The sequence below is a fragment of the Vulpes vulpes genome, chromosome 5, assembly GCF_048418805.1.
Source record: "Vulpes vulpes isolate BD-2025 chromosome 5, VulVul3, whole genome shotgun sequence".
NCBI lineage: Eukaryota > Metazoa > Chordata > Mammalia > Carnivora > Canidae > Vulpes > Vulpes vulpes.
The window spans coordinates 4,057,129-4,129,217 of record NC_132784.1 but is presented as its reverse complement, the minus strand read 5'-3'; the positions used below and the strand labels follow the sequence as shown (position 1 = coordinate 4,129,217).

The following is a 72,089-nucleotide window of genomic DNA, read 5'->3' as shown; positions in this document are numbered from 1 at the left end:
CTACAATGGCAGAAGTTAATACTTTATAAAACATGACCCGCATTCACCCAGAACCAAGTGCTATACTGTGCTGGTTCATTCTATGAGATTTCTCATTCCCATTCTGCCCCAGTCTTTTATCTCATTTCAGTTTTGGTGATCAATGATGAGGCTCTCTACAACTATTTCTGGTTTATATAAATTTGAGACTGAGCATCTTCTAAAATACAGAACTTAATAATCAGAAACAAGACGGTAACCCTCTAAAACCCTTCAAGTAGACTACATTCTCCCTCCACTACAACGTCATCACACCACAAAATCCCAGTACCCCCCCTTTTTTTCTTCTCCTTTTTGTTCTTTTTTTTTTTCTCTCTCTCTCTTCTTTGGGATTCCTGGCCTTTTGTTTTTTACTACTTTGTTTTTAAATTTTTTTTTCGCTTTAGTAGTCCTTTTGTTTTATTTCATTCTGATATTTGTTTTCAATTTCTGGTCTCTGACCTTGGCAGAATCATCTAAGGTGAAATTTACTTAGGTCGCGATTGATATTCTTGATTCAGCCTGCACATACAGTCACTATGCACTGAGCAAAATGACTAGAACGAAGAAATCACCACAAAAGAATCAGAAACAATACCCTCTGCCACAGAGTTACAGAATTTGGATTACAATATGGTGTCAGAAAGCCCATTCAGAAGCACAATTAAAAAGCTACTGGTGGCTCTGGAAAAAATCATAAAGGATTCAAGAGACTTCATAACTGCAGACTTTGCATCTAATCATACTGAAATTAAAAATCAATTAAATGAGATGGAATCCAAACTAGAAGTCCTAATGAAGAGAGTTAGTGAGGTAGAAGAATGAGTGAGTGACATAGAAGACAAGTTGATGGCAAGGAAGGATGCTGAGAAAAAAAGAGAAAAACAATTAAAATACCCTGAGGAAAGGTTAAGGGAAATAAATGACAGCCTCAGAAGGAAAAATCTATGTATAATTGGGGTTCCAGAGGGCGCCAAGAGGGCCAGAGGGCAGGAAAGGATATTTGAACAAATCATAGCTGAGAACTTCCTTAATTTGGGGAGGGAATCAGGCATTCAGATTCAGAAGATAGAGAGGTCCCCCCCTAAAATCAATAAGAACCATTCTTCAACACCCCAAAATTTAATAGTGAAACTTGCAAATTCCAAAGATAAAGAGAAAATCCTTAAAGCAGCAAGAGACAAGAGATCCCTAACTTATTTGGGGAGAAATATGAGATTAACAGCAGACCTCTCCACAGAGACCTGGCAGGCCAGAAAGGGCTGGCAGGATATATTCAGGGTCCTAAATGAGAAGAACATGCAACCAAGAATACTTTATCCAGCAAGGCTTTCATTCAGAATAGAAGGAGAGATAATGAGCTTCCAAAATAGGCAGAAACTGAAAGAATATGTGGCCAACAAACCAGCTCTGCAAGAAATGTTAAGGGGGACTCTGTAAAAGAAAGAAGAAGTCCAAAGAAACAATCCACAAAAACAGGGACTAAATAGGTATTATGATGACACTAAATTTATATCTTTCAATAGTAACTCTGAACATGAATGGGTTTAATGATCCCATCAAAAGGCGCAGGGTTTCAGAGTGGATAAAAAAGCAAGACCCATCTATTTGCTGTCTAGAAGAGACTCATTTTAGACCAAAGGACACCTACAGCCTGAAAATAGAAGGTTGGAGAACAATTTACCATTCAAATGGTCCTCAAAAGAAAGCAAGGGTAGCAATCCTCGTATCAGATAAATTAAAGTTTATCCCAAAGACTGTAATAAGAGATGAAGAGGGACACTATGTCATACTTAAAGGGTCTATCCAATAAGAGGACCTAACAATCATGAATATTCATGCCCCTACTGTAGGAGCTGCCAAATATATCAATTAAAAACCAAAGTAAAGACATACTTAGATAATAATACACTAATAGTAGGAGACTTTTACACAGCACTTTCTGCAAATGACAGATTTTCTAAGCACAACATCTCCAAAGAAACAAGAGTTTTAAATGATTTTAAATGGACCAGGTGGATTTCACAGATATCTACAGGGGAAAGTAGAAAGAGGGAAGTCAAACTCTCCCTCTTTGCAGATGACATGATACTTTGCATCCACATGCAACTGAATACACATTCTTCTCAAGTGCGCATGGTGCTTTCTCCAGGATAGACCAAATACTGGGTCACAAATCAGGTCTCAACTGCTACCAAATGACTGGGATTATCTTCTGCATATTTTGAGATCACACAATGCTTTGAAACTAGAACTCAGTCACAGAAGAACTTTGGAAGAAACTCAAATACGTGGAGGTTAAAGGGCATCCTGCTAAAAGATGAGTGGGTCAACCAGGAAATAGGAGAAGAATTAAAAAGACCCATGGAAACTAATGAAATTCAAGATATAACTGTTCAAAATTTTTGGGATGCAGCATAAGCAGTCCTAATGGGGAAATACATAGCAATACAAGCATCCCTCAAAAAACGGAGGATATACACTAAAATATACAAGCTAACCTCGCACCTAAAGGAACTGGAGAAAGAACAGCAAATAAAACCTATATCCAAAAGGAGAAAAGAAATAATAAAGATTCAGGCAGAACTCAATGAAATAGAGACCAGAAGAACTGTAGAACATATCAACAAAACCAGTATTTGGCTCCTTGAAAAAATTAATAAGATAGATAAACAAATAGCCAGCCTCATTAAAAAGAAAAGAGAAAAGACTCAATAAAATCACGAATGAAAGAAAGGAGAGATCACAACCAATGCCGAGGAAATACAAATGATTTTAAAAATGTATTATGAGCAGCTATACACCAATATATTAGGCAACTGAGAAGAAATGGATGCATTTCTGGAAAACCACAAATTACCAAACTGGAACAGGAAGAAATAGAAAACCTGAACAGGCCAATTACCATGGAGAAAATTGAGGCAGTCATCAAAAACCTCCCAAGACACAAAATTCCAGGGCCAGATGGCTTCCCAGGGGAATTCTATAAAATGTTTAAAGAAGAAACAATACCTATTCTACTAAAGCTGTTCCAAAAGATAGAAACGGATGGAATACTTCCAAACTCATTTTATGAGGCCAGGATCACCTTAATTCCAAAACCAGACAAAGACCTCACCAAAAAAGAGAATTATAGACCAATATCCCTGATGAACACAGATGCAAAAATTCTCAACGAGATACTAGCCAATAGGATCCAACAATACATTAAGAAGATTATTCACCATGACCAAGTGGGATTTATCCCCGGGATGCAAGGCTGGTTCAACACTCGTAAAGCAATCAACATGATAGATCATATAAACAAGAGAAAAAACAAGAACCATATGGTCCTCTCAATAGATGCAGAGAAAGCATTTGACAAAATACAGCATCCATTTCTGATCAAAACTCTTCAGAGTATAGGGATAGAGGGTACATTCCTCAACATCTTAAAAGCCATATACAAAAAGCCCACAGCAAATATCATTCTCAATGGGGAAACACTGGGAGTCTTTCCCCTAAGACAGGGGATTTCCACTCTCACCACTACTATTCAACATAGTCCTAGAAGTCCTAGACTCAGCAATCAGGCAACAAAAAGAAATCAAAGCCATTCAAATTGGCAAAGAAGAAGTCAAACTCTCCCTCTTTGCAGATGACATGATACTGTAAGTAGAAAACCCAAAGACCTCTACCCCAAGATTGCTAGAACTCATACAGCAATTCAGCAATGTGGCAGGATAAAAAATGCCCCGAAGTCAGTGGCATTTCTATACACTAACAATGAGACTGAAGAAAGAAAAATTTTAAAAATCCCATTTACAGTTGCACCCAAAAGCAGAAGATACCTAGGAATAAACCTAACCAAAGAGGTAAAGGATCTATACCCTAAAAGCTATAGAACACTTCTGAAAGAAATTGAGGATGATACAAAGAGATGGAAAAATATTCCATGCTCATGGATTGGAAGAATTAATATTGTGAAAATGTCAATGCTACCCAGGGCAATTTACACATTTAATGCAATCCCTATCAAAATACCATGGACTTTCTTCAGAGAGTTGGAACACATCATCTTAAGTTTTGTGTGGAATCAGAAAATACCCCGAATAGCCAGGGGAATATCAAAAAAGAAATCAGAACGTGGGGTATCACAATGCCAAATTTCAAGCTGTACTACAAAGTTGTGATCATCAAGACAGTATGGTACTGGCACAAAACCAGACACATAGATCAATGGAACAGAATAGAGAACCCAGAAATGGGACCTCAATGGTCAACTAATATTCAAGAAAGTAGGAAAAGCTATCCACTGGAAAAAAGACAGTCTCTTCAATAAATGGTGCTGGGAAAATTGGACAGCCACATGCAGAAGAATGAAACTAGACCATTCTCTTACACCATACACAAAGATAAACTCAAAATGGATGAAAGATCTAAATGTGAGTCAAGAATCCATCAAAATACTTGAGGAGAACACAGACAACACCCTTTTGAACTTTTCCACAGCAACTTCTTGTAAGATACATCTATGGAGGTAAGGGAAATAAAAGCAAAAATGAACTATTGAGACTTCATCAAGATGAGAAGCTTTTGCACAGCAAAGGATACAGTCAACAAAACTCAAAGACAACCTACAGAATGGGAGAAGATATTTGCAAATGACGTATCAGATAAAGGGCCAGTATCCAAAATCTATAAAGAATTTTTTAAACTGAACAGCAAAGAAACAAACAATCCAATCATGAAATGGGCAAAAGACATGAAGAGAAATCTCACAGAGGAAGACATGGACATGGCCAACAAGCCCATGAGGAAATGCTCCGCATCACTTGCCATCAGGGAAATACAAATCAAAACCACAATGAGATACCACCTCACCCCAGTGAGAATGGGGAAAATTAACAAGACAGGAAACAACAAATGTTGGAGAGGATGTGGAGAAAGGGGAACCCTCTTGCACTGCTGGTGGGAACTGGTGCAGCCCCTCTGGGAAGCTGTGTGGAGGTTCCTCAAAGAGTTAAAAATGGACCTGCCCTACGACCCAGCAATTGCACTACTGGTTATTTGCTCCAAAGATGCAGATGCAATGAAACGCTGGGACACCTGCACCCCGATGTTTCTAGCAGCAATGTCCACAACAGCCAAACTGTGGAAGGAGCCTCGGTGTCCATTGAAAGATGATGGATAAAGATGTGGTCTATGTATACAATGGAATATTCCTCAGCCATTAGAAATGACAAATACCCACTATTTGCTGTGACGTGGATGGAACTGGAGGGTATTATGTTGAGTGAAGTAAATCAATCAGAGAATGACAAATATTAAATGGTTTCATTTATTTGGGGAATATAAAAAATAGTGAAAGGGAATAAAGGGAAAAGGAGAGAAAATGAGTGGGTAATATCAGTGAGGGAGACGGAACATGAGAGACTCCTAACTGGGAAATGAACAAGGGGTAGTGGAAAGGGAGGTGGGGGGATTTGGGGTGATGGGAACTGAGGGGGGCACTTGATGGGATGAGTACTGGGTGTTATGTTGGCAAATCGAACTCCAATAAAAAAAATAACCAAAAACATAAAAATAAGTAATTTTCTTATTATTTGCTTTTCCTTTTACATAGCACACCACTCTTATTTTATATTTTTATTATTTTCCCAAATTTATGTGCATATTAAAGTACTGCCTTGTCCCTTTGCTTTCTTGAAGTCAAGTGGAGGGTTTCACCAAAGAGGCTCCTTCTCGTACCAGTAGCCTTGACCCACACAATAACTTCCCTAGAAGACCTTCACACATTTTCATCTACAGGGGCAAACTTCTCTGACAGGCCTGACATTTTATAACCAAAGGTGAGGAACTGGGGAGAAGTTGCTTCTGCTCCAAATAAAGCTTTAACCAATCTCCTTGTCTTCATTATTTCCAACCCCCACATTCCAGCCTGCCACCTACAAGCCAGGCCCCTGTAGCTCTGACAGGCTTCATCTAACTCCCATGCCCCCCCACCCCCCCCACCCCCCACACACACACACTCCAGTCACCCTGCAGGCTCCCTGGACTGGAGTCTCCATCTCTCTATTTCCTCATCCAACACATTCCACACGTACCTATCTTCCTGGAATTCTTAAAATCTTACACAAGCTGAAGGATCCCCTTGAACCTCTTTACTTTGTGAGCTTATTTATTTTATTATTCCTTTAATGTAATTGTAATGAGCTATCAAAATAGTACAAAATACACTATTTCTTGAGCCATGCACTTGAAGGAACTTATGAGATAAATAGATTAAGTAGATTTACAATCACCCGTGTCCCTGTGGCCTTGGCATGACCGTTCCCATCTGTGGGTGGGCATAGTTATATCATGTCTCTCTCTGTATTACACATGATATTTTAACTTTGTAGTGCTATGAAATCTTTGTGTTTACCATCTTGTTAAATATGTAAGCCTCCCAAAGGAACCTACACCAACTCCTTCAGAGCACATAAGATGCAGGTGTCTTTTATTTTTATTTTCATTTATTTATTCACAGAGAGAGAGAATTACACACACAGAGAGAGAGAGAGGCAGAGACACAGGCAGAGGGAGAAGCAGGCTCCATGCAGGAAGCCCGATGCAGGACTCCATCCTGGGTCTCCAGGATCACGCCCAGAGCTGAAGGAGGCGCTAAACTGCTGAGCCACCCGGGCTGCCCCAGATGTAGGTGTTTTTAACCCTATTTTGCACATGAGAAAATTTGGAGGCAAAGTCACTTAGCAAAATTGCAATTGGTGAGCCAGGAATGAGAAGCCATGTCTGCCACATTCCAAATCCTGTTGTTTCTTTGCTCATGAGATTGTTCTGAAGATTAAATGAAATGAAATATGTAGAACTCAGCAAAAGTTTGGCAAATGTAATTAGCATTCTGTTCCCCCTTCTTAGTCACAGCTACATATTCCAAATCCCTCCCTCCTCTTGAGCAAAGACACAACAAGGGGTCTAAGGAAGAAACTTAGAGGGCCCCAGACATCAGCTGGGAGCAGCTGGAGTTGCAATTTTTTAGTTCAGGTTCACATCAAGAACTTACACATGAAGGAAAAGGGCTGTGACCCAAACAGGGCTCTCTGAACATTAGTAATTCACTCTCCACTTGCTGGGGGATACTAATCTCCTTATGTTCTGATGGGAACTATTGGAAACATGTTCAACAACTCCCTGCTTCCTTTTCTTGTGCCTCCGGGCCTCCAGCAAAAAGAGCCTCATCAAGTTGAGCAGTAACACCAAAGAGTCCACCAGAGACACTGGGATCCTCCAGGGACAATGGGCTGCAAAGGAGGGGTGCAAAGGAGACTGAACTGATAGCATTTCCCCCACAGCAGAGCTTTAGGGTAGGATTGTCCTCATTCCAATTTAGCTGTCACTGAGTAGCTATGTGAACGTGAGGAGTTATCTCACCTCTCTGGTCCTCAGTTTCCATTTCTGTAAAATGAAGAAAAGGGAAAAGGGAAAAGAAGATAAAATCAAAGTACCACTTACCCTGTAAGGATGCTGCGACATAGCAGTAACCTCGCATAGGAAAGCCCAACATAGCACCAGGCCTGGCACATTCTAGGTGTTCAGAATATGGTTACTATCTGTATATTCCTATGTCTGCTGGGACATGTTTCTCCGGAAAATCACTAAATCTACTGAAGTGTCAGAACCACCCAGGTTATTTATGTGCTGTGTCTTTATCACCGACTCTTCTCTGCCTGAGATTCAAGCCGACCCCATCCTGACATCTCTGTAGGTTTTCTTTTTTCTTTTCTTTTCCTTTCTTTTCTTTTCTTTCTTTTCTTTTCTTTTTTTCTTTACTTTTCTTTTTTCTTTTCTTTCTTTCTTTTCCTTTTCTCTTTCCTTCCTTCCTTCCTTCCTTCCTTCCTTCCTTCCTTCCTTCCTTCCTTCCTTCCTTTCTTCTCCCCCTCAATACCAGTCTGAAGCTTTCTCACTTTTGTTAACTTTGGTCCATACAGGTGGAATTTCAGAGTTGTCACCAACACATGAGATTTTGCTCATGGTCACGTCAAACTATCCCAGACCACTTGGTGTTCCTGCTGGGGTTCTGTGTTGTCACATCCTCTCTTAAAGATACTTTTGGAAAGCTTCCAGAGGCAACTCATTCTGGATCTTTAAAGATCTACCCCTGGATGAAGTGCCACTATAAATTAGGGGCCAAGGCTGCAGCTCTAGGTCTGAAAAGAGTTCCACAGCCTCACTGACCTTGAATGCTCTTCTCTGCCTGGTATGCCAAGAGCCAGCCTTTAGCAAATTCTAGACAGAAGAGGACCTAGCAGCCTCCTCTCTCTCAGCCTTCAAACCTCCTCATTTATAGATTCTTCTCAGAAACATCTGTGTGCCGCTGGGAAATGGGAGAAGCCCCTGGTCAAAGCTGCAGAGTCTGCTGTGCCACTGATCTCCCTGTGCTTCTCTGGACCCCACCTTCCCCACTCTCACCCCATGTTCCTCATTACTCACAGCTTGTGGCAGCCTTAACCAATGGAACCTCAGCTTCCTCTCTCCTCTCCTCTAAAAATATGCAGAGCCACAGTTTGGTTTTCTTAAAAGCTGCCAACTTGCCAATCAGATAAGTGAAGCCATGTTATTTGTGCTGAAGAAGAAGAACCAGAAAAAGGCCCATGGAGAAATATTTGCAATACACATGAAAAGGTGTTGTTGTCTTTTGTGTATAAAGAGCTCGAACAAATCAATAAGAAAAACATTAACCACTCTTCTGAATGAAAAAGAACATGAACAAAATATTCACCCAAAGAACATGCAATTTCTAAATAAACATGACAGTATATTCAACCCCACTAATAATCAAGAAAATGCAAAGTCAAATAATTAGATATTTCTCATCTACAGAAGTATCAGTATTTAAAATCAAATGCTTGATTCAGGCAAGAGGCTCTGAGATAAACACTTGATTGGGGAGAATATGAATTGTTTCAGCCACAATTTAGGAATGTATCAAAAGCCTAAAACATGGTCCTAAGCTCTGATCCTGTCGTTCCATTACTGGAATACAAGGTAAGGAAAAAAATATGAGAGGCAGATATTTATGTTTATATGGTTTATCGCAGCAAAGAAAAGGAAACAACTTAGTAAGTAAAAAAAATTGAAGAGCTTTTGTACTTTTATAGGGGAAAATGGTCATGGCATAATGTTCGATATGAAAAGTCAGCACTTAAAATCACATATTCGGTAACATCTCAGTATTATAAAGCAAAAGTCCACAAATGTGTAAAAGAGACAAGAAATAAATATACCCAGATGTGCTAGATAATATGAGCAATTTTTAGAGTTTGGGATTTTTTTTTTTCTCCCCCTTACTTGTTTTTTTCTTTTTTTACACAAAGAGCATCTACTACTTTGATAAAGGGCACAACTTTTAATTAGAAGTTTTAAAGGACCCCGGTAAAATCTGCCTGCCTCTATCTGTAAGTGCTCACAGACAGGGACTGCAGTAGGGCTCCTCCAAGAAGGAACCAGCGCTGAGTGTGTTTTCATTTCGGTGGGGATAAAGCAGGCAGGGATCCCCCTCACATGGGCAACTCCTGTCCTATGTAGTTCTGGGAAGGAAGCAAAAAAATCCCCCCTGGAACTCCCTTACACCCTCTCCCTGTGTGGGGAGCTCAGCAGCTTATACCAGCCATGTCCTGCACACATTATAGATAGAGCTGCCAGGACTGAGTCCTGGTCCTGGCTGCAGATAAATTCTTGTCACTGCTCCTCACCTCTGTCTTCTCACTTTTAAAATGGACCCTTGGCAATATTCTCTTTAATGGTATTTATGGGAATTACATGAGATAACAGTGTTATTGTCATAAGATAAAGCTGAGTTCTTGCTCCTCCATTAATAAATATCCGTCAGAGAAAGACCCATTGAACTTCTGTGACTTAACGTCACATCCTTACCCTATAATCTAATTTTTCATATAATTGTTTTACCTTCTTAAAATATTCCTCATTTCTTTAAAATCAGACACGCCCATGGTTAAATCTTCTAAAATATGTCAAGTATTTTCCTGCTAGCTAAAGAACTATCACCATTGAACACTATTTATCTTCTTTTTAGAATGGCTCGGGGTCTTTATTCTAAGTGTGCCTGTCAGGGAAGGGAACTCATGTCTTCAGTAACTTAAAGTCAGTATCTTTAACCTATTTGCTGAGTAAGGCACTGTACTATCACATCATTGTCTAATGTATCAGTAGCAGCAAGCTAACTTTGCAAATTGTTCCAATTTCACGGATGAGAAAATTGAGGCTCAGAAGAGTGAAGCAAAATGCCGATGGTCAGCCACACAGAAGGCAGTGAAGACTCGAACCCAGACGGAGCCCCAAAGCCTTGGTTCCTTGACAGCCCAGGGTACAGTCACATCCTCCACTTATGGCTGGATCCAAGAAGCATTAGTTATATAATAAATGCTTCTCTGCTTTTGTACGGACCTTATAGTTTGTAGAGCTTTCAATCTTTTTTGGGGTAGTTTTTTGGCTTCCTCCTTGTAAGGAATTCTTGTTACATTCTCATGCTTTTAACCTGTTCTCTTTGGAAATGACATAAGCAAACATATTGATTATGTCTCAAGGCCAGCTGGCTGTCAGTGAGCCTTGAGAAGTCTTCCTATAAGTGAAACGCAATGACCTGGGGGCTCATTCTTTGGTTACCTATTGGCTCTTTTGATTTCTTTCCAGCTCTCCAGCTGCATTTCAGATAATTGAGGTTGTTTAATTTATGAATTCTGAATACGGGAATACTCTTAGCCAACATGAACCTATATGTATTACAAAACAAAATACTAAACTATTGCTCGTTTCTAGTAAATGCTTGTTTGTCCCACTGTTATTTTATAGACATGGCTTCTGCAAAATTCTGGAATGCAAGTATTCTTGTCCCCATTTTTCAGACCAAGAAATGGAGACTCAAAAGTTTCCACGTCTGGCCAAGAGCATTTTGTGAATAGTTCCCCTCACATCAACTTATATATGCCCAGCATAGGAGTTTCAGTAAAGATTTATAAGCGGTGTGAGTTTTTTTATTAACTAACTAAAGAGAATTATGAACATTTGCCCGCTGTGTCAAACAGCCCTAATAATAACGTCTGGAGTTGGTCCAGCCCAGAATTGGGAAAGATGTTTGCACCACACACCTCCAGGGGGCAGCCCTACATTGTGTTCCACGTGGGTGGCACTCGCAGGGGCACAAGCACTGTATAGACATTGGAATGGTGCCCAGGGACTGCAGCAGAGCAATTTTAATGGCAGGAGCAGGAAGGGTGTCACAGCAGGGCACCGGAGGACTTTCTAGTAAACAACAATGCAAAGCCCCATAGGAAGGAGTGGCCATCAGACAGGAGGAGCACAAGATGTCTCTTGGATCTGAGATTTAAAACAAGGGTGACATGGTCTCAAGTGCCCTGCCCTTCTCTCCGGTGGGGAGAGGGGAGAGATAAAATGTCACATATAGCGTAACCTTCTTTCTGGCTGATGTAGGTAGACTTGATGTAACTAAGCAGGGTGCCAAGACCCGCATCAAGTTTCTAACCGCTTAAGCACATTGCAAACTCCACTGAGTGTGTCCGGAAGCCTCAGACAAAAGTCATCCAAATAAGTCACATGGCCTTTGTCCAGGCAATCCCTCTTCTAAGAGTCTCCTCCAGCATAAGCCCTGGAACTGGGACAGCGCCCTTGAGTCGGGACCAGCCTTGCAGGACTTCCCAGGCCACCAGCCCCCCTCCGCCTTGGAGGCCAAAGTGGCGGGGGAGCAGCAGCCAAGGTTCAAACGCGGCTCTGCCCCTGTTGGGTCCCCGCCTGGCAGGGCCTGGCAGGCCGTCCTGTCCCATCTGGGGGTCTCTCGGCCCGTGCACCGGGGAGCCCTGCAGCAACCTCTGTGAGCGCGGTAGCTGCAGAAGGGAGCACAAAAGTAGTGAGAAAACTGGGATCCTTGCGCAGGAAAGTTGGAACAGAGAAGAATTCAGACGTGGGCGTGTGTGTTTGAAAAAAAAAAAAAAAAGGAAAGAAAGAAGAGGGTGGAAACCCCATCAGCCAAGTCTGCAGGGAAAAGAAAAAAAGAAAGAAAGAAAGAGAGAAATGCAGCCTGCGCATCTGGGGCCGGGGCCCCTCCCCTCGGGCCGCGCCAGAGCAGCGCGACACAGGTGACCCCCCCCCCCCCCCCGGGACGCGGGGCAGAGGCCGAGGCCGGGCCCGCCCTCCCTCCCTCCTGCGCTGCGCTCGCTCCCTCCTCTCCGCTGCGCTCCGCCGCCCGCGCCCTCCGCGATGAGCGGCCTCAATGGCACGTCGCCGCCGCGCTTCGGTGAGTCCGCGGGGCCCCCGGGGGCGGGTCGGGGCGGGTCGGGGTCGCGCCCGGGGCCGGGAGGGGCCGCCCGCGCTCTGCGTCCCCGCGCGGTGCCCCGGCTGGGGGGACCCGGGGCGCGCCCGGAGCGAACTCCCCGGGAAGCTCCGCCGGCCCCGACTGCTCCGGCCGGACCGGGGCGCACGACCCTGCGGGGACTTGCAGCAGCAAGTGGTCGTGCGGCCTCACCAGCGGCACCTGAGCACGGCGGGCTGCGGCCAGGTGCGGGCTGGAGCCCTTGAGCCTGTGCAGGCAGGGCCGGCAGCGGGCCTGGGGGTGCGCAGCCAGCCGGGGTGCACAGCAGGGGCCCGCTTGGGGGTCAGGGGTGCCCCTTACCAGCCGGGCGCGTAGGGCAAGCTGGGCCCTCTCCTGCCCAGCTCCAGCAGCTTCATGATCCACAAAATGAGAGAAATGGGGTATTCCTCTGCGCTGTGAGAATTACGAGTCTGTAAGGGGCTCAGCACAGGCCTGGACACATGGCCAGGCCCCAAGAAGTGTCAGGCGTCCTTGTTCTCATGTGACACTGGGCTGGATCTGGAAGCTGAGGTGCTTTAGGGTTTGCACCGTACTTCTGTGAGCGTGTGGGAGCTCACACTAGGCGCTAGTGAACTTGTGTGTGTGTGTCCTGGTCCTGGCCGCGGTCGAGGGCAGAGCCACCGTAATCATTTCAGTACAGGCACTGAGGAAGTGAAGGTCCCACCGGCTGTCATTTAGGGGCTGGAGAGGACAGGCTTGCTCACCACCAGCCCTGCCCCTGCCCCTGCCCCTGACCCCCCTCTAGGATTCAAGTTTCAGACCTTGACCAACGGCCGCACTGCCCTTCTGGAGCTCCCAGGCTTGCAAGCCTCGCTCGCTCACATTCCAGATTACCCTTAGGACTTGATTTCCCACAGGCTCTCTGCTGTGAGAGAACCCTGGGGCCCTCTTTCTTGCTGCTAACTCAGGCAGGATGTGTCTATATCCGGTCTCGGTTTTCATGACTGCTTCTCAGAAGCAGCCGTTACAATGGAGAGGACCCTCTGCTCCTGCTTCACCAAGCCTGCCCTATCCCCCTGGCCTCAGCCAACTCCCATAAGCCCCAATGCCACAGGTACTGCAAATGAGTCATGTGCAGAAATCCACTGCCTTGCCCTCGGATGGAAGGGGTCAGTGCTCAGTAAGGAGATGGTCAGGTTTGTCAACTTTATATAGAATTCACTGCCTCTGGCAGAAGCCAAGAGGATTGCATTAAGTGCCAAATGAAATTCCATCTCAGCCATTGCTCAACCGCTCCAGATATCCAGGGCGGGAGGAATCACACGGCATTGGCATAGTCAGCAGCTGGACCTTTCCAAGGGTGCCCGTGGTTGGGCAATTATTTCTGGGGACTTGCAGCACGCTCTGGGAAACAGAGGGCTGTGGGATGAGAGGCACGCTGTGTTTACATGGAAGCACACCGGCCCATCTTCAATGAGAAGGAAGAGGCAGAGGGGGAGGTTGGCAAGCCGAATCGGTTTCCCTCTTTGGGTAGCAGATATGCCTACATCCAATGGCCTTCTGCGGCCCCAACCCAAACGCCTTTCAGAGACTGTGTGAGTGCAACGGGCCCTACAAGCCTAAGCCAAAAACAAATTTAAGCAATGAATCAAGAGTTAATAATCGGAAAGAGATACCATCCCAACTCCAGAGCACTTTATGGACTTAGGAGAATCTTTCTAGAAGTATCATAGCTACATGCAATTACTTTACAAAATGAAACTTATTTATGTGTTTTATTTCATCTGGCTTTTTTTCATAAGAAGATAAGATATGCTGAAGATTATAGTTTATCATCACATAGACTAACTCATTCTTCTCAGGGCTGGATGCATAGTATGAATTGTGTGAATATACGAATGAATTGGTTATTTGACCAATTCCTTCACCAGTGGACATTTAGATCGTGGAGTCTTTATTTGATTTTTTTTTTTAAAACGAGACACAGTGCTGCCATTACAGCCCTGTAAGTGGGGTTGATGCATTTACACGTATGTGTGTAAATATATGTGTTTGTATATGATTAGGATAAACCACACACACACACACACACACACACATACACACACACATTTAATTCTGGGACACAGAGTATGAACATTTAAAATAGTGGTCAGTACTAAAAAATTGCCCGCTTAGAGGTCATCTGGATTTCTAACATCCACCTAAGTATCCAATGAAACTCTTTTTCCCCCACATCATCATTCACACTGTGCAGTTTACATCTTAGCAAATCTGATAAGTAAAACATGTTGCCACTTCTGAATGTGCCTCTGTAATTATAAGTGACGTTGTGCATGGTTTTTGTCTGTTTATTTTTTAAATATTTTATTTATCTATTTGTTTGAGAGACAGAGTGTGTGTGTGCATAAGCAGGAAGAGGAATAAAGGGAGATGGACAAGTCGACTCGGTGTAGAGTACAGAGATCGATGCCGGGCTCGATCTCGGGACCTTAAGATCATGACCTGAGTTGAAATCAAGAGTCAGACACTTAACCCACAGAACCACTCAGGTGCCCCCATTTTTAAAAAATATTTTATTTATTTATCTATTTGAGAGAGAGAGAGACTGAGAGAGAGAGGAGATTGTGTATGTTTTCATACCTCCACAACATACTGCATTTCTTTTTCTGAGAAGTACTTGTTCATGGCATTTGCCCATTTCCAATGAGGTCCCCACCCCCCAGTGAAGAAGTTATGACACGTCCTCTCTCTTATAGTGACCTGGAGGCAGAGCACAGCCTGAGCCCCACAGTCAGAGCTAAGGAGTCACACCTGGGTCTGGTCCCACCTCCAACACTTCCAGGCTTTGAGGAGGTACACAATATGTCAGAGTCTCAGTTCTCTCATCTGCAAGTGGGAATCATAACAGCCACTTTCCACGAGCCACGTCATGAACACGAGACTAAGGGCTTTGGCATCATGCCCAGGAATAGTGGTATCTGTGGCTGTTGTTGTTAACGGAATTTATCAAAGCAAACCTGGCCTGCGGGTGCTGCTAATCTCGAGTCTCCCTTACAGATGGGTGCTGGTTTTGTTTTTGATAATATAACAAGAATATCAGGAACTACATGCTGAGCCCTTTAATAGGGCCTTGTGTGGGTCACCTCTCCACAGCCTTAACTGTTTTGCAGCAGAAACACTGGAGGCCCAGGTGATGGCTGACTGATGGCTTACCCCAGCGCTCCCAGGCATGGAGGGCACAGCCAGGCTGTGGACATAGGCTGTCAGACTCCCCAGCCAGCAGGAGTCAGCTGGGAGGCCCTGAGGTGCATGTGAGCAGGGCATTCCACCACCCAGCACCATGGGGGCTGTGCCTGGGAAACACAACTGTAGCTTTGCACACAGAGGAACTGCGTTTGGCACAAATGCTCAGAACCTACCAACCAACCCACGGTTCCTGAGCGGGGCCTGTGTTCCAACCTATCACCGCCCGCCGTTCTGTGGTTGAGCCTGCCAGGCCAGCTGCTGCCCTTCACCCTGCCTTCCACATCCTGCTAAGGCTGTCCCCTAGAGCATTCTCTTATGGCCTTTCCTGATGCCTGGACTGCTCAGTCTCTCCACCTTCACTCCAGTGCTCTCTGGGTACCCCTGCACACACATATACATGTACACACACGTTCACACCCACACACACACCCCCCCCCCACACACACACAGCCTGCCTGTTTCACTCCTGCTCATCCCATAAGGACGAGGTATTCCTCCCAAGCTCCCCGGCCCCTCCTCCCTGAATACTAGAAAACCACCCACCATGGCCCCAGGAACACTGCAGCCCCAACAAATTCCTGGATTTCTCCCTTTCCTGGAAATCCTGACCTCCCAAAGGACCCAACTGCCCTCTCCTTGGGATCTGGCACAGAGAGGTGAATGCTCCCAGGCCTGTGTCCATTCCACACACTGGAAGCACCTTTTAAACATACACTCAGTAGCTCATAATCCAAAACTGGGTATATACATGAAGGTCAGTGAAGTTAAAATGGACAGAAAGTCAAAATGAAACAAACTCTTAAGAACAGGGCTCCAGGCCCCAGCACTTACCACCTCACTCTGCCATTCCCGCCCTGTTTCTTATTTCATATTCTCCTCCAGCACCCCAACATCTTTGCCTGGGGTTTTCTTGAGCTCTCCATGTAATCTGAACTTCTGAGGAAGTGCTGGCTCCTGCCCTTGGTTATTAAGCATTTTCATTTTTGTACATTCTTCCGGAACAAATAATGTGCAAAATCTTAGCCAATGGCAGATGTTGACAAGAATGGGTTTCCTCTTGTGCCAGTAGGAGCCAAAGCCAAGACACTAGATTCCATCATAGTCTGGGTGGGCTCGGTCAGGCCTTTGCATGACTCCCCCGGATTAAAAAAACGTGTGGGGTTGTCACTACCCCATAGACAGCCCCTGTTGCCTGGGTGACAGCAGCAGAGCAGGACTCAAGGCCCACTTACCTGGCAGTGCCACATGCCCTTTCTCATGGCCTGACATCTTAATCCCTCTCTCATTAGTGACTCTGAGACTGACTGAATTGCTGGAGGCTCAGCGTGGTGAACTCTGAGAATTAGAAGCTCCAGGGAGACCCAGTCATGGGTCCTCAATACTGTGAGGTTTACCTTCTAGAGCTCTACCTGGTTCCCACAGTATAGAGCAGAGGAGAATCCCCTCAAGCTTCCATCAGAGGAAGGAAGGGAAAAGGATGCATCTTAAAAAAGACCAGAGCACCTGTCCTTAATGAGGCCTGCCTCAGCGCAAGCTACAGTTGACCCTTGAACAACGGGGGTGAACCGAGTGGATCCACTTATACATAGATTTTTTTTTTTATAAATACAGTACAGTGCCATAAATTAATTTTCTCTTACCAATGATTTTCTTAATAACATTTTCTTTGCTCTACCTTACTTAATTGTAAGGAGATAGTATATAATACATATAATACACAAAATACGTTAATGGACTGTTTGTGCTACCAATAAGGCTTCCGGTCCACAATAGGCTATTAGTTAAGTTCTGGGGAGAACCACAAGTTCTACATGGATTTTCAGCTGTTTGGGGGATCGGACCTCTAACCTCCTACTTTGTTCAAAGGTCAACCGTAGTCAACCAGACCCAAACCTGCTGGGGTATTATCAGAACCCATCTCACCTGAAGGAAGGGATCTACCCAACTCTAGCCCACTCTACCCATCCCATCCCACCTAAGGGATGAAAAAAGAACAGAAACTCATGAAGTTCACAGTCAAAAGGTACAGGCTCACCAGAGACAGAGACCTACTGTCACAGGGCTGCAGGATGCCTCCCCTTCCCCCATCCCACTGCCACGTCACTGCAGTACCTCTTACTTACTGCATCCTGTCTGGCTGTCAATAAAGCTACAAAGCACACTAAAAGCAAAAAATACAATTTGAAGAGTCAGAGCAAATATCAGAACCAGCCATGGCAGAGATGTTGGAATTACCAGACTGGAAATTGAAAACAACTACAATTAATAGCTCTTCATGACACTTTATTATATTCTCTCTTATTTCTGCTTTTCTAGCCAAGTCCTTCTGTAGTTAAAGCCACACCTTCTTTCTCTTATTGCCAAAACATTGTGGGCGGCATACTATGTGGGGCTCACTGGACACACCCCAGAACCATTCTGGGTCCCTAAGAGGGAAGCTGGCACTCCAGGGTGCTCATGGGAGCAGGCCCTGGGCAAGGCTACCAAGTCACCTTACTGCACCCCTCATACCCTGATGGAGGCCTTTTATCTCCACTTCAAATGTGATGCTCCCAACTAGCACATCACTTACGGAGAACACAGACATCCAGAGCCCCTTGCCCCCACTTCTACGTACAATGCACATTTTTAAGAGGTGTTCAGGTGTGCTTATGCCAACTGTCCCCATGCCCCAGCATTCCCACTTCTCCCCCTTGGAAAAATGTTCTCCTGGAATGCAGAAACTTCACATTTTAGTTCATCCTCCAGGACAGGGCTGGCTTTGTCCATGGGAATCATGCAGGGAAATGTCCCCCCTCCCCCCGCCCGCAACCTCGGAGGGCCCCACATGCATTCTGCTAATGCTCTGCAATCCCTGTCTTGAAATTCTTAATTTTTGTAAAGGAGCCCCTGTTTTCATTTTGCCCTGGGCCCCACAAATTCTATAGCTAGTCTTGATCCATTAAATGGGGATCATAATCATTTCTACCTCAGGGGTTTGTTCTGAGGATTAAATGTATTACCCTAGATAAAACTCCTAGTATAGTACTGGTACATGTTACTCTCTACCACTTACTAGTACCCGACTGTGTTCTAAGTGATTTTGCTGGCTCACGCTCGCCCTGTCCAGCTCCCTCCTTGTTCCTCAGTCTCTGTCTTTGTTTGTTGAACACACACCTGAGGACAAGATGGCACAGTCTGCCTAGGTCTGTAGAGCCAGGGCAAGGCCCTCTGCAACAGCTGTCAAGCTGCTCCCTTCTGAGCTGTGGGTGCCACCCCTGATATGTGGGCTCCTTCATGCTTTTATCAGAGGGGGGTACAGTGAGGGGGAGGGAAGCCCAGAGAACATATGTGGGCCATTGTGACCTCTCGCACCAGTTGTGGCTCCAGCAAACTTCTTACCCCCTGCAGTCAGTTTCCTTACATGGTACTTGGGGGGACCATCCATGATCCCCTACCCTCATCTGAACACCAGCCCCTGCTGAGCATGTGGGGTCCAGCTGGCTGAACCCAGGGAGAAGATAGGCTCTTTAAAAACACTGAATGAGTGAGTGAGTGAATGAATGAATGAATGAATGAGTGAGTGAGTGAAAGTGAAGGTCCCACCAATGCAGCCCATGTCTGATTTACACAGAGTGCTGTGGGCCCCCGTACTCACATCCTCGGCCTTCCCCCCACCCTGGCCTCAGAGCCCCTCTTGGGTCAGCCCACTGGCCTCTCCCCCTGCTGCCCTGCACTGCTTGTTCACTCTGACCTGTAGCACGTGGAACCCACTTCATGACTCACCCGCCACCTTTCAGTGCCTTCCCTCGCTGCTCATTTCTTTCTTTTCCTCAATCTGGCCATTCATCCAGGTCCACAGCCAGGACTCTGCCAAGGTGCTTCTTAAGGCCTGGGCTCTCCTCTCTCCTGGGAGGACTCCCTCCACCCCCTTTTCCAGCCTACACCCCACGCCTGAACTCCTACAGGGAACCCGGGCCTTGCTTCTCTGATTGGGCCCTGGGACTGACTTGTCATTTGAACTGCCCTCCATCAGCTTCTACCCAAATCACTCATTTTAGTGAATTAATTTCAGCTATGGCTGAAAATCCTGAGTAATCTTTTAATTTTTTTTTTAAATTTCACAATCTCTTTTTCCCTTTTGTACAAATTCTGTACATTATCCTGACCTACTCTCCTCTTATGGTGACTGTCTCCCTGACTCAGAGGATGGAGGTAGGCTTCACTTCCTGTAAGTTATCTCATTTCACCCTCTAGCTGCCCCACGGGAGGTATTTTTATCTCTGTTTTGCATATGATGATACTGAAACCCAAGAGGCAACCAACGTGACTTGCAGGGAGCCACAGCCGACCCCTCACACTCCCGCTCACCGATAGCGGGTTTTTCTAGGAAGGGATCAGCCAGGGCTAACATGTACAGTAGGCAAGTGCTTAAGATCCATCCTGCTTTTCAAGATGCACAAAAATGAGTGCTTCTTTTAAAATCAAAAGGAAAAAAGCAAACTTTTCATACTAAATATTACATTTGTCTTTAGACTGATGCTGCTATAAAATACAACTTTTAATATTTTGGCGGAGAGGGGATCCATAAGGTAAAGCACTCAAGACCCAAATGGGTCACCCTGCATCATCTCTGCCTGGCTCGGGACACCTGAGGCCAAGGGGCCGGGTACCCACTGGCTCCTGTGCTGCCATTCTCCCTACTAGATTCTGTCCTGCTCCTGGCACTCCGACCACTTTTGCCTCGGTGCCTACCTGGGTTCCTCACGCCCTCCCCTGGCAGTCCTGCCTAAGCCAGCAGGGCCCCTGGACTGCGCAGCTGCAGTGACTGCTTTGTGCCTGCCCTTTACCTCTGCTCTCGGGAGAATCTCTCAAAGGTAAATGCTTGAGGGGAGCCAGGACTCACTCTCTCCCTCCCCACCTCTCTCTCTCTCTCTCTTTCTCTTTTTCTCTTACTCTCTTGGCTTTTTAAGGTTGATCTTCACTTAAAGATTTTTTTAAAAAGTAAGTTTTCTTTACCCTGTTTCATTATTACAGAAACAGTTCATGTTCACTGTAGAATTATATATGTAAGACCAAGAAGAAAGGTGTAGGGAGATTCTCTCTAGAGCTGAGGTAACTTGGAGATATTCATGGGGCAGCCAGGTGGCAGCTGGAAGGCAGTGGGGAGAGAGATCTGAGCAGAGAGAGAGATGGAGTCAGGGCAGTAAGGGGCTGGTGGAAGGCCGAGTGGGGGCAAGAAGAGCCTGTGGGGCCGCACCAATCATTCCAGATGGTGTGGATCTTCACGGCACCTGTGGGGTGTGGTGGGTGGGTGGTGAAGAGCACTTGCTGAGTGCCCACTCTGTTCTACTGCATACCCAGCAAGGATATACATGGATATACCTTGCTTTATCCTGAAGAAGTTGCACAGATGTAGATTCCAGGTTAAAAAGATGGAAACTGAGGGTCAGGAGATTGTGTGCCTGGGTCCTCACTGTGTACACTGGCACTGTCCAGCCTTGAGTTAGGTGTATCTCCCTCCACCTCTGGGATGCAGGGAAGGGGTGGCCCAGGACCCCATGCCCTTGTACTTGGCTCTGTGCAGCCCCTGAGGCCACTCTCCTGCCTCAGAAGAAAAGGCCTTTCCTTATCCACCCGCCCCAGGCCACTTGTGGTGAGCTCTACCCTCCTCTGCAAGCCCACACCTGCTGGCCCAGCAGCTGCTAGTGAAATGCCCATAGTGGCACACAAGGGCCAGGTTGTGACTGTGGGAGCCCTGCCTGCCCAGGCCAACCCACACACAGGTCTCACTTTCCCCTGAGAAGCAATGGGCAGCTGCCTCTCAGGTTCACTGCAAGGGCACCGGGAGAGAATAAAGAACCCACCAATTCCTAGCCAATTCCTGGAATGCCTCCACCACAGAACCACCCCTGGGCTGGCAATCTTGTCCTTTGTTAAAATATTTCAAACCACAGGACTGTTACTGCGTTGTGTATTACAGTTTGCCAGGCATGTTCATTCTCTTCCCCATCGCCATGCAAGAGAGACTACTCCTCTCTCTCTCTCTTTGAAAGGAAATAAAGCTCAGAGAAGCTAAGCGACTAACAAGAATTCATACAGCCTAAATACATACACACATACAAAACCAAAAAGAATTCATACAGCCAGGGTAGTAGATGGAGTAAGACTGGGACACAGCTCTCTGATTGCTTTGGGAGTGCACTGTTTATTCCACAGAAACTCATTCCTCAGGTTCTTAAGTGGGGGACAGAATGGGGGTGATGCTGAGGAGCTGATGCTGGGACTGCAGGGCCACCAAAAGGAAGAAACTTTGACACTGGCCCTACATTCTCCTGTACCTCGACATACACGCATGTGCACACACACACATGCACATATACATGCACAGGTACACACAGCATGCACACACATAAGCCCCTTACCACTGCCTTGCAGTCCTCAGCAATAGACTCATGTCACAGCAAGGTTCAAGGCAAGGAGAAGCTCTCCTGGGTGCTACCTCGTTTGGCGTGAGGCAGGGCGAATAGGCATTTAGTCTATGGGTCCTACTGATCTCACAGAGATAGCTGGAAACAGATGTGGGAAGTGCTGCCCTCAGCATCTTTGGCTTCGGGTGTGCTTTTGAAACTTTCTTATGCCACCAGTTTTCAGACCCCGTTCCCATGTCTTTGCCTCAGTCTGGTATCTCTGCAGTACACCCGCATATCGGCAGTGCGTTCTGCTCCTCGAAGCCTCTTCTGTCTGTGATCTCATCTGAGGTCAGTGCAATGTTCAGGCCAGATCCCCTTAACCACCCCCTTCATGTGGCAGACAGGGCCACACAGGTCTAAAGAAGTCAACAAGTTTTGTTTTGGTTATTTGGGGTTTGGGCTCAGCATAGCCTCTCTCATGCCTCCCCTGCCCCTTGAGCCCATCCAGAGTCTATTAACAAAGACAACAATCTATTAATAAGTCCATTAATAAAGGCAGGCTTCCCTCTGGCAGGTTATCCATGCAGCACATATATGTTCCAGTGGTTAAATTCAGGACCGGTTTCCAGATTTGACCCCTGTAAACCCCCTCTTCATTCCCAGCCTATCCCCTCATCTGGCGTCTCTTTGTAAATTCCAAGTCTTCAGGGATCCCTTGGGAAGCAGGTGACACAAGCCATGCACCTTGAGCTTTCTATCCATTGCTGGTGAATCCAGTCCAGAGCACCACCTTCAGATCACCATAATTCAATCTGATGCACTTTGATTTTGATCCACCAAGCACCACCTGTGTGCAAAGGACCACACAGGAGATACAGGGGACACGGATCCTGTCTTCAAAAGATCTTTAGCCTAGTTGGGGAGCCAAACCCAAAAACATCAGAGGGCAAAGGAATTCAAAACACCCCTCAGGCCTCTGGTCACACCGGGCTCAGGTGCATGCAACTTTGTAAGTCCCCTCTGGAGTAAAGGTCATGTATCCCTGAAATTCTAAAAGAAGTAATTTTCACCTGGGGTCTCCACCCCAAACATACAAACACCACAAAGTGGTGTCACGGCTATAAATCTCCATTGCACTTTCTTTCCGCAGAAATGACATTTCCATAAAACAAATTCTTGGATGAAGTCTGGAAATATAAAACAGATGAAAGCCTATGTGATGTAGTCGAGTTCAGGATAAGATGCAGGTGACCACACTCTAAGGGCTCCTTGTGATGATGGTTCACTCTCAAGCTATTGCTGGACTCTGAGGGCTTCATGTAACCAGTCTGCAAACTCCCTACTGCCCAGTACCTGGTGCCTAAGCCAGAGTGGTTTATTGACATCCAGTCACTTGGTTGTCAGTGATGATACCTGAGAGCTTGGATCTCAGGGGACCTTTCCATCATAGATGTTCCCATTACATGAAGCCATAAAATATTCTCCCTGTGGCTGTTTGCCTATAGCCAGACGGTAACGTATGCCCAGCTGTCAGTCACTTTACCAATCAATTCCATGAGGACAGTTCTTATCAAACTTCAGAACCCTTATTCTCAGACTCCATGAAGAAACTCTGAAAAGTGGGAAAGGAAACTGGACAGAAGAGGCCATTATGAAAGCAATTCATGCACAAATTTTTATTAACTACCATATACGCTCCTGGTTCATCAGTAGAAACCACACATCCTATCATCTGTCCTGGGAATTAAGGAGGAGACAAATAAAGCATAAGACAAGATCCCTGCCCTCAAAGCATCGTTGGGCTTCTTGGAGCTGCAAGACACACATTTTTAACAACAACAAAAAAAGCAACCAATCCTCCTATGGAGAAACTTCTTATCACATGAATTCAGGTTGCAGATCAAATTGCCTATGTCTTGTGATTATTCACTGAAATAGCTAAATAGGTATCTGGATATCTAAAGAATAACTTAAAGTAATGCAGCTCCCCAAATGCAAATTATCACCTATTATTAGTTAATATCGGTAGGTAGTACTAAATTATGGTGAATTTCTACTTAACTAGAGATAATTTTGTATTGGATTAAGATTTTGTGCTTGAAAAAACAAGTTGCCAGCGATCAATGTTGATTGTTGAGAATGTCCCAACTATGGGGAATTACTTCAGTAAAGATAAATTGCAGAAGGTAAAAAGGAAAAATATCATGTAAATGTATGAGGCACCCTGCTAGGCCAGGGTATCTGGCCTGTCTGAAGAGCTGAACAAATATTTGCTGGTCATACTCAGCATTAGGCACCATCTGTCACTGTGGGGGGGGGGGGGGGTGCTGTAGGTAGCACTCAGATCTTCAGGACACAGGACATTGCTATGAGTGGCAGGGCTGTGATTTTAGCCCAAGGCGTCCGACCCCTGGGTTGTCTTTTAACCCCTGCGCACTACCAGTATTCCTATGTGCAGAAAATGGGGAGTTTCCTAGGAGAACAAAGTTTTCTTTCAGAGGAAGAAGGGAAGAAAGTTGGTTCAAGTGGACTGTTTAAGTACTTTTCCTTATATTAGGCTCTGGTGATTACCCCTAGGACATTTCCTATTTAAGAATCATGGACCTTCTGAAAAGACCTCTTGGAACATGCTATTTTTAAAGGACTCATTTGAGGGAAAGATGTTTGTCATTCACTGAGAAAACAATGCTGGAAAAAGTCAAAATTCATCTCAGAACGCAGGGCAGTTAGTGGGGAACTGAATCCACAGTTTTCCTTCAAAGTTCAGACACCCTGAGGCTGGGTTTCCCATTCAGGAGCACTTCTGGGCCATTTATTTCCTGCTGCTTTGGTCCCTGCCTGCCCATCTTCACTGTTCTGTCTTCCCTCTGTTTCTAGGGTGGTGCTTTTGGGATAAGTGAACTCTGAGGTTGCACTGCCTTGGAGGCACAATTATCTGAGTTCCTGGCCTTATCTTGCCTTCCTTGTCCAGGGGCTGTGGGAACAGAAGTCTGACTGGGCAGATAAAAGGCTGACCTCTCCCTGCCCTGCCTCCTGCCTCCAGGGTCCCTGATGGTTCTCCTTTGAGCTCCCGTGAGAGGGCTCTCCCCAGGGGGGAGGGAATGCAGGGCGGCATTCTCCTCTGTCTCAGTTTATGTTATCTCCTCCTGAGCCGACAAGCCCTCTCTCTGACTGCGCCAGAACACTGCCCACCCCTCCCCTGGCCTCCCTGCACCAAACCCTCACCGTGTAGCCAGCTGTGGCCGTTTATCCTGCTCTGGGAACCAATGCCCCAGGGACTCAGGAGTCCCTGGAACGTCCCTCTGTGACAAAGGCCTGGACAATCAGTGCAATTGGCCAGAGAAGGTGTGCCCAGAACCAAGTCAGAGAGGCCCAGTCCACTGTCCTCAGAGGCACAGAAGGCTTTGACCTGTGCAAGGTTTAACTCAAGAGACAGGACTGCACCCCATGCATGCAACCTTGCCAGCTACTGTTGGCTCCACCACTAAGCCATGAGGACCGCCTTGGGATAGTGATCTCACCCCCTTTGGCCCCTGTGTCCCTGATGCTTGTGTACTCCCCACCCACATCCACCCTGGATGTCCAGGATGCAGTGAGCCCCAGGTGCCACCAGATTCTGCCATCTGTAGAAAGTGGCCATGGCAGCAGACAGCGTGCCTGCATTCAAACAGCGAAGCATTGCACAGGTGAGAGTTCTGTCCTCCAGTGTGACAGACCTTGTTCAAGATGCAACGTGGCTACTCAGTGGCTCCCTCCCTGTGGGCACCTTAAATGAGAAGATGTAGATAAAGGTCCAGGCCTAGCATGGGGCAGATACTCAGTAAATATTAGCCTGAGCAGGAGGAGAGAGACTCAAGGATACGGAGACTTAAACCAGGAGCCCACAAACCAAGGCCCATGGCTCAAATCCAGCCTGCCACCTGTTTTTATAAGTAAAGTTTTATTGGAATGCAGCTGTACCCATCCGTTTATATAGCGTCCATACTGCTTTTTTTTGTAACAGAGACCATATAGCCAGGCCTCCAAGCCTAAACTGTTTACCATGGAGCACTTTATCAAAAAAGTTTGCCAGCTCTAGAATTAAACCAACAGGAGAATCTCTAATGGCTCAAATTCCAGGCCTTGAGCCCACCTGGACCCCATTGCCCCTCTCTCTGGGGTTATAACCACCCCACTGATGGATGAGAGGCCATGGAAGAAAGACCTGCAGTCAAGGTCAGGGACTAGACATCAGACATCAGCCCAGTGTGGGGGCCACACTGGGATCACACAAAGTGCCTTGGTCCCCATCACCTAATCTTCCAGTGCCCACACCACCACCACCAAGGAGAGAGGCCCCTCATAGTCTTCACTGTCTCTTGTCCTCCAATCACCCCTCTGTCAGGCACTCAGGACTCTGCTGCCGCCCTGCGGAGAATCTTCACCTCACCTTGACAGGGTGAGAGGGAAGGCAGGACATGAGACAGGCTCCCCCTGGTATCTACAGCTAAGGGGCCAGCCCAGCCAGCTCACCTCTTGAGTTCAGTACTTCTCACCCATAGCCGAGGCAAGGAAGAGGGATACCTCTCCACATGGCAAGTGTTGGGCCGGGTGCATTGCCCCAGACCTTACTGAAACCTCTTAATCCCTTGAGACATTGTCACCTCCCTTTTCAGATTAGAGCTGGATACTGAAAGGTGTGACCACATTTGACCAGTTATAAAATGGTGGATCCAAGTTCAGGCATCCTGAGTCTATATCCATGTTCTTTGCCTGCGCCACTCATACCATAGTAGACCAGGAATCACACTGCATAACCACATATTGAGGACCAACTGTGTATCAGGCCCTGTTGGAAGTTCTGAGGATATGACACTGAACAAAACAGCAGTAATTTAAAAAAAATATCAGTAATCACAGAAGGAAGCTTATATTCTATGAAGCTTAGACAGACAGTAGACACATGGGGATAATGCTCAGTAAATCAGATGGTGCTGAGGGTTAGAGAAAAAAATCAAGTCAAGAAAGGAGATAAGGAAGGCCAAGGGATGAGGGAGGCACCATTTTAAAGAGCATGGCCGGAGAAGTCTTCACTGGGAGAGATGATGTTTGAGAAAGACCCAAAGAAAGCCAGGGAGTCAAATGGGAATATCTGACAGGAGACAAAATAGGCAGAGAGCACTGCAAGTAGAAAGGCCCTGAGGTAGGAGGAGGCCTGGCCCGATCAAGGAACAGCCAAGAGGCAGTGTGACTGGGGGAGAAGGGTTGGAAATGGTAAGAAGGAGATGAAGCCAGACAGGTGAGATAGACAATGGGACTGTCTCTCAGCACCTGTTGTAGCAGCTGGAGTTTACCATCCCTCCTGAGTCTTGGGGCCTCCAGACCTCCTCATAATGCTCCTGACCCTGAGAGAGGAGCCCTTGAGCATCCCAGCTAATGCTCCAGGAAAAGACTAAGAGGGAAGCCCTGGGTGAGCCATGGCATGTGGAGAGAGCGAGTGGGAGGGGAGAAGACGGTAGGTGATGCTTCAGTTGAGTGCACAGATGTGTGCACACACAGAGGCCAGCTTCTGGAAGCCTCTCAGAAATTGCTAGTTGCATCTTCTGGGTCTGAAGGTTTTCTGAAGGGCTGTGTATGAGTGCAGGGCCCTGGAGCCCCAAGCATCTGCAGTTCACAGGGCACTCGGGCATTCAGTTGAAGCAACTCAGAGCAAAGGGATGTGGATCAGCCCGTCACCTGTGTCTCTGCATCCACGGAAGCCCTGAGGGTACCAACCCAACAGAGAGCACAGAGCAGCAACCTTGTCCCCTGAGGTGAAAGGTCTGGCCTAGAAGGAGGTGGAGAAGAGAACGGGGAAAGAGTGTGGACAAGGGTGGCTGTCCTGCTGCTCCGGGGTCCACGCTGCCACCTTGCTGGGCAAGGAGGACTTCGTACCATGTTCAGCCTTACCCAGGCTTTCATGGCAGAATGAAGGCACAGCCCAGAAACGCAGGCTCCTTCTCCTGGAAATCAGAGAACTGAAGAGACCGGCTCCGGTTCGAGCCCAGGCTCCCCGCTCGCCACTCCCAGCACCATGTGCAAGATAGCAATTAGCAGGACTGCCCCTGCCCGTGCAGGTGGCACTAGCAGCCAGGTTCCTAAGGATGGGAAGGATGTTGAGGGGCCATTTGCCTCTGCTCTGTATTTGCACACTTTGCTGTTTAGCCTGATAAAGCAAGTCCAGCCAGCAGTTCAGTTAAGTGACCAAAGCCACTTAAACCCCGACACAGGAGTTCATCCTGTGTGCCTTCTTCCCTCAGGTAATGTGATCCCAGCATGAGAATCCAGCTCCTAAGGAGGTGACTGACTTCTCTCCACCTGAGGAGCCTGTTGGAAGCCACCTGGGCAACTGTTTGTGCTTGGAATCACTGGCACCCAGTGAGGCTCTTCACATTCCCTATCTCACTCCGTCCTCTCGCAGCCTGGTACGGAGGAGTGTGGAGAGGGCGTTGGCATTTATCGAGCTCTCTCTATGCCACGGTGCCAGGGTGGGCTGTTCATGTGCCCAGCAGGAGGAACTGTGCTGTTAGCACATGCTTAGAAGAGGAGCCAGGGTCCTCATACAACTCAGGATCCTGAGTGTTCCTGGGAAAGATCTAGTCTGTGTCAAGGCACACAAGAGCACATGGTAGAGCCCGCAGTACGATTCATGTGTTACTCGATCCCACAACCTCTGCAACTTGCCAGGCTCATGCACAGGCCGGCAGCTTGCTCCTCTTTATGGCACCATGAGCTTTATGTGCTACGGTTCTAAGGAGACCAATGCTTTATGCATAAGCCCTGCCTGCTCCCCCGAACACACACACACACACACACACACACACACACACACACACACACGTCAGGAGACCTGAGATGCAGCACACACCCTCACTGAGCTCAGTCTCTGTAAGCTTCAGACCTAGTGGGCATGAGGGTCCCACCTCGCTCTTGCATAGGGGAGCCTGTGGTGCCTTGTCCTGCAGACTCAGGCAGGTGGCCCACTTGACTGTGTCTGAATGCAAGGACATTATGCTTCTTCTGGGGGCCCGTTTCCCTCCCCTTTATTCACGCTGAGGGGAATGGCACTTTCACCCAGGCCCGCCTCTGATAAGGCTGTAAGCGGTAAGAAAGCAGCGCTGAGCCTTTTATCAGACAGCTGCAGGGAGATCTGGTGCCTTGCCTGGTGGGCCTGGGGCTGATAAAGTGGGTCTGGGCCCAGCCACTCACCAGCTGCGTTCTCAGACCTATGCCAGGACCCACCCCTCAGAAACAGGAGCAGTGAGGCCCAGGAAGCTTCTTTCCATTCTTAAGCACCAAACAAATTTCCAGTGGCCACAGGCAACAGGACCTAATGGGGGACAATTGGGGGAAATTTTTGACAGGGAGGGTTGATGGAGAAGGGGTTGATAGGGAGTTTGGGGGACTTGGACATGGTGGTGGGAGCTGGCACCTCCCATGGACATATCAGGAGTACATCTGTGGTTTGAGACCACTCGGACTCCCCTGGGGGCATACAGCTGTCCCCATTTTTTTCGATCAGACACTGAGGAGAGGGAAGAAATTAATAATAAAATAATAAAATACCAAGAAGTTAAGGTATTTTATTTCCTGTGGTGTGGTTAGGTTTGAAGTCAGGTTTGCTGCCCCAAAAATTCAGGTTGCCTTCTTCCTTCCATCCTGTGAGCTCCAATCTGAAGAAGATCAAAGACTTATCCCACCCCCCCCCTCTCTGTCACACACACACACACACACACACACACACACACACACACTCCTTTTGGAGGGCAGCCAATTTTACCTTCAAAAGTTAACTACTTTTCCTCTAAGCTGTTAAACTTCTCATCTTTAGGGTAGGAACGACTGGGTTAGCAGACTGATTTTGAGCAATTGTCTCTCTATACTTAGCTGTTGTGCCTCTAAGGTAGGCTGGTCATTCCCGCCTCACTGAGCCTCAGGGTCCAGTCCCCTGCCAGGAGCACACGAGCTTCATGGATGGAATCACCATCACTGGTCACTAGCGTTCCACCACCAGACTCAGCACTACGCTGGGGGACAAGGCCACAGGCTGGAGGGAATGGCCAGCACTAAGCCCTTGAGCTCAGGTCTGGGTTTGAATCCTGGCTCTGTCCTTGGCAACTGATCATGTCTCTGAGACTCAGTCTTTTCATATATATAAAACAGGATTGGAAATGGCTATTGGCAATGTTGTTTGGGGGGTTTCAGCTAATGAGAAGTACTCATGATTTGTGTCTGTCCCATGACAGTGGGTTTTGAACGAGAGAAGCATCATGAGTAGAAGATGATGCAAGTGAATTCCCAGTACGGAACACACCATAAAAAGCAGTGGCATGGGCCCCACGTACTTCCAGCTGCCCCCCCCCCCCCCCGCCCCAGACTCTGAGGCACATGGATGCAAAAAGGCTCTCCAAGACAAGGCAGACACAGCAGCCTCTGGCAAGCGGGTCAGACAGGGCCTCCTAGCAAGCTGGCTAAGGACTAGAGACTTACTATAGAGGTAGTGGCCACCTAAAGTTGGCCAGGAGGATGAATGTCCAGGAGTGAGGCCTGAACCTCCAGAAAATATTCCAGGGTGGCTCCATCAGAGCAGACCTGAGGGAAAGTTGCAGTTCCTGACTCAAATCCCCAGGTTGGGACTGTGCTGGTGGTGTGCCCTGACATGGAGACTGAGCTCAAAGCCTGTGATTATCACTGGAATATTGAGAACTGAACAACTCTCAGATCTCATGGCTGACAAAACCTGATGAGCTAGATAAAGGACAGTTCAAGGGAAGGGCAGGAGGGTACCCAGGGCTGGGGGGAAACAAAGGTGGACGCCTCCCATCTCCTTCCTGGAATCAGCCGAACCATCACTGATAATCATTCTGTAATGATTAGCCAAAGGATTAGTGTATGCAAAAGTTCTGTGCCAGGTGGAAAGATAAATGCAAAAGATAGTTTTACCACCTAGCACCTAAGAGGTGCTCAGTTTAGTTGGGTTAGCAATCACTGCAGACTCCTGCTTTCATAACCTCTCTTCTGGATGATTTTTTCCTTCTGCATTTCAATCTGGTCTGCTGAGAAGAACTTTCTCTCAGTAAGCTTTGATGGCCACTGACTTACTATGTGCAGGGCATCTTGCAAAAATGCTAGGATACTGAGATGAAGATGCCATGGCCCTCCCTTCACTCCCAGAGTTGTTTTGACATACTTGGTGAGTTTGTACCTAGTAACGGGAGGTCCCTTCCTCTAGGAGGTCAGGACAGATACCCTCCTTGACATGTAGACATTGTTCACCAGGTAGGCCAGGTGAAGTGGATATCTCAGGGAACAACATGAGCCAAAGCCTGGATGTGTGAAATAGAATCCTTGTGACATAAAATGGGCCCACGTGGGACAAGCAGAAGACATGTGAACATGTGAGATAATGTGAGAATTCATAGCTTGTGCCTATGGCTCTGGGCTTGGGCCCAGGAGATCCTAGAGCTCTCCTCCAGGTGTATCTCCCTTAGAACACTCCCAGTCTATCTGATGAATTGACAAAGAACCAAACAGTCCATGGAGCTGATGTGCAAAATTTGGGACATACTTTTATACCAAGAAATTTGTTGTTGTTTGTCTAAAAATTCAAATGTAACTGATTCCTAACTGCATTTTATCTGGCAACCCTGGGAAGACGGGACATGGACATGGGTGTTTTTTAAAGGGTTGCATGTGATTCTGATATGCAGCCAGAGTTGAGAACCACACACAAGAGGCTCCTGCTTTGAAGGAGCCCACATATTCAATGCCTTAACTCCCAGGCCAGGTGCCTGGGTGCAAAGCTCTCTGTATAGATGGAGGACTCCTAGTTTTTTGTTTTTTGTTTTTTTTTTTGGAGGACTCCTAGTTTTAAAAAGCATCCTTATTTCAAGCATTTTCTTTTTTTCTTTCTTTTTTTTTTTTTAAAGATTTTTGTTTATTCATCAGAGACAGAAAGAGAGAGAGGGACAGAGAGAGAAACAGGCAGAGGGAGAAGCAGGCTCCATGCAGGGAGCTTGACGTGGGACTCGATCCCGGGTCTCCAGGATTACCCTCTGGGCAGAAGGCAGCGCTAAACTGCTAAGCCACCGGGGCTGCCCTCAAGCATTTTCAAGATCACCTTCTTACTCCTTCATTCCATCCATACATGGATACCTCCCACAATAGCTAAAAAGCTATTTTTTACATAAATTTGAAAATCTGAAACACATCTTACACTTTAAGTGATGTATTTATTTTATAATAATTTATTTTACATAATTATAACATAATTGTATAATTATGGAAGTTATTCATTAACTATATATATTTTAATACAATATAATGAATCATTTTTCATTACCTTCCTACCTTTTCTATCACACTATCTCATTCTCTTCTAAACACACTCCTGTCAGAACCTGAAACTCTCTAACCCTCAACTTGTCAAGTATGACTTGCTGGACCCCCCCCCCCCCCCCACCTCACACCCATACCCCTCTGCTGTCTGTCTCTCATTGTGACTCTGGTCTTTTCTCAGTGGCTTCCAGGTGCTCTTCTAAACTTAGAAAACACTCTCCTCTCCATCCCTATACTACTTGAGAATTTCTAGGAATCTCCTTTTCCCTAATCTCTCACCTGCTCATGGCCTACAGTAGAAGACACAGCCTGACCTTTAAGACTCTACTTCCCGGAGGCAACTAGGTGGCTCAGGTGATTAAGCATCCAACTCTTGGTTTTGGCTCAGGTCCTGATCTCAGGATCTCAGGTCCTGATCTCAGGATTATGAAGTGGAGCCCAGTGTCAGGCTCCACCACTGTCTCTCTCTCCATCTCCTTCTGCCCCTCCACCCCCACTCATGCTCTCTGCTCTCTCTCTCTCTCTCAAAAAAGACTCTCTACTTCCCATAATGAAATGAATAATTAAGTTTATTAATGATATTGAATATGATAGTGATGGTGGAAGAAGTAATAAGACATGGAAAAGGAAGAGAGGAAAATAAACTCAAGATATGTACTAGATTTAGCCATTCATATCTCTCCTTCCTTCTCCTAAAAACATAGCTTTTATATTTCCCAAAAAAATTAAAAACATCTATTTAATAGACATAGAATTAAAAATTGCATTTTTAAAAATATGAAACCATCCGTACTAAAAAGGATAAAATTATTTGAAATCTACACTTAGACTATCTGGCATATGTGGGAGCCCTAATCCTAACTCCTTAAACAGATCCAACCCTATAACAGGTTGATGTCTCTTTTGGTAACTCTGTTTTCATTCTGTTATTTGGTTTGCTTAAGAAAGTAGTATATCAGTCTGATAGAATAGTAAATTTTGTCTGTACTTACCCTTTTCCCTTAAGATTATGTGTTAGATTTCAACCCTGCATTTGAAATGCTAAAATCCCTGATGAGGAAAGATACACAAAGTCCCCTGTCCATATCAGTTGTACTAAAGCATCCAATTTACCTTTTCTGCTGGTCATGAGATATAACCCTTTATTGGACTTTAACCACACTACCTGCAAAATTCCAAAGTGAAACAAAGTCTAAGTTTGTTGGCTTTCTTGATTGGTCCCCAGGGCATTTATCACTTACTGTGAAAGAAACATTTAATTTAGATGGCAGTTGATTTGTGTCATGGGATTTCAACTGACAGGAGGAAGAGTTATGTATGTGTTTATAGCTTCTTTGCTTTTAAAAGATTAATGTTGGGGAAATATAAATCACAAGACCTGAACGGGGGGCTGGGAAGACAGAACAGGAGTGTGCCAAGGTGATGGATTGAGATGTATTATAGAGTGTCTTCATCAGCCAGAAACACAGTGGGAGGATGGGGTGAAGGGGTGGTGGGGTGGGAGCAGTGAAGAAAAATGGCTTTTCCTCCCCAAGCACAAAGACAGCACAAGGGCTTGATTCTGGGCAGCCAGCTTCCTGGTTCTGGTGCTGGATGCAAAATGAGGTAAATTGGTGACTTCCTAAAGCCCCTTTCCTGCCCTGATACCCAGACGACAAAGGAGGGCTAATAGCGAGTGAGAAGTGTCTGGACGCCCAACTATCCCAGGAGATAAACAAGTACTCCCTACCCCTCAAGTCACCGGAACTGTCTCCCTCTGCTTCCCCCATAGGGGCCCTGGATCCAGGGGCCATATATGTGTGCACACATGTGTGCAGGAGCTATGCTCAATTAAATGGGAATGGTAAGAAGAGCTTGCATGTGTTCGCACTGCCTTTCTTGGATCTATGCAGGTGCATCCTTCTATATTGGCGAGTTAGCTGAGGGTTAGAGAGGGTTATTTGCATGTGGGACTCAGGAGCCAAGACCTATGGCCATACCTCTCTGGTACCACAATCCATACTCCCTGTGCATCACAATGCCTTCCTCAATCACTTTGAGATTATTTCTTAGAAGAGTGTGTTGATGTGCATTTGCCCTTCTCTTCATCATTGCCCCAAACAATACACTCCCAATATGTAGGTCAAAATGTACCCTCCCTTTCAAATGCTGATCCAGCTTACAAAACCACAGAAGTACCTTTCACAATACTAGCTAACAGGTATTGCATATAAAATCGTACCATGCCATCTATATGCATCAACTCATGTCATCCTTGCAACTGCCCTCCAAGGTTCTCTCATAATCCCATTGCATGTGTAAGAACAGTGAGCCTCGGCATGCCTTTACCCGGTGGAGAGAAAGCAGCGTCCCTCAGTGTGGGTGCTCTCACTGGCTTGGGAGGAAGAGAAACATTCCAGGAAATGGAAGAGGAGCCACACATGCCTCCTACTCCTGTGACCTTCCAGGATACTCACCACATCTCTACCCTTCTGGTCCATTACCTAGAGGTTCAGCTGTCTCAGGGCCACTTTGGCCTCCCTTAGCACATCCTGGGGAGGAAGTGATCTTGTCTGTCTTTAGGACATGGGCACTCATGCCTTCATCTGACAGGCTCTACTTGAGGCTTTCAATCAAGGTCCCAGGCAATAGCAGTCCCCTCCACCTCCTCCTCTCCCCTTCCACCTCCTGTTCTCCCCTTCCACCTCCTGTTCTCCTCCCCACTCTGCTCTTCTCCCAACAGGAAAGGGCTCCGCCACTCCTTCCTGTCAAATTCAGTGAAGGAAGGAGAAAAACATTTTCTGCATCCTGTTCACCAACTGATAAGCCTTCTGGAAAGCCAATAACAAAGCATGGCTAACTAAATCATTATTATTTACACACGCAGCCTGATCGAGGACATTTAGTCAGTAATTAGGTACCTAATTATGCTGAAAATGCAATTATATGATTTTTTAAGTGAATTAAGTTCTCCAGAGAAGTGGTAAGGATTAGCACATGTGATCCAGCTGAAGAGCAGGAACTGTAGAGGGCATGTCAGTGTGACCCTGGGCTGCGCAGAAACCGAGTGACCTGGACTTGAGTCACATGTGTGAGCACACACACATGGTCTATTGGCTTTAATTCTGTGTCCCCAGGACCCTACATTGGTCTGCTGCATACCAGAAGCTTAATAAATGACATCCATTAATATCATTGAAAGCTTAGTGCGCATCTGTGAAAGGGCTGTTTCGTGGTTGGCTTGGAGACTCTTAAGGAGGTTATTTATTTAACTTGTGAAAGGCAGGTGTGCAGAAAAATGATAAAAGAGTCAACTGTGACATGCATGTCAGAGGATATTTTATGCAACATCACTTATTCGTTCCCATAGCATTGTGTCAGATTCGAGGTATGTAAAATACAGCCCTTGCCCTCCAGTATTAAAAATCAGCACAGGAGACAGACAACTGCAAAGCATTTTAATGGTGATTTGAACAAGTTGTTCAGCAAACTGCAGCTTTCTGGCCAAACTCAGCCTCTGGCCTGTTTTGGTAGAGTCATGATTTTTACATTTTTAAAGTATAGTTAAAAAAAAGAAGAAGAAGAAGAAGAAGAAAGAAAGAAAGAAGAAGAAGGAGAAGAAGAAGGAGAAGGAGAAGGAGAAGAAGGAAGAAGGAAGAAGGAAGAAGGAAGAAGGAAGAAGGAAGAAGATAGGGCAGCCCAGGTGGCTCAGCAGTTTAGTGCTGTCTTAAGCCCAGGATGTGATCCTGGAGACCCAGGATCGAGTCCCACGTCAGGCTTCTGCATGGAGCTTGCTTCTCCTTCTGCCTGTGTCTCTGCCTCTCTCTCTGTTTCTCGAATAAATAAATAAAATCTAAAAAAAAAAAAAAAAGATAAAACAGAGACTTTGTTTTATGCATATAAAATCATACCATGCCATCTATATGGCAGAGTCTCTGTTTTATGCAACAGAAACTGTATGTGGTCTATAAAGCCTAAAATATTTGTGAGAAAGCTTGCTTCTGGGCAGCCCGGGGGGCTCAGCGGTTTGGCGCCGCCTTCAGCCCAGGGCGTGATCCTGGAGGCTCGGAATCAAATCCCATGTCAGGCTCCCTGCATGGAGCCTGCTTCTCCCTCTGCCTGTGTCTCTACCTCTCTCTCTCTCTCTCTCTCTCTTTCTCTCTGTCTCTCATAGATGAATGAATGAATGAATGAATGAATGAATGAATAAATAAATAAATAAATAAATAAATAATAAAAACCCTTAAAAAAAAAAAAGGAATATTAGAAAGCTTGCTGCCTTCTCCTGGGATAGAGAGAGCACACAGGCCCTTTGCAGAAGTCAGGGAAGGCTTCCCAGAGGAGGTGACATGATCTAAACTTGTTGGCAGAACAGGAGTTTGCAAAGGCCCAGAGTCATGATGGCACAGTGCAGCACAGGCCTTCCAGGAGCTTCTTTCCAGCCAGGCGGCCTGAACATGAAAAGCAAGGATAAAGGCAAACTTAGAGGATTTATTTGTACCTGAAATAAGGGCTGTAGGCATTCAGAAGTTCTGAAATGTCAGGCAGTGGAACTTGGAGTAGATCTTCAGCAGGAGAACCAACAGGAATCTGGCCAGAGACACCAGCCTGCCCCCATCATCAATCAAAGGGAAGGGACAGATGACTCAGCTTCTCGGGGCCCTTATGGCCTAGATGCCACTGACTGTAGCGCTTGAATCATCAGAGAGTCCCTCTGGGGATTGAATGACCAGGAGAGAAGAGAGAGGCACACGCAGACAACCCTGAGAGTGCTCCAGGCCTCCCACACAGACGCCAAGGACATGGGATGCCCCAGCCCTCTCCCCTATGGCTCAGTACTTCCCTCGTTGACCAGACCCTCAGCGCTGCTGGCGTCTCTATCCCTAGGCCCCCAGATTGCATCACCCCCTTCCCTCAGCCTCTTCTCCCATGGGAGAGGAAGCCTGGCTCTCAGAAGACACTGCATTTCTCTCCCATGCCCCTGTGCCATTGGGCACCGTGTAAGACAGAGGTTACTTCCCAGGCACTATGACTCCTTCCTCCCTAAGAGCCCCTTCCTTCTAAAAAGCACACATCCTGTTCCCTAGGGTAAGGCCATTCCCTCTGCTGCCTCTCTCACACTGCCACCATCATTCTTCATGCTGTGCATACATACAGGTGACTTCCTTCAACTCCTGCAACTAGCTCCTATAGTCACTCCTGGCATGGGACACTGCTAGTGACCCCAGTCTCCATTTCAGTCATCTTGCCCTCCAGTGGACCCCGGCACTCCTAGCTCGTGCCAGTGTCCATTCCATATCTCCACTCGGCTCATCAGCCCAGGGCACTCCGCCCTCCGCAGCCTGGCCACCTCCCTTCCTTTCTCACCTCTTCCCTTATGGTGCTCAGACTCTGTAGCCCATTGTTGTGGTCCTTTGTTGCAAGTCCTCAACTCCTGCCAGTAACCCCTAGAAAATATATTCAGGGCCACGATTTCTCACCTCTTCCACCAGAGTCCAAGCTACCATCCTCTCCACCCTGGATTTTACCACAGCGCCCTCCTTGTCCCCTTCCCTTGCAGAGTGTCATCCTGTCAGTGTCTCAGTTTATGTCACTCTTCTGCTCAGAATCCTCCCATGGGGATCCCTGGGTGGCGCAGCGGTTTGGCGCCTGCCTTTGGCCCAGGGCGCGATCCTGGAGACCCGGGATCGAATCCCACGTCAGGCTCCTGGTGCATGGAGCCTGCTTCTCCCTCTGCCTATGTCTCTGCCTCTCTCTCTCTCTCTCTCTCTCTCTGTATGACTATCATAAAAATAAAAAAAAAAAAGAATCCTCCCATGGCTCCTGTCTACCTCAGAGTGAGAGCTGATGCCCATACAGAGCTCTCAAGGCCCCACATGGTCTCCCCCCCGACCCCATCCCCTCAGTTCATACTCCAACACTGTCTTCTACAACTCATTTTATTAGGGCCACACCGGCCTTCTGGCTGTTCCTGAATCACGCAGAGCTGTTCCCACTTCATTGCCTTTGCACTTGTTCCTCTGTGTGCTACATTGTTTCCCAGATGCCTCCATCCTCCCCCATTGCCTGGTTCAGGCCTTATTCAGATACCACCTTCTTCCTGAGCCCTCTCAGCTGCACTGTTTAAACTTGTAGCTCCCACCCGGAGCCCCACCTTCCTTTCTGCTCCATTTTTTTCTCTTATCACCATTAGCACACTAATTTATCTCCCCTTTGCATTATCTGTATCTCTTCCCTAGGATGTGAACTCCACCAGGCGGACGAAACCTCTGGGCTTTGTCTACTTCTATAACCCAACTGGTTTAGGTTGAATGTTCTCTTCGTCTTTTCTCATTCTCACCTGTCCACTCAGTCTAGATATATCCAGCTCCTCCCTGCTGCATGCCTGCACCTAGACGTGGCCATGGCTGCAAGTACACCCCACTCACTCACATACAAATACATGTTGCACAGTCTCACACTCATGCACACTCACACGGACCAGCCCTACCTCAGCCCCGTGACCACAGCCCCAGTGCGTTGTCCTGCAAACCACCATGTTTCCCTGCCTCCACTCTCTCCAAGCCTCCCATATACTGTAGAATCTCCATTTCAGTTTACCTCTCTGGGAAAGAAATAAAAAGAAGCACTTCAAATGCTAAAAACATGTATAGAAATCTTTTGGGGAACTTTGCTGCTCCTCCAGGAGCAGGAGGGAGGCAGGGGATCAGGGGAGGTTCTCCTTTTCTTACGTTTGGGGATGGTCATGCTGCCAGAGCCAATCCAATGGAGGAAGGCAATTCAGTGAGGGAGGGGAGAGGGGAGGATCTCAACAGAGTCTAGGTGATGTGCAAGACGGGTCTAATATACACTCAGAGGTTAGGAGCCCAGACACTGTGGACAGCAGCAAGGGGAAAGCCGAGAACTTCTTGACACAGCATTCCCTGATTTCCTCCTGGTCCTGTGCCTGCTCCCTCTTGGGATGCCCTGTGGAAGACCCCTGGCTCAACCCTTGCTCCTCTTCTCCCTACCCTTGACTGTTAATGCCATTGAAACACTGGAGGCCCTAGCTGGGACTGCAGCCTCCACCTCTCCCCTGAGCCCCAAGACCCTACGCACAGTGGCCTACACTGAAACTGTGCTTCACATCTGGAGGCTCTCTGGGCATAGCAGGTCTTCACCTCCCCTTGAACAGATTGCCCACCCCTCCTAGTAAACGGAGCCCCAGCCTTCCCACTCAGTCCAAAGTCTTGACTCTTTCCTGTCTCTATTTTCTTTTTTCTTATTTTTTAAAATTCGCTCACCCTAATCCAATAGCACTCCTATCGGCCCCTATTCCAGACGTGTCCAAAATACCCCTGTTCTTCATCGCCAGCACCGCCACTGTGCAGGCCTAAGCACTTGCATGGACCGTGGCTGTGGTGGCTCCCATCCTCACCCCTGAGTCTGTCCTCAGCATGGCAGCCACAGTGATGCTGCTCAGATAGAAACAACGTGAACAGCTCCAGTGGGAGACCCTCCCTGGCCTTCCATCCCTCTCAGATGGAAGCCGTACTTCTTTCCTGTTGAGTGCTGCACCTTCTAGCCCCACGATCTCTGCCTCACTCCAGGGCTCATCAAGCATTCCTGCTCTGGCCTTCACACTGGCCAGTGTCCATCTGGAACACTCCTCTTGTGGATTCAGAATGATCAGGGCTCTTTCTCCCTCTGCTTCACCCTATACGAAGCAGCTTAGGCTGCTACCCAGGGTGCTGTACTGTGGCCTGGAAGACTTCAACAGCAGTCATTTGTGTGTGCTTCTGGAGGCTAGTAGCCCCGGATCAAAGCACTGAGATATCCTGTATCTTGTGAGAGCATGTTTTCTGCTTCACAGATGACCATCTTCTGTCTGGGTCCTTACATGGCAGAAGAGGTAAAGGAGCTCTCAGGGTCTTTTTATAAAGGTGCTAACTCCATTCATGAGAGCTCCACCTCCCAATACCATCACAGTGAGGCATTTCAACATATGAATTTTGGTAGGACACAAACAGCACAGCTGTAGCACAGCCCAAAAGCACCTCCTCTGAGAGCCTCCCTGATCACTCGCTCGTCTCCTTTCTTTGTCTTTTGGTGTCTATAACCACCTGGCCCTGTAGCATGGATCCACATTTTTTGTGAGCTAATGGCTACTTTCCTCCTCTGGAATGGAAGACCCTGAGGACAGGGCTTTGTGCTGTGCACTATGAGATCCTCAGTCTCTAAAACAGGAACACAGTAGCCATTCAGAGACTTTTGTTGGATGGATGATTCTGGAATTAGCTTTGAGATCAGACAGACTTAGATTCCAATCCCACCCTTATCCATTATGTGACCTCAGGCAAGTTACTCGATCTCTCTGAGTGTCAGTTTCTTCAACTGTAAAGTGATAGACGTTATAATATTCACCTCAGTGATTCTTGTGAAAAATTGGAACAATACATACAATTATAAAATGAGCTCCCCAAATGGTGGCAATGGCATCATTATACACATCGGGAAAGGAAGGTTTCAAGTAGGGAAAGACAGCCGCAGGCAATCTGGATCTGTGGGGAAGTGGAGGCCAGGGGGCAGCTCGGGCCTCAGGGTGTGAAAGGGAGAGCAAAGGCCACATGGGCCTATGGGGGCTTGGGTAAGTCTGAGAAGATGACGTTGTCTTCAGAAAAGCTTCAGAGGCAGGCACTACGGGGGCTACAGGGAGGACTGTAGGGTCACTACAGGGAGAGGCTTTATAATGCCAGCCTCTGTTCTTCCCTAAGCTGCAGAGATCAAGCCCTCCCTAGGTCCATGCCTGATTGGCCAGAGTACCACTGGCCCACTTCCCGGGTGAGCACTGCTGTTCTGAGCCTCACACCTCACTGAGAGGCACACTGGCTCCTTAGAGAATTATGTTCCCCAGTGTGGATCTCATTCACCATCCATGTGTTTGACCTTGGGCTGGAATAGTCCCATAGCTGGGAAGCTGACAGCCTGGCAACCAGTGATAGGGACCTTGTCTCAGAGAAGCAGTTGCATCAGCCCAAGGAAGGGCGCTACAGGGCCACAGGTCCTAGAACACCATGTGTGTGTGCCTGTGTGTGTGCCTGTGCACTTGTGTGTGTGATATAATATGGGAATTTCCATGAAGACCCAAAGCTGAGGAAACAATAAGCACACTCACGTTCTAAACAGACACTGGACACATCCTAAATGGAGTCCACACTGGGGCAGGCACAGTCACCCATAAGCTATAGTCTCAGAAAGGCTAGATAGCTGCCCAGAGGGCATCCCTGAGGGCAGTTTTGGGAGACTACAATACCAGGTTGTCCTTGTCTCTCTAAGTGGCCTTCAGCCTGTCTACCTCTGGCCAAATGAGAAGGCCTGAGAGAGCCCCCAGAGCAGGCAGGGCCGGTGCCACTGGGTTGCTGGCTCTCCATCCCTCTGTGCAGTAGAAGTAGCAGCAGCAGATCCTAAACCTTCCTTGGTCTGCAGGGTCAGGCTCAGAGGGCCTGGGTATGAACCACTTTCAAGCAGCCCACTCAGAAGAGCATCATCCAGGCTAGATAGGGAGCCACTGAGGGGTCAGTCAGCTCAAGGCCCACTGGGGTCAGGGGCAGGGCAGGGTGGGCACACCTGCCTCAGCTCTTCCCAGAGGCCATCACCCTGGCCGCAGAAAGAGACTGCCCAGTCGAGGACTATCACCCCCACCAAGACCAAACAACCATGTCACCCATTAGGTAAAAAGACAGTTCCCCCTGGTCTCGAATCTCCTTTCCACTGCCACTCTGGAGAGGCCAGAAGCAGAATCGATGGAGAGGGAAGAATTAAGGAGAGCGAGCGACCAGGCCCTCTTTCCCCTGCTGACCCGGCTGAGCACAAGTGGGAGTTTTTTAAAAAACATTTTATCTCATTGTGGTATGAACACTTACCATGAGATCTACCCTCTTAACCAGTGTTCCAGGGTACCATGCAGTTGACTGTGGACACATCTCTAGGGCTTTCCACCTTCATTTTCTGAAACTGCTCATTGATTAGCTAGTCCCCACTTACCCCCAGCCCCTAGCAACCACTATTCCACCCGTGGGTTCTATGAATTCGACTATTTTAGATTCTTCATATAAATGGAATCATGCAGCATTTGTGCTTCTGTGACTAGCCGATTTCACTTAGGAGCTTTAAAATGGATATAAGACCAAAGCTTTCGTTGTGGACTAGACTCTTCCCAGAAGGGACTAAAAAGTTATAGAATTGGCCCACAATGCAGTCCCAGGTCAAGAGGAGATACACAAAGCACATTCTGACAATGCAAAGGGAGGACAGAAGCTGTGTCCCCATTGCAGGGCCCCATCATCTTCCCTGCCTGTCTCTCCTCCACCAAAGGGCCCTTCCCCCATGCCTGCTCAACTCAGGGCCTCCTGGCTGCAGGCATTACCTGTAGGAGACCAGAATTAAAATTATATCGTGAATGAGTAATTGCTTTGAACACCAATGTGCTTAACTGGGTGAGAGAATGTGGAAGCTTGCTAACAAACATTGCCATACTCTGTATGTGTTTTCCCCACAAAACATGAAGTAGGGGTGGCAGCCCCTTGCCAGCTCGAGGAGCTCTCCTGGACTGATCAGGTAGCAAGACAAGGGCCAGATGGACAGCTGCGTCCTGGGGCCCTGGAGCCACCCAGCTCAGGTGGAAAGAAAAGGAATCCGTGGCTGGGTTGATAACCGTGGGAAGCTGTGGATGCAGTGTAGGCACTGTGGTCAGGGAGGCTGTAGAGTAACGGCAGAACCAAACAATGACCAGGATGAACATTCAAGGTCATTTCCAACCCAGAGCTGCTGTGACCCAGCAACTGATAAGTACATGCTTACGACAATGTGTACAATAGATCATAGTAACTCTCCAGCCCCCTTCCCACAGACATTGTGAAAGATGAGACATTCTGTGACCTTGAGGTGCAATCACACTCTCTTAAAGTTACAATGGCTGGATTTCAGGGAATACAAGGATCTTCCCCGATTGAGGTCTGCGGCACCCACACAGCTAGCACTCTTCAAAGCAAACTATAGTCATTGCTTCCAGACCTAAACCCCATCACTTCTTTATAAATACAAGAACAGATACAGACTCTGAAAGTGTGGGGGTGGGGGGGCAGAAATCATTGATGGAAAAATCACTATACTTGAAAAAAGAGGCAAGAGATATGGATGAGCATGAAGTGACTGAAGATGGCCACAGAGATAAGGAAGAAAGGAAGAGACGGAGAGAAGAGGAGGCCAAGAGGGGAAACCGAGTCTGTGCATTTCCATTATAAGGTCCCTTCCCCTGAGACTGAAATTAGAGGGACAATTGAGCCTCCTTTCAAAGAATCCTGCCTAGAGGGCTCTCCACCAGTCTAGGAAGTGAGAGGGATCCTTCCAGTGTCTTTAGGAAGATGCTCAAATCCAGGGATCCCTAAGTGGCCAGCTGTGTAGAACACCCACGATGACTTAAGGAGCAAAACCTGTCGTCTAGCAGCTGCAGGATTTCTCATATCCAGGCTCTGACTCATCCCCTGAGACGGCCAGAGCTTGCCTTTGTTTCCACCTGCAGAAACAAGGGTGTCTGTGAGGACTTTGGACTCAAGCCACATCTGGAGCTCCTCCATCCACATCTGCAGCCCAGGGAAAAGGCAAGATGAGCTAGGGGCATTGAATGCACTTGCAGTTTTCCCCTGCGAGGACTTCCTTATCGGAAGGGAGAATGTCTACCGGGTCAGACAAAAGGTAGGTGAACACAAGACTCAGTCATTGAGAAAGTGCATCCGTAGTCCCACTGTCCAGTGACGGCCCATGGTGGCTTTTATGGGAAACACTGCAGAAGGGATGCAAACACCCCACAGAGGGTGGGGCAGTGCAAGCAGGGGTGGGGGAGCTAGGAGGGAACTTTGTAGACCTTTTAGTCAGCTTCGAAGATTCTTTGATGATAGCCCTTTCTGGAGATCCACTCCCATTTCTTGACTTTAAGAAAACATGTTTATCATAGATAATTTGGAAAGTGGAGAAAAATAAATGTATGTTTGGAGAAAATAATGCCACCTCTAACCGCTACCCAGCCACCACTCAGAAGCTACTACCTCAACATGCTATTTCCTTTTATTCCTTTCTCATAGGTATTTTTTTGAATACTTAACATAATTTATATTTATAGGGTCCTGTTTTTTCTTCTTAAATCATACTGTAAGCATTTCCTCCTGTCACTAAGGATTTCCATGCATCACTTCAATAGCTGCATAATATTCTATTATATAAGCGTATCAGAATTTACATAACCAACTCCCTAATGTGGAATGTTTAGATTGTTCTCTTTCTTTTATTTCCCATTTTAAACCAAATTGCAGTATACTTTCCTGAGCATGAATTTTTGTTTCCTTTTCAGATTATTTCTCTAGGATCAATTACTAGAAGTGGAATTTTTGATTCTTAGGGTGACACATTTGCCAAATACTGTATGAGAGAATTAAAGGTGGCCATTTTTTAAAAATCTCACTTTGAGGCTATTTTGATATTGTTGACAATGGCGATAATGGTGACAATGATGATAATGAAACAGCCAACCTGTGCTGGCCACTGTGCTACGTGCTCACCACACACTAACTCACAAGGAGCCTATGCAGCTGTGCCATCACATTTCAATGTGAGGAAGCTGAGGTTAGAAAGGCCACAGCAGGGGACACCTGGGTGGCTCAGCGGTTGAGCATCTGCCTTCGGCCCAGGGTGTGATCCTGGAGTCCCAAGATCAAGCTCCATGCCCTGCATACAGCCTGCTTCTCGCTCTGCCTGTGTCTCTGCCTCTCTCTCTCTCTCTCTCGAATGAATAAATGAATGAATGAATGAATGAATGAATGAATAAATAAATAAATAAATAAATAAATAAATAAATCTAAAAAAAGAGAGAGAGAAAGAGAAAAGAAAGGACACAGCACTCCCCAGGATGGTCCAGGTGTGGTCTAGGCGGGAGCTCAGTCGTACTGTGGGACTGCCTTTTGCTGTGGACCTCACTCCTTCCCCTGTTCACCCCTGAGCCTGGTTGACACAGCCAGTGTGCACACCTCATAGGTATGCGGGCACTCAGCCCTGAGCCTGGCAGGTGGAGGCTTCCTGCACCTCACTCTATTCTAGTCTAGATGGAGCTGTGTATCCAGGGCCATCTGTACTCCAGTCACTTCTGCAGGAGCTCAGAGCTAGAAGCCAAGAAAATGTTGATTAGGATACTATTGTCCCCTCCTAGCTCCTCAAAATATCCCTAAGCATCCATTCCCTTTGCCATTTTGGTGCCCCAGACACCTTTCTTTGGAGAACCACTTCCCTGCTGCCTCCTCAGAGCCCAGGGATACTGAAATAAATCAGCAAAGGTTGTTTGCCCTTCCAGAGGTCTCACTGCAAACACGCAGCATGCAGATGGACATCCAGGGGGCAGCTGAGACTTTCAGAGTTTCCAAAGAACAAGGCAAAGGAGACTACAGTCTCAATGATCAGACATTGATCAGAGACCAAGTGTACCTGCGAGATGCTGGCACAGGGCCCTCGGTCCTCTCATTCAGCTCCAGTCATGGGGGCAGGCAAGGGAGCCAACACAGGTGACAGATTCTCACAGTTACCACCATGCCAAGTCTGAAACTACGTCAGCTGGCTCCTTAAAGGAAGGACCCTAAGCTCAGGTTGTGATGAGGACCCCTGGGACTGGGACTTCTTATTTTCATTGCTAAGAGAGTACCATCCCCCACGACTTCCATTTACCAACGCTTTATATCACCTCCTTGCAGACAGGAGGTGTGTGATAGCATTGTAACTGAGCACGTGGTCTGTAAGCCACTCTGTCATGAGCTCAGTGGTTTTCAAAGACAGGCTCCTGGAGCAGCACATCAGCAGCCCCTGGGAGCATATTTAGCGATGTAAATTCTCCAGCCCTTTCTAAGCATGCTGCGTCCGAATCTGAGGTGGGTGCAGACATCTGTGGTATCACAAATCCACCAGGAAATCCTGATGCACACTCCGATTGCGAACCCAGGCCTATCAGCCCCCACTAACCCTATCAGAAGGAGGTTTTACTCTCTACTTTACAGAAATGGAAAGGAGGCTCCTAGAGGTGAGCTAACTTGCCTGAGAAGTTCTGCGCTCCGGCATAGGTGTAGTCCTACCTGACCTCACGGGGCTTTGTACCTGCCATAATGATGACGTGCTACCACGACAGGCCCACACGGAGGTCCTCTGGCCCCACCCAGAAATTGTGACTTCTCCACTATGAACTTGCCCCCCATGCCCTCTCACCACTGCACCCGGGTCCCCCTGCCTGCGTTGCCTACCCTGCCGTCTCCATAGGTCAGGCCCCCCCCCCCGTGGGGGGCCTCCTCTTCCTCCAGAAAGCCCTTCCTGAGAACATCAGACAGCGACCCTCCCTAAACCTACCCACGGGCATTTGTCTCTGTCTGTCACACAGTAGGCTCCGTAAAGGTAAGGCCCTTGCTTCGCTAGGGATGACATCATGCAAAATAGTAGGTGCTAAAGAGATGTTGCTGAGGAAAGGAAGAAGAAACAAAATCATGAGCGTCTGCACTATCATGTCAAAGACACTGGGAGTCCTGGGGCTGAGTCTGATGGGTGAGTCCCGTCTGCAACACCCCCAGGCATATCTTTATTGCTCATTTTGACACTCGACCCAACAGCGTTGGCGGCCCCTTTTCACATAAATATGTTGAATCTCCTCAATCAAGTCATAAGCTCCCTGGGGGTACACCCCATCCTCTCCACATCCCTGGGGCTGGGCCAATGCTACCTGCTTAGCCAACATTTCTGGCTTGCAAGAGAGATGGACAGACAGCAAATAATAAGCCCTTCGTTTATTACTTTGTAGCATCACTATCCCGAGACCAGCTCTTCCCCAGTCGTAGCTTAACTGTTCTATCCTTTCAGGGTATGATAACAAACCATCAAAGAATAGGAAATGTGGTCGACATTTCTCCTACCAAAAAATAAAAGTCAGATAATAAACTCCAGTTGTCAACTGCTTTCTGCTTAACTGGCATAAGAAATTGCCAGATTCCTTATGCCGATAGGCAAGAATCTAGCACAGGAAGAAGAAACTCCCGGGGGAGTGAAGAACTTTCTAGGGCCACAAAGTTTCCTGTCCCTTCCCCAATAGCTGCCCTCCTCCTGAACCCAAATCATATTCGTGCAAAGTCATTGCTGTGGGAGAGTTGACTTTGCTAACCAGATCTGTAGTCCCCTTGAAATAGCTCTGGGGTAAGTGGCACCGAGCTCGGCAGATTGCCGGGCGGTGGTGTGGTTGCCTCTGCGTTGCTGTCATAGACAGGGTTGCCATGGCAGGAATTCCCCCAAGGACTCCATGACAAACCTGTGTTCCCCTTCATGGTTTTAAAACTGAAATAATCTTCCTCTTCCCAGAACACTTAGGTCTCCTTTCCCAAAGCCATTCTCCCTCTTGACTAAAAGGAGCTCAATCCCCAGAGGCCTCAGCCCTGGCCGAAATTCTTGCCCTTTGCTGGGCCAGGCGGACATGGGAAGCAGGGAGCAGGCACTTCGGACATAACTCGTGCGGCACAGGGAAAATCTGCTAGAGATGGGCAGGAGGTGTGAGGACAAAACCTCGCAGGAAGGAAGAGAACTCCTGGCGCAGCTTCATCAGGCAGACAACACAGACGAAGGGAGGTCCTCAGTGGCAACAAAGGGTTGGCCTCTGTCCCTGGAGCCGGCGCCTAACCACTGCTCTCTGTCAACATCGGAAAATACCCTCCTCACCTCCCAACCCCCAGGGCCCAGCTGCTGCTAAAGTCCTGCATCCTGTTGGCTATGCCCAAGCTGCTAGTAAATACACAGAGAACCTATGCAGTGCTCCTCCTCCTCCAGAGCCTCAGAAGCCTGAACCCCCAGGATACACGGCCTCATCTCCACGATCAGGGGTCATTCTTCCCACTTGCCATCGCGCCCCTGCCCCTGTTAGAGGGCAGCTCCCCTAAAGAGAGTTTCGGGTAGTAACAGCCCTCCCCTTTCCTCTCCTTCTGGAAACTCATCAGTTCAGCTCACAGGAAGCATCTGTTATCCCTGCCCTTGGCACATGGCCCAGGCCCTGGCCTTGTGGCGATGCCTGTGGCTAGCCACACTGGGGATTCGGAAGCCCAGAGCTGTCACACAGCATGGCCACCTTGTCGCCATGACCCATACCAGCTTTTGTTTGGAGTGAGGCCATGCTTGCTTCACCATCTGCCTGCTCATAGTTGGGCTCCCTTGAACCCAACACCGCAGGACCAGGCATTCTCTCTTACAGCGCTGTGGTTTGAGCCAGGCCCTCCAAACAGCTTGGTGAATGCTACTGGTGTGTGCACAAATGAAATCTAAGCCCCACCAAACAGTATTTACTCTGGCTGCCTATGAGGGGCCTGATGATTTCTGAATACCTCTCTCTGTGTCTCTCTCTCCCCTCCCCTCTTGTCTTCTTCTTTTGCTTCTCTCCCTCTCCCCTCCTCTCTCTCTAGTTGGGTCCCACCAGTGGTTGGGATTTACCATTTGACAAACACTGCCCTAAATAAGTTGTGTGTCATAATCACATCTCCCAGTGAAACCATAAGCCCCCTGAGGTTAGAGACTCATCCTCTATTTCCTGAAAGCTCCTCTGTCCCTGTGGTAATGCTGGGAACACAGAGACACTCAGCATCCAGATGCTGATTTACTGTCAGCCAAGACTGTGGTGGGAATCCATGACCAGCATCCACCCTCTGCAAGGACTCCCAACATCTGTTAGTGGGTCGCTTAGGTCACTGACTTTGAGTTATATGCAAACCAGAGTAACAATAAGAGTGAAATCAAGCTAGTGGTGACAGGATGTGAGGATGGTCTGGCTGTGATATCTGTCACCCCACTGATCACCAGGGTTGATTCAGCAGATCTGGCTATCTAGGGGGTATTTCCTTCCTTCCTCACCACTCCATGCGTGTCCCTCCCAAAGCCGCTCCCTCAGTCAAAGAGGACGACCTTCCCTGATAGAGAAGGATGGTTCTTTGGACAAGGATATTTGAGTAGCGGAGCTCTCCTGCTAAAATCTCCAAATAAGTTCTTAAGTCCATCTGTAGGAGAATGTAGCTTCCAAGACTCCAGACACATCCAAATGAGGCTCTGTATGTGGCAGTCTGCCTTTCTTTAAAAAAAAGAAAGAAAAGAAAAGAGAAAGTGGTGACAACTCAGTAAACACCTATTCTGAGCTATGTGCCATGAGGTATTGTCTACATAATATATATAAAATATTTATCATGTGTGGGCATGTCACTTCCAATCCCTACCACAGGGGGGGTTTGTTAATCTTGTTTTACATACACAGAAACTAAAGTCAGTCAATATTAAATATTTTGCTGATACACCACCGTGAAATTTTGTGCCAAGACTTGAACCTAAAGCTGCCTTCACAACAATGTGGACAATGCAAGGTACAGTTTGATTCTCGGTTCTCCCAAAGGGACCAGGCTTTCAAATAACATCCAACAACTGTTCTTGGGTGCCAGGCACCTAGCCTGATTCTGGGCATAGAGCTATGAGTGGGGCTAACATGTTCCGGGATTTGTAGAGCTTTCTCTCTGGTGGGGGCATTGCAATCTTGAGGGGAGCCAAGAAGGGAAACCACAGAATACCTTGGATCTCTATGAAAGAGTTGAGGCCTCCCATGCCTGTCCATGAAGGCTACACAGTGGCTTATTTCTGACCTCAGACCTACACCCAGCTGTAAATAACACCTTGTTCTGCCATAAATGTCCCCCCCTAGGATTGTCCTTCAATCCCTCTACCCCAATTCCTGAGCTCAGAGTGATGCTGATTCCAATCACATACCCACCCTCAACCCCACTAGGGGTGGGCTTTCATTCCAGGGTCCCAATCTGCTTGCACACTAACCCATCAACTTCCTGGGCAGATGGAGCTCACTCCAGCCAGCCTTTCCAAATACCTCCTATCATTACTGCTGGCTAAAGGGAAGCAGGGCAAGGGAGGGCAGCTGAAGGCAGCGCTCACCCCACCATCTCCAGAGGTGAGAGCTGAAAGCACAGGCTTCGAGCAATTGTTTATAAAAGAAAAGGAAACAGCAGTCCTTTCTACCCCTGCCTGGGTTGGACAAGCTGGCATAAGAAATGCTGGCCTTTACCTGGGCCATTCTGAGTGGCAATTCTGGATGAATTCAAATGAACCTCTGTGACCATCCATGCAGACTTCAGGAAGGGGCCACTCTTTTTTCTTACTGAATCGTGTGATCACTTAATGATTGAGGAAGGTCTACAATGCCAGGGTCTGAATACACTCACCCATGTATACATGCCTACATGCCTACATGCATTTCTTTATGAAGTATTATTCAGCGAGTATTTATTGAGCACCTACTGTGTACTAGGTGGCTAAATTCCAGGTTGCTCTCATTCACCCTGGATCTCAAAGCAGATGCCACGTGAACTTCCTGCCCTTCCGGCCTCAGGTGGAGGCTATGAAGCACTTAGAAGCTGATCTGACTGCTCCTCCTGCCTCCCCTTCTCTCCAGGTGCTGACTCCTGTGCCTGCTTTGTCTCTTTACTGGCCTGAGGACCTCTTTTAACCTCTTCCTCACCTCCAGGCTCTAGGCTGGTTCTTCTCCTCCTCTGCCTCCAACCTTTCCTTGGCTCCCTGCACTGTCCCTCCTGGCACCACAGCTGGTTTCTTATCAGAAAAAGGCATCTGAACGCTGCGCTGGGGAGAATGACCTCATCCCACTATGATTAAAGTGATTATCTGAGCAGAAAGGACTGTTAGGAAGAAGTCTTCTCTGTTTGAATATGCATAGCCATGGCAGCGGGAACATGGGATTTCCATGTTAACACTGATATTTCTGTGGTCTAATAAATCCTTCCTCTCACTTACCTCCCAGAGGAGAGAGAAGACACTGTGCTGGAAGTGATGTGCAGGTGCCTGCTCTCCTTGAGATGCTAGCCCTGTGGCCAGACCGTAGCACCTTGGAAAAACACTCAGTAATTTGGTAGTGCCCCGGGGCGGCCCTTCCCACAGGAGAGCCCCTCAGAGATCACAGAGGGGCCTGGGGGGGAGCCTCCAGACAGGAGCCTTCCTGGGAAGGGCACCTTCAAGAGAGAAAAGAGAAAGTACTCCACAGAAGTGGGTGTGAGCAAACCCAGGGCCCACCAAGGGGCAAGCTGTGTGACCCTGGGCAGGTCACTCTCTGATGCTCAGTGTCACACCTATGAAATGGACTGGTAATACCACGCGCCTCATCAAACTGTGGCAAAGACCCCCTGATATGACGGGAGAAAGGTAACTAAACCAGTAGGTGGCTTGTACAGACCCTCCTTGTGTGGGGACACCTCACAAATAGTCTGTTTTTCCCATTCTTGTGAGAAATGCTGAGGTCCAAAGGCAGGTGGTGCTGGCAACAGGTGCATCCCTGCCCACCTTCATGCTCGCCATCAAGCATGTCTCCCCAGTGTCTGCCCAGTGCTGGAGCCTGTCCCTCACCCCACGTGCACTGTTTCAGAGATGCCAGCCCGGAGTCTGCCTCCACTGTGGTTCACCTGTTCTCTCCAGACTGGCCAGTGGCCAGGCGGAGCCAGAAGCCTGTCCATGCTCACACCGCCTCCTGTCCACTCAGCGTGTTTGCAGAGCCGTGCCCCTGTGAGCAGGGGGTGCAGGCACAGCTGGGGTGCTGCTAAGTACAGGAAACTTTTCTCCCCACTTAGGCTCTTCTCTTCTGTTCACAGAACTCGACACTGGCACATTTTTCATGTCACTGGGGGCAAACATTGCCATCATTGCAGGTAAGCTATCCTGGGCCTCCAAGCCAGGAGGGTCAGATGGAATGCCCAGGGTAGAACCCGCCTACAAAGCAAATGCCTGAATGAGAATGAGGCTGCATGGGGGCCTATACACAAGCCCCTCTAAAACTCATAAGTGTTCCCTTCCCCCATTACTCCCAGGCTCCGAGTGACCCACCCCCTATTGCCCAGACTTCAAACCTCTTCTAACTGCTCATGAGTCCAAACAGAAATGAAAGGCTGACGTCTGCCCATATCCCATGCATTTGCACAGCATCCTCCAGAATCCTCTCCCTCTTCAACTCTTTTTTGGTTGATCCCTGCTTCCCTGCCAGGTTCATGCAGCCCTCACCTTCAGAAAGTGTGCTGGAACTAAGGATGATGAGCAGTGACTCACACTCCACCCAACTTGTCCTAAGTGCTTCCCATGGCCCTGTCTTGTTTCCCCAATAGTGCACAGAGGGCAGTCACCAGGGCCTAGCCTTCTGGGCACTTTCAGGGCTTTAGCACCAAATCTTGTGTCCCAGGAAACTTCTCAGTTGGGATTACTCTGGTTTTAAAACTGAAAGTCCCAAGGGCCCATGAACCCCTTAGTTTTAGGTAAATGCATGCAGCTCATTCTGCAAGTTTTGCATAGAGATCTGTCTTCCTCAGTAGACCAAGTGCCCCTGAGCAAAGTTCCCTTCTGGGATCCTATTCCAGCCTCAGCCTGCACCAGGCTGAGTGGAGGTAGGGGGAGCAGAAGGAGAGAGGGGGGCAACTCAGATGGGCACAAATAAGGGTGAGCACACTCTGGGCAGGAGGAAGAAGGGCAAGAACGAACCAGTCTGTCTGGGGTTGGTGTTTATTATAGCAGAGTATCTGTCCTGCCCCAAGCCCTATGCATCCTGACCCCCTGACCCTAGTTCCAGATACCTTCTCCAGACTGAGCCATGCATTGCTTCCCTCCTGCAGGTGTGATCGCCGCTATAGCCCTTGTCCTGATCTGCCTCCTGATCTTCATGCTACGCTACATGTACCAGCACAAGGGCACATACTACACGAACGAGGCCAAGGGCACAGAATTTGCCGAAAGTGCAGACACAGCCCTGCAGGACGATCCTTCCCTCCAGGACACAGGTGACAACAGCAAAAAGGAGTACTTTATCTGAAGGGCACCAGGCCTCACCTCCCCCGATGCCTCCTTCAACTCCATGAGAGAAGATGCACCCACAACCCCACCCTGCTCTGTACTACCAGGGGGACAATAAGAGCACCCACCTCATCCCCAAGATATGCACCTGGCCGGGAACACTAGGTGTTATCCTGGGTAGAGAGAGGAAAGAAGGAGGAACTGAGCGACAAGAGGACTGTCCCAGGCACCCAGAGCTGCAGTGGCTACCCAGGAGGCCTGCCTTTGTTCTGCATGAGGGAGAAAGTCTTGGTCCTCCTGGGCAGTACAATTTGTCATCAGCATGATGTGAAAGTCCTTACTAGGTGGGTGGGTCTGAGGGCTGGGGCAGCAAGGAAGTGAGTCATCTGTAGGCTGACTGGGGATAATGGCATCAAATGTCAGTCCTTGACATTTGGGGGGAACAGCAGGTGCCAAAGCTAAAAGGCACCTTAGTTTCCCATTGATCCAGCTCTAAATGATTAGAAATAAATTTGAAATGTAACCAAGCATTCAGAGTCAAACAGCGTCACTGTAATTGTCTAGAGAAAGAGAACTACCACTCAGGCCTTGCTTTTCACCAGTGTGACTTTGTGTTCTCTGCTACAGTCTGCATGCGTGGGACTGGGATCATCCACTTCCATCCCCATTGGCTTGTCTCAGCATAGACTGCACAGAGGGGTCCTGAGCCCCCGGGGGAAGGAGGGCCTAGGGACCAGATTTCTTTTTCCCCTATGTAGGCACAAACTTCATGAAACAAATATAAGAGTGGAATGTTCTTCTAAAAATAGGCTGTCCTAGCTGCCAGGGCACTGGCTGAAGCACTGATTATCTAAGCATGGGATTAGAAAAACTACACATGTTAAATAACTACGAGTGAACCCCTCCTTCCTGTAATAACAATGGCTACAGCACAGACTGCAGAGTGCCACTGCTCTGGGTTTGGGCCTTGGATTCCCGTTTCCTGGTCCTGGGACCTTGGGCAACTCACTTGACCTTTCTGGCATCAGTCTTCTCATCCCTAGAGTGGACACGACTCCATGGTAGTGTTGAGGAGGAAAATTTTTCCTCTACTCTCCAAGGTCCTTCTGGCTGGTCTAAGAATCAAGTTGACATGAAACAGATGGGCAGGAAAAATCAAATTTAATATCCTAAGTACTAAACATGGAATTCCAAAAGCAGTCAGGCAAAATGAGGTATATATGCCATCCTGACTAAGTAGAAAAGGGTAGGGGTCTGGGACTTCGAAGGCAAGGAAAGCTCATTCCCAGGAAGGTGAAAAAGAGTAAATGCTTAGTAAACAAATGTTTGTTGGGCCCTTTAGGAACAATGGGACATGGAAAGGAATCTTAACACAGACTTTCCTGAACCCCTCCCTGTCTGCCTCCTCTGGTTATATTATAATGTAGTTATCTATGGTGATAGTTCCTTTTCTGAAGCAGGTCCTTTGTGTAAATTCTTTTAGGCAGTTAAGGGGAAGGTCAGAGTTTCTTCCTAAGTCTTTGGGGCCTTGATTGTTTCCAGCTCAAAATAATCTACATGCCAAAGTGGGCCCATCCTGAGGGACTCCTTCTGAATCCCTACAGTACAAAGTCTCAGGGTTGATGGCAGGAACAAATGTGGCAGGTGCTCAGTGCTGTCTTCTAGTGTCAATAATTGGCACTAGAAATGCAGTACATATGGATTAGTTAATGAAAGTTGCTCATTGCACCATTTCTCAGCACTTTCTGAGGAGGAGTGATTGTCATTTAAAATGAATAATAGGGAGAGAAGATGAACTTACTGAATAACTTCCTTTGCAAGAGTCTTTCTAAGACTCCCAGCAGCTCAGCAATCACTCAGAGACCAGCAGGCCCAGGTTTAAGACTGCAGCCCAGGCAGCCAGGGACTCCCTATGACTCAGGCGTCTTGAGGCTGCACCATCTACACCTGGGAGTCATAAAGGTGTCCCATCATTCTCCCTAGGGGAATAATGGGATCCAAGCTCTGCCAGGAATGGCCACTACGCAAAAGAGCTGGAAGTTATAGGGTTGTCATGGGTGTGGGGAGAGAAATAGAAGAAAAGAAGCTGGTGGTAGTCAAAAGGTGAGACTTTTCCCTGAGTAACCCGAGTTCTCTGGCCTACTACCTTTTCATCTATCAAATCAAGGGTTTGGCTACATCCGTATGTCCCAAACTGTGACCTATATAATACCAGCCTGACAAAATAGTGATAAACAGCCCAGTCAAAAAGGGTGTTCCATGTGCAAATAAATGTGTAAAATGATGTGTTAAGCAAAGTTAAAGCCGTGCGAGGCTTCCAGGCATCTTTAGGGTTCCAGTGTGTACAATAACTCTTGGAGAGTGGGGGGTAAGGGGATGAATGCTGCATCTCTCAAATACATTTTTCCAGAGACTCTATTTCTTCCCAGAATACTTTTTACAAACCTGAATGCCAAGAGTCCCCAGAACATGTTTGGGAAACACTGAACTAACCAGTTAGCCAACATCCCTACCTGTTACAACATCACTTCAGGGTTTTGAGAATCTGGGGGCATATGGCCTCGTCTTCAAGGATTGTGAGCACAGATCACTGTCCAGTGGGCACAGAGGAGGCACCCAGAACCCCCACACAGACATGCCTTGCTATAAAAAAAAGTCTCCAGGGAAAGGATAAGCCCAGGATATCCCCCCACCCATGCCTCCACAGGTGTCTGTGCTAGAAAAAGATGCTGGTGGCTCCTCCACACTCCCTCTGCCCCAGCCCCAGAGCAACCTGTACTGACTGATCTCTGAGAACTGGCCCCTTCCTCCCCTGGCCTTTGCCCTCTGTGCCCATCCAATGTCCTAGCAAAGTGTAATAAAGCACAGTCTACTCCCAGCCCTCAGGCCCAGCCAGAATCAGACACGGGGGACATGGATGCTGCCAGGTTGGGTCATCCAAAGTGGCCTATCCAGATGCCCCCAGGAGGGAGTTGTCACAGGCTAACTGTAGAAGCAAGAGAGCCGCAACAGTGAGCACATATCCCCACAGGCACCTAGTACATGCTGGTGTGCAAATAAATAGTGCTCTGTCTGCTACCTTACCCCACTTAGCACACTTCATCTTTGATCCCTCCCCCAATGATACATAGAGTCACTATGTAGCATGTGTGCCATGAATGTGGATGGGAGCAAATGTGCACAAATATGTACACACTAGTTCTCCAAAAGCTTTTAAGAAGGAAAAAAAGAAGTGGCGAGGAAAAGCAGAAAGGGGAGAGAAATAGGAGAGGTGAAGAGGATGGCTGGAAGAAAAGGGAAGGGGAGCTAGCGCACTCTGTATGCAATGCCAGCTGCTGTGCACGTGTTCCTCTTATCCTCACCAGAATCCTCACAGGCCAGTGGCCTCATCTACCCTTCAGCCCTGTGGAAACTGAGGCTCAGAAAGTTTGGAAGAATTGCTGGAGGTCACATAGCTTTTAAATGTTATGGGGGCATTTGAACCCAGGCCTGTCTGACCAGTGGTCTGGAAAGAGGAGGCGCCTTCTTTCTGCAGGCTGAGGTGAATCAGTGAAAGCTCTTCATGGGAGCAGAACAGGTGGCATCAAGAGCTAGGGACCCCAAAATGACCCAGTGCTGGGGTCAGAGGACCCCAGGCCCCATCTCCGCCAGCAATGCCCTGGGCTGTTACACCAACATTTCCATCCCTGGCAAGGACTAGCCTGGGATAGAGGCAGCTCGGCATGGGAGTCAGTGACCAAATGGAGTCCTGAACTGTCGGCCTTCTGCAGGATGATCAACAAGATACAGACAGCAAGTGCTTTCAGGCTGATTACACCTGATTCACATGCAAGTACCCAAGAATCTTGCCACCCAGGTCTTATGGAAGAGGACAATGATGAGGCAGCTTACATCATGTCAAAACATCCATATAACATCTGTACTAATCCTGCTTGGATGATTTGTGGTTTTAAAAGGTGTTTAACCCCAAAAGAAGAGTATTTAATGATGAAATTTCAAGCCCAGAGATAGACAGTATGCATGTGTGTGTCTGTGTGTCTAAGTGTGGTGTCTGAGGATATAGCTACAATCTGCAAACGTGGGTGGGGTAGCTGGATATAGCAGGCCTTGCCTCAAGGGCTCATGGCTTGGTGGAGAAGATGAACATGTCAGTGTTACAGCCCTAAAGTGTTACAGATGCTGTGAGAGAAGGGATACAGATAAACGTGAAGACCAATGAAAGAAGACACCGGTTCCACCTAAGGACAAGGTGGATTAGGAAGCCTTCAGGCAAGAAGGAAAGCTTGGTTTGGCCACAGAGTAGACGAGGACTGGACCACAGAGGGCTTTGGGCCCCCTGCTAAGAAATGAGGCTTTGCGCCACAGACCATATGGAGGCACTAGAGAAACAAGTCATTCTTTATCATAATGATAAGGCGATGATCAAATTAAATAGGACACAGATGAGAATGCACCGTGGAAATGTGCCAGGGGGCTTCTACAGGCTTGGCAAGGGCCTGGAGACCTCTGTCATCTTGGCGCAAACCCATTACCGCAGCAACATTTTATTTTGCCTGAAATTCACGTGACTCAGCCCATCCTGCCTGTGGGGCAATGGATCTCTTCTTCTCTACTTCAGTTCTAATCCACAAAATGAAGGTAAAGATGTTTTAATTTTAGAGCATTTTGAATATGAAATTCAATGAGGATATAAGCTGGTCAGAAACCATAAAGGTGGGATCCCTGGGTGGCACAGCGGTTTGGCGCCTGCCTTTGGCCCAGGGTGCGATCCTGGAGACCCAGGATCGAATCCCACATCAGGCTCCCAGTGCATGGAGCCTGCTTCTCCCTCTGCCTGTGTCTCTGCCTCTCTCTCTCTCTCTCTCTCTGTGACTATCATAAATAAATAAAAATTAAAAAAAAATAAACCATAAAGGTGCTGAGATTTTACCCGCTTATGAGGTAAGTGACGCCTTACAGTTCCATGGATACTGACAGAAGACACGGGATAGAGAGCTCCATCACTCACAGCGAGGGCACGAACATCAGCAAACTTACGTCGGCACTTCTTCTCCCCTAGCCCCATGTGGACAATGTGGATGGTCCCCAATGGATGCTTGCCCACAGGTAGGTTGAGTCCCAAAGAAGAGCCCTAAGCTAAGATAACCAAAGTCTCTTTCGATGGGCAGTAAGCAAGCCTGCCCTCTGCGCTGGACAAAGGCACTATCTCCATCTTCCAAGCCCGTTTGCCAAACAAACATCCTTGCAAAGACAGCCTAGAATAACCAGCTCACTCCTCACAAGATACAAGAAGTTTGAGACACGTGCAGAGCACTGTCCCCTCAACATGGTAAGCACTGCCCAACTGCCTGGTGCTCACGAGTGCTCAGTACTTGTTGAGTAAGTGGGTACATACATTAAACCTTAGCAATGTGCTAAGTGGCTGGGCTCAGAGCCTATTAAAGTATCCCTACCTTGTCACCAGCCAACCAAAAAGCATATTCTGCTTCCTAAGGTACATGGGGGAGTTTAAAGGAGAAAACTTTTCCCCATTCTTTTCCTGATCTCAAGAGATATGGCTGCAGATTCTCTGGTGTTTTGGTTCACAAAGACAGGAACAAATAGAGGTGTACACCATGGGAATCTCTCAGTTCATGAGTGAACTCATAAATCTAGAGCCCTGACAACGAAGCTAGATGGAATTCTCCAGCTCCTATTTCTAAGGTCATCCAGTGATCAAGAGGTCTCTCTTACCAACATTATAAATCTCAGAGGATGCTTAAAATAGGCAGACCCTTCCTCCCCCCCCATCCTGTCTTTAACTTTAAACCAAACATTTTGGCCACCTTTTTTTTTTTTTTTCAAATAGCTGAAATTCTTATTTTTCTCTCCAAGTCAAAAAGTGAGAAAGAGTTCTACATTCAGTTCTCTGAAGATAAAGTACTCTGTGAGCCTCCTTAGATGGCTCAGGGGCAGACCACCCTTTCCTCTTCCTCCAGGGGAGAACTATTTAGTTCACAGTTGTTGTCCATCAGACTGTCCTCTAACAGTCACAGGTGGAGACATTAGGACAAAATGATGGTGAGCATCCAGACCTCAGCATCTAGGCAGTGATACACCTTCATTCAGTACACAAATGTTCTCTGAGCTTATCCCACATGGTAGGCACAATGCCAGAGACAGGATGAGCAAGGCCCTGCCACTACTCTGGGGACACTCACCATAATAGGAAATGTGTTAAAACAGCTCAAGTTGCACAGAGCCCACAGTGGAGAAACACTGAAGAGCCTAAAGGAGGCCAGGGAAGGATTCTTGGAAAAAGAACTCTGAGCCTGGTTCTTGAAGGACTCAGCCAGTCACAAGGGTAAGAAATGCAGAGAAGTAAAAGTGAGTCTGGAAACTTCCAGGATTCTGCCATTCCTGGGGCATGTGGTCTGTGCAAAAGTGAAGAAGGATGGGGCTAGTTCCATGGACTACAAAGAGGCAGGTAATGAAGGGCCTGGCTGTCATGCCGTGAGGGGTGGTGGAGAGCTCTTGGGGGAGGGGGACATTCAGGAGGGAATGGGGCACAGATGCAGTCCAGTTTGCAAGTCACATTGGCAGGCAGTGTTGAAGATGAATTAGAGGTGTACTCTGGAAAGAAAGATAGCCTAGAAATTTGTGAGGCCTGAATAGGGAAAAGCCCCTTGTAACAGATCCTTTGTCAAAATCCTCTTTTGACACAATTGTGAATTCACCTGACTGCCCTGGTGATGGGATGCCACGCATGCAGAGCACTCCAGCCCCTGGAGCAGAAGTTCATACTGGATTTGTTGAGTTTGTGGAGGTAGACTCTTCATCAGCCTTTATCACTAAAATCTGCACAGAATGAACCAAAGTCTTCAGCACCCTTTAGTCACATTTGTAGCACCCCTGGGACTAAAAATACCTGACTACAACCCCAGAAGAGACAACAAGGGATTCAGAAGGGGCTACCTCTTAAAACCTGACTATATGGCATTTGAGATGCCCAGGAAAGGCATTCTAACCAAACTTCTAACCCCAAGTAAGTCAGAAGTTCCACCATGCAAGGCAGGAAAAGAAGACATTTCTAACTCCATTACTTTACAAAGGCTCAGCTCTGAAACCTTTCTCAGGTCAGAACCCCATCCTGGCCCACATAGGACCATGATACAGAAAAGAGTCTATTCTTGAAGTCAGGCACAATAACTAGACATATGCCAAGGTCACAGACGCAAATGTGTATGCTTATGTCCAACCTTCTAATTTCCCTGGAAGAGGAAAAATAGGGTCTTGGAGACTCCAAAGGGGAGAGGCTCCACGTGTTTTGTAAAATACCAGCACCTGTGCCATACTAGCAACTACACAATAGCAGCACCTGGGTAATACTGGTATCTGGGCAGTAGTGGACACCTGAGCAGTAGTGGGCACATGTGAAGTCCTCCCATTCATCCCCTGTGTTCCTGGCACGTATTACTAATTGATTACACTGCTCTCCCCCTGGAGCCAGCTGGGCTTCACCTTTCCCCCCAAACTTAACTCCCGGCAGCCTAAGCCAGATCCAGATGTGGTCTGACAATTGAAGTGAATCATTGGCATCTTGTAGTTGCTTTTCACTAGCTGAGGGAGATGAGTTGATTCCTGGGAATTGACATTGTCCAGAGTCAGGAAGCTCTCCTCTTTGAGCTTTCATCTCCTCATTAGTAAAAAGGGGAGAAAAGTCCTAACGTCCCTTCCTTATGGAGCTGTCAGAATTAGCTGATGTTGAGACATAGGTGCCAATGTGTGATGGCCGGAAAGCCTCCACCACGAGTCTTCCCATCCCTTTCAATATCTTGTTGACATGTACCATGTCAAAAATGTGTTTGTGTTGCTTATATGGAGGGTCACGCACACACACACACACACACACACACACACAGGCATTTCGATTTTCAAAATAAAAAAGCTGGAGAGTTTCAACAGACAAGCTGAATTGGAATTCTTGGCAGCTAACAGCAGCTTCCCCCCAGGGAGGCAGAAGGAAGTTCTCTAGCTTGTTTATCCCACTTATTATTAATTACCTGGCATTGAAAAATGATTCTAAGAGGAAAAAACGCACTGCTGAATTACTAATCAAAGAAATATGTATATCCATTTTATTTTACTAATTAAGCAGAGATTATCTAAAAGGCACTTACCCAAAGCCACTAAGTGTGCAATGGCCACATGCTGGCAGGAGCAGGCTTGGCAGTCCGTTTGGCAGTGTGCCAAGAATCTCGTAAATGTTCACATTCCTCGACCCTGAAATTCTACCTCTAGAAATCTATGCTGAGAAGATAACCTGAAATGCAGACCAGGATTTCAGTTAAAAAGCGTCCATAATAGCTCTACTTACAGTAAGAAAAATGTAAAACTGCTTAAGTGTTTATCATTAGGAGAATGTTAAGAAAATTATGATGTGGGCTTGCAATTAGATGCTCTCAGCAATAAAATGATGTTTCAGAGAATTGTTAATAAGTTCAGGAAATGCTTGTGATATAATGTTAAGTGAAAAGCATTAAAATACACAATATATCCAGTGCAAACTCAGGCATGCTAAAAAGGTACAGAAAAGATTGGAAACCCCACCTGCACATTAACAGTAACCACTCAGGGTGCTGAGACCATTGAGAGAAGTTTCCATGGGGATCAAGGAAGCTTTTCTGAGACTCCTCACCCTTTGGAGACTGATACCAGAGCTTCACTGTGGCCTGTTCCCTCTTTACCCTCAGCACTTTCATGGGCTCCTTTGCCCTACTGTATATCTCTTGTCAAGGGGTCTACACTGTGGCATTGTGAGTCCACACTGAGAGACTACAAACCGGAAGTCTCTCTCTCTGTCCCAGCAATTGCAAGGGAGCTTAGCTCCTCTGGAGAAGCAGAGGTTCTGCAGAAGACAGTAATAGGTATGAGTCATCATTTTCTGCTATTTCCTTCAGGTCTTCTACAAAAAAATATATGGTCAGAAAAAAAGCGGTGGAAATTAAACAAACCTCACCCAAAAATTGGCTCTGCTGTAAAACTCAGAATATTCTGCATCCCACTCCTCCCTGAGCCCCAAGGCTGCAAATCTTGGTGTGAATTCCCCTAGTGAAGGTTACCTACCCAGAAGGGATGGTCTCTACAGCCAGAGAAACAGTGCAAGAGTATTGTTCAAACCACAAATAAGGCCATCCATGTAAAAAGTGATTTAGACCTATGCCCAGCCACACTACTCCATGAACATACCTCCATGTTCGGAAGCACAGGGCATGGAGCTGACAAGATGGAATATGATTAGGGGCTCCTGCTGCTAGAAGGCACAGATGAGGTTATATAGCCCAGCTCTCTCACTGAACAGATGGAGACACCAAGCAGAGATGGGGTAAGGGCTTGTTGGATACCATACAGTGCATTGGAACTGAGCTATAACTAACCTTTCTAAGTTTCCTAGACACTGAGTGTGTACTAGATATGACCCATTAACTCATTTAATCCTCACAACAGTCCTTGTAGGTAGGGCTCCATTTTACAGGTGAGGAAACTGAGTACAGGGACATTAGGAAGGCCATCCAGATTGCATAGCATGATATAGCATAAAGCCAGGATTTGAACTCAGGCTTCAGCCCATGCACTTCATCACCACACAGTTTTTCAGAAAGTGCTGATTCTGAAACGGAAGAGCTGCCCTGAGTTTCTAGGAACCTAGGATTTGTGGGCCTGCAGGAGAATTGTTCTAGCCTAGATACCCGCTCTCTCTGGCATGAGGTAAGTGGGCTCATGTGCAACCTTGGCCCAGCCAAACCAGCAGCTCTATCCACTGAACTAGAATTTATTCCAACTGATGGTAAGTGTTTTCCCAAGCAAACTCCCAGAGGCCAGGCAAATACATTCTCAGAGATATCCCACAAGATATCTGTTCCTTCAGGATATCCCTGTTTCCCCAGGGAAGTCTGTATGAGAGGGGCACTGGAGGAGGGAAAGGTGCTGCCTTTCAGCAACATTCTACGTGGATACAGACACTCGATTCTCAGAATAATGGAAAACCCTGAAGATGATGTTGTCCAGGAGCCAAGTCAGGAAACTTTGTTCATTGGCCACAGCAAAACAAAACCCTGGGGGAGGGCAGATAGCCACTTGTTTACCATGGTAGAAGAATGTGCCTTCATCCGAATCACAGAGCATATACAGAGAAATTTTAAGGGCCTACTCTTACGTGTACACTTGGTCTACATCAATGAATGAGGGAGGTCACAAAAATAGTGATAGAGAGGACTTAAAACTTAAAAGTGTCAACACAGCTCACTAAATACAGAGACAGAAGGGATCCTAGAATGTTTTCATATGTGACCCAGGAGAGTGAGATGGGGGAGAGAAGCAAGGGGAAGGAAATGGTTGGGGTAGAAGAGAAGAGAGGAATTGGTCAAGTGAAGTTTCCTGGAGGAAGAACTATGCTTGCCAGTCTGAAAAAAATAAGTAGGGGTTACTGAGTTAACCATCATTTGAATTAACAAAAGAGAATCTCAGAAAGAGGTGGTGACAGGTAGAAATGGATCTGGTGTGCTCAGGGTCCTAGAAGAATGTTAATTAATAGCCTTGATGGTCAAGCTAAAAAGTGTGCATTTTGCTCAATAATCCGTGGAACCTGCTGGAGGACTCTGAGCAGGGAGAGGCCCAATCAGATTTGAAATTCAGAAACATTATTTTTAGTGGATGACAGAAGAGCAAGACAGACTCTTCCCCTTCCACGGGCTAAAGTCATGAAAATTCCCACTGCTTTTTAAAATCTCAAATTGAGAATATTTATCTCCAGAAAAGAGGTTAGTAGCATGCAAATATGTTCCCTGGATGTTTCACTGTATCTTCCTGGGTAATTTCTTAACACTCACCTACTCATACAGTAGAACCACCGGTACAAAAAACACGTATAGCAGATTAACCTGGATCCCTTTTTCAGATTAAGTGACAAGGCAAATCTAAATGCTTCGCCATGAATGGATCTGGAGGGTATTATGCAGAGTGAAATAAGTCAATCGGAGAAGGGCAAACGTTATATGGTCTCATTCATTTGGGGAATATAAAAAATAGTGAAAGGGAATAAAAGGGAAAGGAGAAAAATGAGTGGGGAATATCAGAAAGGGAGACAGAACATGAGAGACTCCTAACTCTGGGAAATGAACTAGGGGTGGTGGAAGGGGAGGTGACGGGGGGTGGGGGTGACTGGGTGACGGGCACTGAGGGGGGCACTTGATGGGATGAGCACTGGGTGTTATTCTATATGTTGGCAAGTTGAACACCAATAAAAAATAAATTTATTTTAAAAATAAATAAATGAATAGGAAGTTCATTTAATTTATTTTACTATTATTTTTATGTACTTTCAGAAGTAATGGCTCTAGTCAAGATGGTACGGGTTAATTCCCTTTTTAGATCCATCATATAGTAATATGAAGTAAAGCCCCCAAAAAAGGGAGCAGCCTCAAAAACAAGGAAGACATTTCTGTGGAGTCAGAAGAGGAATAGAGGTGCAGAGAGGCACCATCTGGTTGGCTCAGTGATGAATCTGGCCGGGCAACAGAAAGTAAAAGTATTCACCTGGATAGAGAGAGACACAGAGTTTAGAAAGTCTGACTTTCAGAGAAAACTGGCCCTCTGAGAGCCAGGAAGGATGAGCAAAAGGAAGTTCACAACTTGACACATCCTGGTGAAACCACAGAGAACAGGGGTAGAAGAGATTGCCTCTGAAAGAATAACAGTTGGGCTAACAGATGATATCTTAACAACAGCTAAGAAAATCAGAAGGCAATGAATTACCTACAGTGTACTGAGTGAAAATTATCCAGGAAATGAAAAATAGATACAAAAAAATGGAAAAAGAAGAGATGAAAGATATATAAAGGATTCAATAAGGAGATCTAATATACATCGAATCAAATTTCTAGAAAGAGAGGAGAGAAACAGAGAGAAGTAATTTTTCAAAATTATTAATCTTCAGAATATAGGAATCCCAAATATTCTCATGTGGGAAAATACAAGAAACCCGCAACTAGGCACATCAATTGCTAAGCAGTGAAGACAACAATATATTAGAAATAATAGTAGAAAAAAAGAGGTTAAATTCTTTTTTATTTTTTTTATTTTTTTTTAAATGTATGTTTGGAATAAGACTTTTTTTTTTTTAATTTTATTTATTTATGATAGGCACACAGTGAGAGAGAGAGGCAGAGACACAGGCAGAGGGAGAAGCAGGCTCCATGCAACGGGAGCCCGACGTGGGATTCGATCCCGGGTCTCCAGGATCACGCCCTGGGCCAAAGGCAGGCGCCAAACCGCTGCGCCACCCAGGGATCCCAAAAGAGGTTAAATTCTAAAAGGTCAAAAATTATTTTGACAAATAACCTCTCAACAGTAAAAAAAAAAAAAAAAGAAAAAAAAAGCACACACACACACACATACACACACATAAAGCAGCCATAAAAACTGAATTAATAATTTCAAAGAATAAGTAGATAAAACTGTCAGAACTGGATACTTACCAAAACTACCCTTCAAGAATATGATGAAAGAAAGATATTTTCAGATGAACAAGAAGCTCTCACTAAAAGACATTCTAAAATAATTCAGGAAGACTCTGGTTAAGCGTTCAACTCTCGATTTTGGCTAAGGTCATGATCTCAGGATCATGAGACCAAGCCCCCAGTCAGGCTCTACTCATGGAGCCTGTTTAGGATTCTCTCTCCCCCCTCTTTCTGTCCCTGCCGTCCTCTAAAAACATTCAGGAAGAGGACAAAATCTCAGATGGAAAGTATAAGACGCAAACCAAAATAATAAGCAATAATAGGTGGCAAATATATAAGTAAGTCTAAACTAATGCATACTTTATAAAACAATAATAACAATGTCTTGTGAGGTTAGAAATGGTTTGGCTAAAATATTGGACATCAATACCATATTTAGAAAGAGAAGTTAAAATTAAAATGTTCTTCGGTCTTTTATTGTTTGGGAAAATGACAATGATATTAAATTTTGACTTTGATAAGTTAAATATACATATTATATGACATTCACAAAAATGTATAAATTCTAAACTGGAAGCAAAAAAAAATGGAATGAGAAAAAAATACTCAATGAATTCCAAAAATAAAGGAAGAAATACATAGAAAAGTATAGAAGAGTACAAAGGAGGTTATTGGAAATCAATCTAATTCTATCAAAAATACAATAAGTCTAAATTTATTAAATTCTCCATTTAAAAAATAGATTGCCAGGATGCCTGGGTGGCTCAGCAGTTAAACATCTGCCTTCTGCTCAGAGCATGATCCCAGGATACAGGATGGAGCCCTGCATGGGGCTCACTGTGGGCATCCTGCTTCTCCCTCTGCCTATGTCCCTGCCTCTCTCTCTCTGTGTCTCTCATGAAAAAGTAAATAAATCTTTTTAAAAAAAGATTGTCAAAATAGAAAAGTAAAGTAGCTATAAACACACAAAATAAAAGTAAAACAGTAAACACACACACATAAATAATTGATTCCCTCAACAGCTAATGTAACATTTAGAAATTTGTATGTATATAAAAATATGGTCTCTAAATATAAAACCCAAAAGTTGTTGGAACTGCAAGAAAGACAAATACAGCACTATTTTAGGAGATATTGACACAACTGTCTTGGGAAAAGCTAAATTAAACAAGCAAAAAATAAAGCAAAAACTAAAAATCAGAGACATAAAGATTTGAAAAACACACAAATCTTGATATAACAGATTAGATAGATAATCAGATTGATTATAGATAGACAATATTCATAGCATTCAACGGTTAAGCAATACACATTCTATTCAATCATACGTGGAATGTTTACAAAGTTCTTCACATATTAAGACTAAAAGCAAACAAAACAAATGTCTCAAATATTTGTAAGGGATTTGTACCAGGGCATCTTCAAACTATATTCTCTCACTACCATGTAATTAAGTTAGAGATGAATAATAAAGATAATTATTGTATATAAATTCAATGACATATTTCTGAATAGCACAAATGAAAAAATACCACTGGATATTAGAAAACATTTCAAACTGGAATATAATAAAAGACTGCACATCAAAATGGAATGGAATGCTAATTTGATATATAGACAGAAATCTATGGTTTTAAATATTCATATTAAGAGCAAGAAAGATATTAATTTAGTGACCTAAACATATGACTTAAAAAGAACAAAGAAACATACCTAAAGAACATAGAAAGAAGAGTGTATTAAAGATAAACGCAACAATTAATGAAAAATAACCAAACCATATAGTACTGGCACAAAAATAGACACATAGATCAAAGGAACAGAATAGAAAACCCAGAAATGAACCCACAGTTATATGGTCAATTAATCTTTGACAAAGCAGGAAAGAATATCCATGGGAAAAAGATAGTCTCTTCCACATATGGTGCTGGGAAAACAGGACAACAACATGGAAAAGAGTGAAACTGGGCCACTTTCTTATACCATACATAAAAACAAATTCGAAATGGATAACAGATCTAAATGTAAGACCCGAATCCATAAAAATTCTAGAAGAAAATACAGATAGTAATGTTATTGACATCAGCTATAACAACTTCTTTCTAGATATCTCCTGAGGCAAGAGAACCACAAGCAAAAATAAACTGAGACTTTATTGAAATAAAAAGCTACTGCTTTTTATTAGTGAAGGAAACAACAAAACTGAAAGGCAACGTACAGAATGGGAGAAGATATTTGCAAATGACATATCTGATAAAGGGTTAGTATCCAAAATATATAAAGAACCAATCAAACTCAACACCTAGAAAACAAAACAATCCAATTAAAAATGGGCAGAAGACACAAACAGACATCTCTCCAAAGAAGACATCCAGATGGCCAGCAGACATATGGAAAGATGCTCAGTATCACTGATCATCAGAGAAAATGCAAATCAAATCTATAATGAGATGTCACCTCACACCTGTCAGAATGGCTAAAATCAACAACACATGTTGACAAGGATGCAGAGAAAGGGGAACCCTCTTGTACAGTTGGTGGGAATGCAAAATGATGCAGCCACTCTGGAAAACAGTACACAGGCTCCTCAAAAAGTGAAGAAATGGAACTATCCTACTATCTAGCAATTGCACTACTAGGCATTTACCTAAAGGACTCAGAAATACTCATTTAAAGGGATACATGCATCTCTATGTTTATGACACCGTTATCTATGATAGCCAAATTGTGGAAGCAGCTCAAGAGTCCATTGATAGATGTATAGATAAAGAAGTGATTTTTATGTATATATTATATATTATTTATATATATAAAATCAATATTCATCCTATATATAGGATGCATATATATTATATACTTATATATAATATATATTTAAAATTTAAATATATAAAATATATTTATATTAATATTAATATTTAAAATATAAAATTTATATAAATAAAATATATATGCATCCTATATATAGGATGAAGCCTATATATATACATATATATTCTATATAGTCTATATTATATATATAATACACACATATATATTATATATATTATATATAGGGTTGGACACACATGTACATATATGTATACACACACAATGGAATATTAGTTATAAAAAAGCATGAAATCTTGCCATTTGCAATGACATACGGAACTAGAGAATATTACACTAAGTAAAATCAGTCAGAAAAAGACAAATACCATATAATTTCACTCATATGTGTAATTTAAGAAACAATCTGATGGTCCCTGGAGGGGAGGTAGGTAGGGGATGGGTGAAGTAGGTGATGGGAATTGAGGAGTGCACTTATGATGAGCATTGGGTGTTGGACATAAGTGATGAATCACTATATTGTACACCGGAAACTAATGTTACACTCAAATTAAAAAAAAAAAAAAAACTTAAAAAGAAGGCAGCTCAGGTGGCTCAGAGGTTTAGCACTGCCTCAGTCCAGGGCGTGATCCTGGAGACGTGTGATCGAGTCCCGTGTCGGGCTCCTTGCGTGGAACCTGCTTCTCCCTCTGCCTGTGTCTCTGCCTCTCTCTCAATCTCTCTCTCTCTCTCTCTCTCTCTCTCTGTCTCTCATGAATAAATAAATAAAATCTTTAAAAAAAACTTAAAAAGAATGAATAAATAAAAAACACTCCTTGCTTATTGAAAAAAAATTAATGGGAAAAATAAGCACATAAAATACAGAGAAAAATAATTCCAAAGACTGGTTGTTTGAAAAGGCTAATATTAAAACTTCAGGCACAAGTAATCAAGAAAAACATGAGAAAAGGATTGAATAAATAATTTAGGAATAAAACAGAAAGCATAACTCTAAATGCTGCAGATATTAAAAAGGCAATACAAGGACTTTATGAGGAACATTATACCAATGAAGTTAAAAACCTAGATGAAATGTGCAGATTTATGAAAAAATATAACTAATACAGGAAAAATTTAAAAACAGAAATTCTATGTGGTCCAATAATCATTAAAAATACCTGACCAATAGTTAAAACTTCCCCACAGAGAGACCATCTGATCCATGGAGTTCCAACAAGACCTATCCCAAATACCTAAAGATACACAGTTCTAATTTTACACAGGCTCTTCCAAAGAAAATGCAATGGACTTATTGTTAGGCCAGCCTAAACTAAATACCAAAATCCAACCACAACAGTATAAGTATTTTCTTATATAAATCCTAGGCCATCTGTTTTTTATGAATATAGATATAAGAAATCCTTAAAAATGTATTAGCAACTAGCAACCTGAGTCCAGCAATATATAAAAAAAAACTTATATATCACAACCACATTGGATTTATTCTAGGAAATGTGTGGTTACTTTAACTTAAAAAAATTCAATGAATAGAAATCATCCATTAGCATATCAAAGGGAAAACATCATGGACTTAATCTATTAGTTACAGAAAGAGCACTTAATAACATTTAGCATATATTCATTATAAAAATCTTCAGCAAGCTAGAACTAGAAGGAAATTCCTCAACCTGATGTGAAAACATCATACATAACAGTGACAAGTTGGAATTTAAGAAACAAAACAGATATGAACATAGGGTAAGGGAAGGAAAAATAAAATAAGAGGAAAACAAAGGGAGGCCAACCATAAGAGACTCTTAACTATAGGAAACACACTGAGGGTTGCTGGAGAGGAGGTAGGTGGAGGCACGGGGTAACTGGGTGATAAGTATTGAGGAGGGCATTTAAAGTAATAAGCACTAGTTGTTGTATGCAGCTGATGAATTACTGAATTCTACCTCTGAAACTAATAATATAGTATATGTTAATTAAATTGAATTTAAATACATTTTTTAAGTGTTTCCTTAAGATTAGGACTAGCTAAAGGGTCCACTGGCATCACATACATTGAACACCATCCTGGAGCTCCCAGGTGGTATAGAAAGGCAAGGAAACAAATGTTATAAAGACTGGACAAGAAGAACCAAAACAGGGACACTTGGAGGGCTCAGCGTTTGAACATCTACCTTCTCCTTAGGTCATGATCCCAGGGTCTTGGGATCAAGTCCTACATTGGACTTCCCATGAGGATCCTGTTTCTCCCTCTGCCTATGTCTCTGCCTCTCTCTCTCTTTGTCTCTCATGAATAAATAAATAAAACAGTCATTACTTGCAGATAATTTTACTGTCCATGTACAAAACCTAAATGATTGCATTAATAAGAGAGTTTAGCAAGATTACTGAATACCCAGTTTTTAAAAATGCATTTCTACATACTACCAACAAATGTTTTTAAATGTCACTTTTGTAAATATCATTCAAAATTATCTCAAGAATATAAAGTCCACAGGGATAAATCTAACAGAGGATGTAGATGAACTATATGGACAAAACTAGAAACTTCATTAAAAAACATTAAAGAATCCCAGTTACATATATTGTGCTCATAGACTGAAAGAACTTATGTTGTCAAAATGTTCTCACTAATCTAAAGCAGTTTACAGATTCAGTGCAATCATTACTAAAATATCAATGGCACTTTTCACATAACTAGAACAAATAATCCCAAAATTTGTATAGTACCACAAAAGATCTCAAATAGCCAATGCAATCTTAAAAAAGAACAAAGCTGGAGGTATCACATTCCAGATTTCAAACTATGTTACAAAACTATAGTAATCAAAACAGTATGGTCCTGGTACAAAAATAGATCAATACAATAGAACAGAGAGCCCAGAAATAAACCCACACTTACATGGTCAATTAATCTATGACACAGGAGGCATGAATACACAATGGGGAAAAGACAGGCTCTTCAATAAATGGTACTGGGAAAACTGATCAGCTACATGCAAAAGAATGAAACTGAACCACTTTCTTATCCCATATACAAAAGTAATTTCAAAATGAATTAAAGACTAAAATATAAAACCCAAAGCCATAAATCTTTTAGAAGAAAACATAAGCAGTAAGTTCATTGGCATTGATCTTAGTGATATGTTTTGGTTCTGCCTCCTTAGGCAAGGACAGCAGAAACAAGTGGGATTACAGCAAACTAAAAATCTTTTGTACAGCTAAGGAAAGCAGAAACAAAACAAAAAGGCAACCTACTGAATGGGAAAAGTTACTTGCAAATGATATAATCAAGAAGGGGTTAGCCTCCAAAATATACAATTAATTCCTTAAAAAATATTTTAAAAAATAATCCTATTAAAAAGTAGGTAGAGGATCTGAACAAACATTTTTCCACAGAAAACATCCAGGTGGCCAACAGACACATGAAAAGATGCTCAACATCATTCACCATCAGGGAAATCCAAATTAACCACAATGAGAAAAAAAAAAAAAACACAATGATATACCTTACACCTGTCCAAA

The 72,089-nt window shown here is 45.8% G+C and overlaps 1 protein-coding gene across 3 annotated transcripts; it reads left to right on the top strand.

Annotated features, from left to right (window-relative positions):
* Positions 1 to 12,087: 12,087 nt before the first annotated feature.
* Positions 12,088 to 53,775, top strand: GYPC (glycophorin C (Gerbich blood group)). 3 transcript variants are annotated; one of them, XM_072757522.1, is made up of 4 exons: positions 12,159 to 12,328; positions 43,880 to 44,052; positions 52,062 to 52,118; positions 53,070 to 53,775. In XM_072757522.1, the coding sequence occupies exons 1-4, from the start codon at positions 12,292 to 12,294 to the stop codon at positions 53,073 to 53,075; spliced, it is 273 nt and encodes a 90-aa protein (XP_072613623.1). In that variant the 5' UTR covers positions 12,159 to 12,291; the 3' UTR covers positions 53,076 to 53,775. The 3 variants fall into 3 exon arrangements, with proteins under 3 accessions (XP_025871492.1, XP_072613623.1, XP_025871493.1); XM_026015707.2 differs by lacking the exon at positions 43,880 to 44,052 and having other exon boundaries at positions 12,088 to 12,328; XM_026015708.2 differs by lacking the exons at positions 43,880 to 44,052; positions 52,062 to 52,118 and having other exon boundaries at positions 12,176 to 12,328.
* Positions 53,776 to 72,089: the final 18,314 nt, after the last annotated feature.

Excerpts from the sequence above, each read along its gene's own strand:
- GYPC (XM_026015707.2), top strand. The coding sequence starts at position 12,292 with ATGAGCGGCCTCAATGGCACGTCGCCGCCGCGCTTCG. Across the intron at positions 12,329-52,061 it reads CACGTCGCCGCCGCGCTTCG|AACTCGACACTGGCACATTT; the intron begins GTGAGTCCGCGG and ends TTCTGTTCACAG. Across the intron at positions 52,119-53,069 it reads AAACATTGCCATCATTGCAG|GTGTGATCGCCGCTATAGCC; the intron begins GTAAGCTATCCT and ends TCCCTCCTGCAG.